This window comes from Rattus norvegicus, chromosome 2 (assembly GCF_036323735.1).
Source record: "Rattus norvegicus strain BN/NHsdMcwi chromosome 2, GRCr8, whole genome shotgun sequence".
Classification (NCBI taxonomy): Eukaryota; Metazoa; Chordata; class Mammalia; order Rodentia; family Muridae; genus Rattus; species Rattus norvegicus.
The window spans coordinates 60,505,006-60,577,094 of record NC_086020.1 but is presented as its reverse complement, the minus strand read 5'-3'; the positions used below and the strand labels follow the sequence as shown (position 1 = coordinate 60,577,094).

The following is a 72,089-nucleotide window of genomic DNA, read 5'->3' as shown; positions in this document are numbered from 1 at the left end:
TTCACTTCTCACCTAAAAGATCATCATTCTATTTTTGCAAAATACTTCCTAAAACACTGAATCTCAGAGTTTGACTATACATCGTAAGTCGCAGGGCTCACAGGATGCAGTACGAAGGAAGAACAACTCCTAATGCCGTAGCCTTTATCATCTGAAGGCCTTTTGCTCCCAGTCATAAACCAGCACCTGACATGGCTCCAATACTGAGGAGTAAGCATTAATTAATTAACACAATGGCATAAAACCATGTCAGAGCTCCTGAAGTGAGCCTTCAGAATGAAAGTGCGGAAACTGGTGCTAGTATAAAAAGTTAGCACAGACTTCTCTAGAAGAAGGTCATAAATCACAGAAACCAAAAGCCATCTACAATTAAACCAACCATAACATTGATGGGCTGCTAGTACATAGCTCATGAACTTTATTCTCCTGTGATGTCTGTTTTGTCTTATTATAGATGAATATCATAGATTGGACAATTTATAAAGAATAAGGTTTCTGACCCAGGTAGAATCATGCGCCTGAAATCACTGTACTACAGAAGCCAAGGCATGAGAATCTCCAGTTTGAAAACAGCCCAGATTATATTTGGAGTTTGAGGCCAGCCTGGCCATATAGAGAAATGTTGAGGCAGGAATGTCCCAGAGCTTGACATCTGTGCTCTCTTTGTATCTCTTGAAAACACTTCCTACTATCACGACATGACAGAGAGCATCAGTGGAAAAAAGGCAAACTTGCGTGACGTTATTAGAGTCTTTTCTTCTGAGACAACCTGCTAATAATTCATGAGGACAGAACCCTGGGACGGAGTCATCCCATAAATGTCCCATCACCCAACCCTGCTGTATTGGGGATCAAGTTTCAAACATATGAATTAGATACATTCAGATTCCTGCATGAGGAGACAACCAATTAATTCTATGGGCATATATTTAATTGAGATGATTCAAGGATTTTTAAAAATATTAAATATTGGGAAGGATTTTTTTCTTGGAAAACTATAGAAGTTACAACTCTGCGAGGGTTGTAATTAGTATCACATCCTAGCCAAGCAGTAACTTAGGAAAATATTCCTATAAAACATATCTGAGATGGATAGAGGAGATTCTGGGGCCAGGCTCCTCACTGCTTGATTAGTGCTACTGATAGATATGGAAAAACAGAGAGTCATTATACTCCATTGCGAATCCCCTGATTATCTCGCCAGGCTAGAGTGCATAGTACCAATCCAATGCTCACACAGCTGTCCCTACAAAATGAGTCACAAAGCAAACCAGAAAGTAATGAATCCAGGAAATGGACTGGTGGGGAGGAGACAGGATTGATAAGGGGTGGGGGGAGAGAGGAGCTGGTAGAGGAGACTAGGAAAAGGGGGTATGAGAGTAATCATATGCATACATCCATGACAGCATAGACAAAACAAATTCAATAACAAGTCTGTGAGAAATGGGTACTGTTGGCAATGTCTAGACACTTCAGTGAACATTTTGAAATTATAATAGAAAATCATATTCTAAGTTAAGTTTCAATGATATCTTCAGTAAAATAATGTTGAAATTACGGGGATTTTTTTTTGTAAAATTAAAGCTATTTGGCTAGACTTTCAGAAGTTTATCTGTATTGTCTACACATTTGTGTATGTGCACATGTGTGTATACTTGTGTGCATGTGTGTTTGAAAGACAGAGGTCAACAATGAGGCTTTTCCTTTATCACGCTGCCTCTATTTGGAGAAGTTTATTGGATAGACTGGCTGGTCTGTGACCTTAGGGCATCCGGAGGCTTCACTGCCCTCCTCTCTCTCTAGCACCAGGGTTCATAGGTGCTTTACACAGTTGGCTTTTGTGGGGGGTTGAGAGATCTGAATCAGGTCCTCATGGTTATACTGAAGCAAGCATTTTATCAACTGATCCCTTTCCCCAGCTTGAGTTTCAGTTTAAAATAGAGAAGTAGGGAAATGATGTGTGCCCACAATTGAAGTCTTAGATAAATGCAGAACCATATTTCATAGTCTTGATAGTAAATAACTGAGGGAAATAAGGCGTGGCCTAAACGTGTTAGAATTTTCCAGGTTTTTGTTTGTGTGATTGGTTTTTTGGTTGCTGTTTCTGTTGTTGTTTGCTTGTTTGGATTTTTTTTTTTGCTATAAAATACATTCCCTTGAAGATTTAATCAATGGTATCTTAGACCAAACAATATGTGGCAAAACCCCACATATTGATAAAGGGAACATGGTGGTGGATGAGAAGATGCCTGCTTGATTATTGTTATTAAGATATATAGATTATAGATTTGATTTTAAGACATGGTATGTAGCAGGAAACAGTTGTTTAAGGCAGAAGGGATATGGTTTAGTAATGGCTTCAGTTCGTATTAAGTTGTGATGCTGGATGGATCTTTTTGGACTCAAGTTTTGTTTTGTAGCTACTATGAAAATAGTCCTTCCAACCCACTTCATGGGGTCCACAATATCAAATGAGACAATACATATGGAATTACTCTATAAACTCTTTTATTTTGAGAATCTGTGTTTCAATTTTTATATTTTTCCAGTTATATAAGATTTTCAACAGTTTTGGACATTTATATAAAGATTTTAGTCACTTTTATTCCTCTATTCCTGTCTAGCAGTCCCCTAACTGCCCCTCTAGCACCCATCTCAATGAGTTCTACACCACTCCTACTTCTGTGCCTATGTTTTGTATGTAAACTCATAAATGTTATAAATAACAATTATAATTGTATTTGATGAGCACATCATAGCAACCTAAGCTAATGAACTGTTGCCAAGTAACAAACCTCCAGGTATTTGTTTAATTAATACTTGACTTCCGAGATTTCCAGATGACAGCCTAGATGTTGTTTCTGCTTAATAGGGAGGAAAGCAACCAAAATAAGAAAAAGTGGACCCTACTCAAAAGAAAGAAAAACTTTAGACATTCAACCAGTGGGTGGTAGGACAACTGAAAAAGTAAAGAGAAACATAAGGGCGGAAAAAGAAACTGACCCAGCAAATTGTACTATAAGCCCAGCAACTCGGCTTGGCATGGGAAGGAAAAAGAAATCTTATTTAAAAGCTTACTCTCCTGAAAAGACATGGCCAGTTGTACCTACAGGACAGACCCATGGCTCTTGGAAGCCTCAAAGTACAGTTACGAGCCTTGTTGAGAAAGTGATTCCTTTAGAGATGAGGTTCAGAGATAGAGAAGAATTGAACCCTGTCATTTTCATAGACTCAGAAGGTTGGAGCTAAATGCTATCTTGAGAGTGTCCCTAGCATTAAGAATAGAGCTATTCTGGAGCCCAGGGATCAGGCAATAATTTTGTCAGAGGGCCCGGTTCATCAGGCTACAATCACTATACTATGAGAGCAATGGAAGATAAAAGTGGAGTACAGGAGGGGCAGACAATACATTGGAAAGGTGGCCCTCTGAGTCTGGGTGCAGATCCTGTCAACTGAGACTAGCTCTGGTAGAACAACTGATAACCCAGAGCTTGACAGCAGTGGATAAATTAAATCAACTTCTACTGTCATTGGTCTGTCATAGACACAGTTTCTTTCCACATTGAAGAGTTCCAAAAAACTAATGGATTAGATAGCTACAGAGACATCCCTCCAGCACAGTGCTGAATATTTAGTAGATCTTGAAAGTACAAAGACAGATCCACCTACACACATCTTAGCACTGTGGTTGTTTACTGCATTCTCTATACACTGCAGAGACACTTACTGGCTGGACCATTATCCTCCCAAGAGGAGTCTGGTGAAGGTGGGAGAATGTGCCAACAGATTGCAAGGCTAAGTGTACCTGTAGAGGCCTATGCTATGCAACCAAAGGAAGCAATGAGAGTGAAGACAACTCTGGTAGACATTGGCATTGGTCAAGTACAAGTTCTGCACCAATACAAATGATAGGGAAGCAAAGAGTCTATTAATGTGAGTTCAGCTGGCCCCCTGTCCCCACGCATCTACTGGTATTGCATCTATTGTTCAAGACCCAGAAAAACCTTAACCCAACACTTTTTGTTTTATCTTAGTTGCTTTATGGTTCTTTTCCACTCAACATCCTTTCTGCAGTAGTTTTGCTTTATTCTACTATTTTAAAAGTATTTTGTTTCTGATTTTGTCTTCATACATTTCTCTAATCTTATTTTTTAACATTTTATTATTGGGAAATTTTTATTCCCTTGTATTTCCATTATTTTCATTCTAGTACATTTTTAGTAATATTTAGGACTTAGTTTACTGTTTGCTTTTAAAAGTGTTTACATTTTTATTTCTCTTACTAAACTTTTATTTATGAATTCTTTTTCATGTCTAGGAAATCTTTTACCCAAAAATCCTACTCTATCCCTTCACAGAATCCTTCTCTATTCATCTTCCTTTTCCTTTCTTTCACATAAATATGTTTCTTTTCTAGTTTACTTCTTTTCCTCAGTGACTCTCTGACACCATGGAGGCAAGCCTTCACATACTCCATGAGCAGACATTGTTTATACCTACACAGTGAATACCATATGGAAGGTTTTATCATGTTCTTCTGCCAGCTCAGAATGAACCTGGATCCTTTGGATCAAGGATATAGTAACATCTCTGTGCCTTGTTGGCTGTCTATGAAAATACATTCTTAGGCAGGCAACCTCTTGTGCTATTTTTCCATTTCAGACTCTTTTCTCTCTCTCTCTCTCTCTCTCTCTCTCTCTCTCTCTCTCTCTCTCTCCTTTTTAGAAATATTATTGGTTTTTTAATTTATTTTTATTGGATAATTTTTTAATTACATTTCAAATGTTATTCCTTTTCCATGTTTCCTGGATATAAGCCCCCTATCCCATCCCCCTCCTCTTCTTCTATAAGGGTGTTCCCCTCCCCAACCACCTCCCCTTCCTGCCCTCCCCCAACATTCCCCTACACTGGGGGGTCCAGCCTTGGCAGGATTAAGGGCTTCTCCTTCCATTGGTACCCAAGAAGGCCATCCTCTGTTTCATATGTAGCTGAAACCATGGGTCTGTCTATGTGTACTGTATGGATGGTGGTTAACTCCCTGGAAGCTCTGGTTGGTTGGTATTGCTGTTCTTATGGGGTTGCAAGCCCCTTCAGCTCTTTCAATCCTTTCCCTAATTCCTCCAACTGGGACCCCATTCTCAGTTCGATGGTTTGCTGCTAGCATTCACATCTGTATTTGTTATGCTTTGACTGTGCCTCTCAGGAGACAGCTATATTAGGCTCCTGTCAGCATGCACTTCTTAGTTTCATCAATGTTATCTAGTTTCGGTGGCTCTCTCTATATATGGGCTATATACCCATGTGGGGCAGTCTCTGAATGGCCATTGAGTTTGAGTGTTGACATTGGGTAGAGACTTGCTGTCAGGCACCATTAATCCTGTCTCAACGTAGAGCAGGATCATTGCTGCCTCTTCTCATCTTATGCCTTGCCTGAGACTTTATTCTTTCCTGTGCTTCTTTTCTTGATAAGATGCATATTTGTGATAAACATCTGTCCCTTTCATCTTCTTTAATGTAGGCTTGGGTAAAAATTATAGGTAACCATATCACTCAGAATGTTTTCCTATCTTCAGACTTTCTCTGTCATATGTATTAGTCCCTTACTTAGAATTCGACCTCATTCAAGGCCTTGGGACACACATACAGCCAGATTTTTTGCCAAAATACAACTAGAATGATCTCTGGCTCAGTTCCCAATAGAGCCATTGTTCCTCTCTGTAGACATTTCACTCAGCATTTCTGCTTCATATGCTCCAACTAGAATGACCTGAATAGTTAGTTCTACTTATAGCATATGACATCCATTCTTGACCAAAGTTTCACACTTCCCCCCATTCTTCCTAAAAATCAGTTCCAAAGGCCTTAAAAAAATCACATGATCAAATTATCACAGCAGTAGCCCCCTTGCTAAAAGCAAAGTTTTGTGTCAGTTACTATCCTGTTGCTGTGACAACATAGCTGACAAAAGCAGGCAGAGGAAGAAAAGGTTTAGTTAGACTCACATTTTCCCTTATGGTGAAGAAGGCATAGCTGCAGGAACTTGAGGTAGCTGACTATACTTCATCCACGGTCTCAAAGCAGAGTCTGATGGATGCCTGTGCTCAATTCATTAACTTATTTTAATTTCTTTTGCAACCTTACCCCATGGAGCCGTACCACCCCATTTAGGTTTCTGATCTCAGTTAACCTGCTCTAGATAATCTTTCACTGGTATGCCAAAACATTTGTTTCCATGGCAATCCTAGATTCCATCAAGTTGACAATCAAAACTAACCACCATTAATTTCCAAAATATATACTGGAGAAAATACAGCTTCGTCAACCAAGGAATTTTGAAACTAGATGTCCACATATAAAATAATGAAACTAGACCCACGTTTTCTACTCTTTACAAGTTCAAAATAAAAATAATAGCTTAATGCAATACCCTAAACTCTAAAACTGTTAGGGGAAACCAGTAGGGAAACATCAAGATTTAGCAATTGACAGGTACTTTCCAAAAAAAGAAAAAATAAAACCAAAAAACAAAACAAAAAATAGTTCTAGTAACTAGGAATAATCCCAAGAGCTGACAAATTGAGTTGTGTTAAATTCAAGGTTTCTGTACAGCAAAGAAAAAATAATCAGATTGAATTTAGCCTACAGAATTTGAGTACATCTTTTCAACATCTATCACATATCTATCATCTATCTGTGTCTGTCTATATCTATCATCTATCTATCTGTGTCTGTCTATATCTATCATCTATCTATCCATCTATCTTCTTTATATTCATCTGCCATCCATATCTCCTATCTGTCATCTACCTACTTACCATTATTTATTTATCATCTCTCTAGTTATTCGTTGATGTAGTTATCTACTACCTATCTACATATTATCTATCTCTCTATCTATATATCTATCTATCATCTATCTACTTGTCTGTCTGTTTGTCTATCTGTCTGTCAGTCATTCAGACTGGCCTGATATTTGCTGTTTATTATAAGTTAGATTCAAACGTCTGATCATCCTCCCATCTCTGTCACCAAAATCCTGGGATTAGAGATCTGTGCCATTATGTTCTTCTAAGGGAGACATTGGTTTTAGAGATACATTTTGTAAAGGTTAATAGAAAATGGAGACTTCACCATTGTGAATTTTTGGGTAAATTGCATTTTCCAGGAAGCCATAAACTATGTAAGTTAAGAATGTAACAGATGCAGTTTGGTTGGAATATAAAATATATGGTAAAAGTTGAATAGAATAATGGTTAGATCAAGGGGAAAAATGAGACCAAAACTCAGGCCAAACAAAGGTTTATAAGAATAAATTGCAGATACCTCTTTTCTTCACAGATGTTTGTATTTTATGATTCTTTTCCTATAAGAAAAGCAATACATGTTTCATATGGAGTGGGACTCGAGACAAAACAAAAAAGCAAAAGAAAATAATTCCTTAAATTTTACAATGAGGTGGGCAGCACCCCGCGAGCAAACTTGAGCCTCGGGACCACAGGTAAGACCAACTTGTCTGCTGCAAGAGAGCTGCCTGGTGAGATCGGGACACACAGAGGCAGAGTTCATCTAGGACCGGGCACGTCCTGTGTTTGCCGGAGGTCCCATGCCCGCGGATCCCGGCCCGCAGCAGCTCTCTACTCCCAGACCCTGTGGGAAAGAGACCTCACCGCCTGATCAGGTGGGCACTCCTGAGGCTGCAGAGCAGAAGAGACCACCAACACTGCCCACCCCTGCCCACATCCCTGGCCCAAGAGGAAACTGTATAAGGCCTCTGGGCTCCCGTGGGGGAGGGCCCAGGAGCGGCAGGACCCCTGCCTGAGACACCACCAGAACCTGAAGGAAACAGACCAGATAAACAGTTCTCTGCACCCAAATCCCATGGGAGGGAGAGCTAAACCTTCAGAGAGGCAGACAAGCCTGGGGAACCAGAAGAGACTGCTCTCTGTGCACACATCTCGGACACCAGAGGAAAACACCAAAGGCCGTCTGGAACCCTGGTGCACTGAAGCTCCCGGAAGGGGCGGCACAGGTCTTCCTGGTTGCTGCTGCTGCAGAGAGCCCCTGGGCAGCACCCCACGAGCGAACTTGAGCCTCGGGACCACAGGTAAGACCAACTTTTCTGCTGCAAGAAAGCTGCCTGGTGAACTCAAGACACAGGCCCACAGGAACAGCTGAAGACCTGTAGAGAGGAAAAACTACACGCCCGAAAGCAGAACACTCTGTCCCCATAACTGACTGAAAGAGAGGAAAACAGGTCTACAGCACTCCTGACACACAGGCTTATAGGACAGTCTAGCCACTGTCAGAAATAGCAGAACAAAGTAACACTAGAGATAATCTGATGGCGAGAGGCAAGCGCAGGAACCCAAGCAACAGAAACCAAGACTACATGGCATAATCGGAACCCAATTCTCCCACCAAAACAAACATGGAATATCCAAACACACCAGAAAAGCAAGATCTAGTTTCAAAATCATATTTGATCATGATGCTGGAGGACTTCAAGAAAGACGTGAAGAACTCCCTTAGGGAAACACAGGAAAACATTAATAAACAAGTAGAAGCCTTCAGAGAGGAATCACAAAAATCCCTGAAAGAATCACAGAAATCCCTGAAAGAATTCCAGGAAAACACAATCAAACAGTTGAAAGAATTAAAAATGGAAATAGAGGCAATCAAGAAAGAACACATGGAAACAACCCTGGATATAGAAAACCAAAAGAAGAGACAAGGAGCTGTAGATACATGCCTCACCAACAGAATTCAAGAGATGGAAGAGAGAATCTCAGGAGCAGAAGATTCCATAGAAATCATTGACACAACTGTCAAAGATAATGTAAAGCGGAAAAAGCTACTGGTCCAAAACATACAGGAAATCCAGGACTCAATGAGAAGATCAAACCTAAGGATAATAGGTATAGAAGAGAGTGAAGACTCCCAGCTCAAAGGACCAGTAAATATCTTCAACAAATCATAGAAGAAAACTTCCCTAACCTAAAAAAAGAGATACCCATAGGCATACAAGATGCCTACAGAACTCCAAATAGATTGGACCAGAAAAGAAACACCTCCCATTACATAACAGTCAAAACACCAAATGCACAAAATAAAGAAAGAATATTAAAAGCAGTAAGGGAAAAAGGTCAAGTAACATATAAAGGCAGACCTATCAGAATCACACCAGACTTCTCGCCAGAAACTATGAAGGCCAGAAGATCCTGGACTGATGTCATACAGACCCTAAGAGAACACAAATGCCAGCCCAGGTTACTCTATCCTGCAAAACTCTCAATTAACATAGATGGAAAAACCAAGATATTCCATGACAAAACCAAATTTACACAATATCTTTCTAAAAATCCAGCACTACAAAGGATAATAAATGGTAAAGCCCAACATAAGGAGGCAAGCTATACCCTAGAAGAAGCAAGAAACTAATCGTCTTGGCAACAAAAGAAAGAGAAGAAAAGCACACAAACATAACCTCACATCCAAATATGAATATAACGGGAAGCAATAATCACTATTCCTTAATATCTCTCAACATCAATGGGCTCAACTCCCCAATAAAAAGAAATAGATTAACAAACTGTATACGCAACGAGGACCCTGCATTCTGCTGCCTACAGGAAACACACCTCAGAGACAAAGACAGACACTACCTCAGAGTGAAAGGCTGGAAAACTACTTTCCAAGCAAATGGTCAGAAGAAGCAAGCGGGAGTAGCCATTCTAATATCAAATAAAATCAATTTTCAACTAAAAGTCATCAAAAAAGATAAGGAAGGACACTTCATATTCATCAAAGGAAAAATCCACCAAGATGAACTCTCAATCCTAAATATCTATGCCCCAAATTCAAGGGCACCTACATATGTAAAAGAAACCTTACTAAAGCTCAAAACACACATTGGACCTCACACAATAATAGTGGGAGATTTCAACACCCCACTCTCTTCAATGGACAGATCATGGAAACAGAAATTAAACAGAGATGTAGACAGACTAAGAGAAGTCATGAGCCAAATGGACCTAACGGATATTTATAGAACATTCTATCCTAAAGCAAAAGGATATACCTTCTTCTCAGCTCCTCATGGTACTTTCTCCAAAATTGACCATATAACTGGTCAAAAAACGGGCCTCAACAGGTACAGAAAGATAGAAATAATCCCATGCGTGCTATCGGACCACCACGGCCTAAAACTGGTCTTCAATAACAATCAAGGAAGAATGTCCATATATACTTGGAAATGCTCTACTCAATGATAACCTGGTCAAGGAAGAAATAAAGAAAGAAATTAAAAACTTTTTAGAATTTAATGAAAATGAAGGTACAACATACCCAAACTTATGGGACACAATGAAAGCTGTGCTAAGAGGAAAACTCATAGCGCTGAGTGCCTGCAGAAAGAAACAGGAAAGAGCATATGTCAGCAGCTTGACAGCACACCTAAAAGCTCTAGAACAAAAAGAAGCAAATACACCCAGGAGGAGTAGAAGGCAGGAAATAATCAAACTCAGAGCTGAAATCAACCAAGTAGAAACAAAAAGGACCATAGAAAAAATCAACAGAACCAAAAGTTGGTTCTTTGAGAAAATCAACAAGATAGATAAACCCTTAGCCAGACTAACGAGAGGACACAGAGAGTGCGTCCAAATTAACAAAATCAGAAATGAAAAGGGAGACATAACAACAGATTCAGAGGAAATTCAAAAAATCATCAGATCTTACTATAAAAACCTATATTCAACAAAACTTGAAAATCTTCAGGAAATGGACAATTTCCTAGACAGATACCAGGTATCGAAGTTATATCAGGAACAGATAAACCAGTTAAACAACCCCATAACTCCTAAGGAAATAGAAGCAGTCATTAAAGGTCTCCCAACCAAAAAGAGCCCAGGTCCAGACGGGTTTAGTGCAGAATTCTATGAAACCTTCATAGAAGACCTCATACCAATATTATCCAAAATATTCCACAAAATTGAAACAGATGGAGCACTACCGAATTCCTTCTATGAAGCCACAATTACTCTTATACCTAAACCACACAAAGACCCAACAAAGAAAGAGAACTTCAGACCAATTTCTCTTATGAATATCGACGCAAAAATACTCAATAAAATTCTGGCAAACCGAATCCAAGAGCACGTCAAAACAATCATCCACCATGATCAAGTAGGCTTCATCCCAGGCATGCAGGGAGGGTTTAATATATGGAAAAACATCAACATGATCCATTATATAAACAAACTAAAAGATCAAAACCACATGATCATTTCATTAGATGCTGAGAAAGCATTTGACAAAATTCAACACCCCTTCATGATAAAAGTCCTGGAAAGAATAGGAATTCAAGGCCCATACCTAAACATAGTAAAAGCCATATACAGCAAACCAGTTGCTAACATTAAAACTAAATGGAGAGAAACTTGAAGCAATCCCACTAAAATCAGGGACTAGACAAGGCTGCCCACTCTCTCCCTACTTATTCAATGTAGTTCTTGAAGTTCTAGCCAGAGCAATCAGACAACAAAAGGAGGTCAAGGGGATACAGATCGGAAAAGAAGAAGTCAAAATATCACTATTTGCAGATGATATGATAGTATATTTAAGTGATCACAAAAGTTCCACCAAAGAACTACTAAAGCTGATAAACAACTTCAGCAAAGTGGCTGGGTATAAAATTAACTCAAATAAATCAGTTGCCTTCCTCTATACAAAAGAGAAACAAGCCGAGAAAGAAATTAGGGAAACGACACCCTTCATAATAGACCCAAATAATATAAAGTACCTCGGGGTGACTTTAACAAAGCAAGTAAAAGATCTGTACAATAAGAACTTCAAGACACCGAGGAAAGAAATTGAAGAAGACCTCAGAAGATGGAAAGATCTCCCATGCTCATGGATTGGCAGGATTAATATAGTAATAATGGCCGTTTTACCAAAAGCAATCTACAGATTCAATGCAATCCCCATCAAAATACCAATCCAATTCTTCAAAGAGTTAGACAGAACAATTTGCAAATTCATCTGGAATAACAAAAAACCCAGGATAGCTAAAGCTATCCTCAACAATAAAAGGACTTCAGGGGGAATCACTATCCCTGATCTCAAGCAGTATTACAGAGCAATAGTGATAAAAACTGCATGGTATTGGTACAGAGACAGACAGATAGACCAATGGAATAGAATTAAAGACCCAGAAATGAACCCACACACCTATGGTCACTTGATTTTTGACAAAGGAGCCAAAACCATCCAATGGAAAAAAGATAGCATTTTCAGCAAATGGTGCTGGTTCAACTGGAGGGCAACATGTAGAAGAATGCAGATCGATCCATGCTTATCACCCTGTACAAAGCTTAAGTCCAAGTGGATCAAGGACCTCCACATCAAACCAGACACACTCAAACCAATAGAAGAAAAACTAGGGAAGCATCTGGAACACATGGGCACTGGAAAAAATTTCCTGAACAAAACACCAATGGCTTACGCTCTAAGATCAAGAATCGACAAATGGGATCTCATAAAACTGCAAAGCTTCTGTAAGGCAAAGGACACTGTGGTTAGGACAAAACGGCAACCAACAGATTGGGAAAAGATCTTTACCAATCCTACAACAGATAGAGGCCTTATATCCAAAATATACAAAGAACTCAAGAAGTTAGACCGCAGGGAAACAAATAACCCTATTAAAAAATGGGGCTGAGAGCTAAACAAAGAATTCACAGCTGAGGAATGCCGAATTGCGGAGAAACACCTAAAGAAATGTTCAACATCTTTAGTCATAAGAGAAATGCAAATCAAAACAACCCTGAGATTTCACCTCACACCAGTGAGAATGGCTAAGATCAAAAACTCAGGGGACAACAGATGCTGGCGAGGATGTGGAGAAAGAGGAACACTCCTCCATTGTTGGTGGAATTGCAAACTGGTACAACCATTCTGGAAATCAGTCTGGAGGATCCTCAGAAAATTGGACATTGAACTGCCTGAGGATCCAGCTATACCTCTCTTGGGCATATACCCAAAAGATGCCCCAACATATAAAAAAGACACGTGCTCCACTATGTTCATTGCAGCTTTATATAATAGCCAGAAGCTGGAAAGAACCCAGATGCCCTTCAACAGAGGAATGGATACAGAAAATGTGGTACATCTACACAATGGAATATTACTCAGCTATCAAAAACAACGACTTTATGAAATTCGTAGGCAAATGGTTGGAACTGGAAAATATCATCCTGAGTGAGCTAACCCAAACACAGAAAGACATACATGGTATGCACTCACTGATAAGTGGCTATTAGCCCAAATGCTTGAATTACCCTAGATGCCTAGAACACATGAAACTCAAGACAGATGATCAAAATGTGAATGCTTCACTCCTTCTTTAAAAGGGGAACAAGAATACCCTTGGCAGGGAATAGAGAGGCAAAGATTAAAACAGACACAGAAGGAACACCATTCAGAGCCTGCCCCACATGTGGCCCATACATATACAGCCATCCAATTAGACAAGATGAATGCAGCAAAGAAGTGCAGGCCGACAGGAGCCGGATGTATATCGCTCCTGAGAGACACAGCCAGAATACAGCAAATACAGAGGCGAATGCCAGCAGTAAACCACTGAACTGAGAACAGGACCCCTGTTGAAGGAATCAGAGAAAGAACTCGAAGAGCTTGAAGGAGCTCGATACCCCTTATGAACAACAATGCCAATCAACCAGAGCTTCCAGGGACTAAGCCACTACCTAAAGACTATACATGGACTGACCCTGGGCTCTGACCTCATAGGTAGCAATGAATATCGTAGTAAGAGCACCAGTGGAAGGGGAAGCCCTGGGTCCTGCTAAGACTGAACCCCCAGTGAATGTGATTGTTGGGGGGAGGGCAGTAATGGGGGGAGGGTGGGGAGGGGAACACCCATAAAGAAGGGGAGGGGGAGTGATTAGGGGGATGTTTGCCTGGAAACCGGGAAAGGGAATAACACTCGAAATGTAAATAAGAAACACTCAAGTTAATAAAAAAAAATTTTACAATGACTCTCTTGTGCTCTGGTTGGCTTTGTAACAAACTGTACCAAAAAAGTTTAACATGCACTGGTACATGTCTCTAATTTCAGCAGTGAAGAAGGGCTAAGGCAGGAAGTTTTCTTGTTTTTAAAACCAGCCTGTCTTACATAGCATATCTGAGAGAAAGAGAGAGAGAGAGAGAGAGAGAGAGAGAGAGAGAGAGAGAGAGAGAGAGAGAGAGACAGAGACAGAGAGGCAGAGAGGCAGAGAGACAGAGACAGAGACAGAGACAGAGAAGTTAATTGATTAATTTATAATAGTTTACTTCATTTCTCAATTTCTCATTGCCATGGACATTATGCATCCACCTCCAGTTGCATGTGTTGAAATCTCCACTCCTAATGTGATAGTGTTTTTTGGTTGGAGATGATATTTGAGCAACCTAACTAAATTAAGATGTAGACATGAGAGTGGATCCATATGGCACGATTAATGCATGAAAATTAAATAATTAAATAAGTGATATTCTCTGTGTGTGTGTGTGTGTGTGCATGTGTGCATGTATTGCACGTGTATATATATGGTGTGTCTCTGTTTTACATAAAGGAGTTATGTGACAGCCTATATTGGTAAGGCAAAATATTTAAATAGAGATCAACGTGAAATAAGAAGATACATTCATGGGAAAAGACTGTATATTGCCTTCACTGTGGATACAGTCTAGTAGCCTTAACCCTTTAAATCAGTGGTTCTTAATCTTCTGAATCCTGTGATCCTTCAATACAGTTTCTCAAATTGTGGTGACCCCAACCATAAAATTACTGTCATGGCTGCTTTATAACTGTAATTTTGCTACTGTTATGTTTTATGATGATCTTAGAAAGGATTGCTTGACTATCTCTCTTCAGGGGCATGGGGTCTACCAGTTAACAATGGCTGCTCTAAAAACTGTTCAGTTTTGGTTTAGAATTTTGTTTCCTTACATAACATTTGGCTTGGGGTTGGCTTTTTGTTGTTGTTGTTTCTGGGTGTTGTTGTTGTTGTTGCTTTTCTATACATATTAAAACTTTGCAGTACTGTTTTTTTTCTTTTTTTCGGAGCTGGAGACCGAACCCAGGGCCTTGCACTCGCTAGGCAAGCGCTCTTCCACTGAGCTAAATCCCCAACCCCAGTACTGTCTTTTCTTAACTACTAAGCAATCCCTTCAAGCCTGAAATATTCTTTTAACATAATACATGGAGACTTACTAGACACAGCACTAAGTAAATTTTTGTTGTTCTTGTTTTGGTTTGTCTCTAATTAATTCCTAAACTGACAGTATCTTTAGAACAACATTGTACTCCAAAGTTAAAAAATTAAAAGTGCCTTGAGGTGGAGGGTGTACAGCATGACAGTCCTGTCCACATGGGAACATGCAGGCTGCCTCTAAGAAATGTTTGTTGGTTTGGAAACCTAAACTTGATATTTTGCAAGAAAACTCACAGTGGAATATGTGACCGTCTGGGTATTCAGAAACACATAGGACCATCGTACATCATTATTAATGTGTCTAGAGCATGAATTATGTTAGCTAAGTAAAGACCTTGTCATAGTTGGAAACTGCCAAGGGGAAAAGAAGTATTCTTATTCATCAACTTGAAAGTATCATAAAAGGGCCAGAGAAGCATGATTAAAGAAAATTGAAAAAGAAATGATATGACACAATGACTGAAATAAGTATTTTATAAAATTACAATAGCTTTAAATATGAAAATTATTAGGATGATTCAACCAAAGATTTACTTAATCAAGCCCAATTCTCCTTTGAACATTTCTTTAACTTTTGCACATATTTTGTACATTTTTGATCCTTACACATTTTTTATCTTGTTATCGTATACTCTCCCTTACCCTGTTTTCATTGAAGTTTCTAATTTTGTTTCAGTAAATTGCACACATGTGGTCACCTGACCTCCACTGCCTGACGTTGAGCTTGTCCTTCCATACCGAAGATACTTCTGGGACCCCAAGATTGTCCTGCTTCCCTGTGGAAGCCTGTGGGGCCTTCAAGAACATTCAGCTTGGAACACTGCCCTGCCCCGAGTCTCTCACCTGTAATGTCTGCCTGAGGTACAGATTTGTATACCTCGAGATTAGTTTTAGGCTTTACACAGTTCTATCATTTTTAGAAGGTCAGTGAAACTTGCTGATGAAGTGATGTCCAGGCACAGAAGACAGTGAAGCCAGAGGCAAAATCAAGTTATGTATCTAGAATGAGTGTGGAGGTTGTCAAAAATAATAGTAATAACACCAGGAAATATGAGCTACAGTAAAACAGAAATGCAGTTTTATATCTGCTAAGAATGATAAGAAGGGTGCCTTGGGCAGTAAAAAAGAAGATAAGTGTGTTTGAAAAAGCTTAAACATAGGTAGCTGCAAGCATCTGCCTCTGTATTTGTCATGCTCTGACAGAGCTTCTCAGGAGATGGCTATATCAGGCTCCTGTCAGCATGCACTTCTTGGCATCAGCAAAATTGTCTGTATATGGGTGGCTGTATATGGTCTGCATCCCCAAGTTGGACAGTCTCTGGATGGCCTTTTCTTCAGTCTCTGATCCAAACTTTGTTTCCATATTTCCTCCTGTGAATGTTTTTGTTCCCTCTTCTAAGAAGAACTGAAACATGCACACTTTCATTGTCCTTCTTCTTGAGCTTCATGTGGTCAACCATTAAACTAAGAAGAGGGTCCCCAATGGAGGAGTTAGAGAAAGGATTGAAGGAGCTGAAGGGGTTTGCAACCCCATAAGAACGACAATACCAACCAACTAGAGCTCCCAGGGACTAAACCACCATCCAAAGAGTACACATGGACAGACCCATGACTCCAGCTGTATATGTAGCAGAGGATGGCCTTGTTGGGCACAATGGGAGGAGAAGCCCTTGGTTCTGCCAAGGCTCAATGCCACAGTGTAGCGGAATGTCAGGGCATGGAGGCAGGAAGGGGTAGGTGGATGGGTGGGGGGAGACCTTCATAGAATCAGAGGGAAGAGGGATGGGATAGGGGGTGTATAGAAAGAAAACTGGGAAACAGGATAACATTTGAAATGTAAATAAAAATATCCAATAACATATCCAATAACAACAAAAAGAAATGAAGAAAGAAAAAGAAGTTCAAGACTGTTCTCAGCTACAAAGCCAGTTTGAGGCCAACATAGAATATACACGACTGTGTATAAATAAATAAGTGTCTGTTCTTCCAAAAAAATAGGTAGCTAATAGATTAGATTGAAAATTAAGACAGGAAAGGAATTGGCTCATATATAAAACTATGGTACCTATTTTCTCTCCTTTAGCTATCTCTGTCCTCTTAGATGCTTCTAAAGTGACAATGCTGAGTCTATAATAATGCATTTGTATTTTTCCCTCTGTGTATATGTTTATGTATCAGGTACACATGTGATCATGCATGTATATAGAGGACAGCACATCATCTTGCATATTGTTACTCACATTCAATCCATCGACTTGTTTACATGGACTCTGGGGACTGAACTCAGGTGCTCATTCCTTCATGGAAAACATTTTTATTGAGAGAGCCCTGACCTTCAACAGTAGCTTTTGCACATAACAACTATTATGTTATTGCAATATCTTCCCACAAATGTTTACATTTGTTTACCTCAGATAAGCTGATGACAGATTACATAAATTATTTCATCAGTGAGAGCTAATCTCAATTTTCAGCTTGGAGAGATCAAAAATCACTGGGGAGATAAGTCTTTGAGTATGTCTGTGGAAATTTACTTGATTGTATCAAATGAGACGAAAAGAAACAGCCACCCACTCTAGATGGCACCACTCTCTAGGCTAGGACTCTGGACTGTATGAATGTGAGCTGAGAACATTCATTGCCCTATTTCTTAACTGTAGACTCAATGTGATGACCTACTTCCAACTCTCACTGCTGTGACCCTCCATTATGGTTAACCATTAAATTCAAATTGTGAGCAAAAATAAATCTTTTCCCCTTAAGGTACTTTTGTTGGGATGTTTTATCATAGCACAGGGGAAAGTAAGCAAGACACACCCAATAGTGTTTGTTGATCCAATAGGTTTGTTATAGTTACAGGAGCACTGTGGTGAGCAATTACTTAGAGGGACATAAGTGATTCAAAGGCAGCACCATCACTGCCAAATCCCACCAAGTGACTCATCAAAGCTGTATTACTGAAGTTCCTGTACAACTTGAAATCAGTAGAATCATTAAAACCCTCTTCTCCCCAGCAGTTGTTTACAGCTTATGAAACCTGGGGAAGAGGCCTTGGTGAGTCATGTAAATTTGCTGAGCTTCCTGAGTCCTGTGAGTTTCTTGTGTTTCATGAGCCTCTTGGAAGGGAATTTTTTTAATCCATAAAAAAGTAAAACAAAACAAAAATCAATCAATCAGACAAACCAACCAAGAAAAAACAGCTACAACAATATTGACATTAAAGAATACAAAGTTTGATTTAAGAAAACATCTATAGAATAGCATCAGAGAAACACAAATATAAAACAATAATTAGTGTTTTCAGAGCTGTGATATTACTAGACATAACCAGTAAACCCCACACTTATCTAATGCAGCAGTGGTGCCAATCCACCTATGTACCATGCTGATGCTTTCTAGAGTGGATTCCAAAGCTGTGTTCCTTTTGATCTGTTTTATTCTTAAAGAACAACATAAGAAATTTAAGAATTAAAGCAATTCTTCACCAGAGGTCATGCAGATGGTACATGGTATGTGGAACATGGTACATGGTACATGGTACATGGTAGCTTTACCTCTTCACATCCTCAAAACACAGTATGTGTTTCTCGTTTTGGTTCAAATGTAGCTTACAAGTCTGTCCTTTGAAATTAATCTGTTATTTTATTACTTGAATGTCATAGAAAATTCTGAAATACTAAACATCCAGAGGTTTTTTATATCTTTAAAATATTTTATTAATTTTATACAGTAAATTTTATCACCTTCACTCCAACCTCTTCCCTTAACACTTTCTAAATCTTTATCAACATCCTTAGCCACTTCAGTGTTATATAATCTTTTCTTTTAATTTAATGATCAGCCTACTTCTATTTGTGCTGTCTATATACTTCTGGGTGTGAGAACACCTCTGAGCATGACTACCTATCAGAAATCACATGATTAAAAGGAAATGGCTATCTGTTCCCCACAAATTATCAGTTGTCTATATCTCCTTAATTATGAGTGAGGCTCACGAACCTCTTCTGTGTTAGTTACTTTTCTGTTACTGTGACCAAAAAATGACTCATAGAAGAAAATTAATTTTGACTAATGGTTCCCCAGGAGACAGTGTCTTGCACGGAGAGGCAGTGTGGCAGCAAGTAGCAGCTCACAGGCAGAAGAGAAATCTGAAAGCTTACATCCTCAACTTCAAGCATGAACAGAATGAACAAGAAGTAGGGAGCAGCTATAGATACCCAAAGTTTGGGCCCAGTAATATCTTTCCTCCAGCCAATTCTAGCTGCCAAAGTTTCTTCACATTCCTGAATAGTGTCATCAACCAATGTCAAACATCTCTGTCTATGGATGACTTCTTAGTCAAAACACTACATCTTCCCATACCATGCTCAAATGTTGAATGGCTTGGTGATGTGCAGATGTAGACATCCACAGTTGCTGTGAGTTAATGAGTGCAGGGTCCTGTCATGTCCAGGTTATACTGTTTTGCTCTTGTCCTTACCAAGCTCCTTACTATCTTTCTATCCTTTCTTGGTGATACCCAGGTTTTACAGAATGGGTATGCTGTAGACATTGTGTTTGATCTTCAGCACTCCAAAGACACATATTATCTAGGCTTTGACCACTCATCTATGGAACAAAGAAACATCTATGATAGTGTCTGAGAGAAGCACTGAAGTATCCATAGAGAGATAAGAATTTACAGGACATTTTGATACTATGCCTACTTAACAAAATAATAGTAGGTGCTTCATACCTGCGGCCCGTGAGCTCTCCAACCATGGGCTCTTGGCCAGTTTCAAATGCTGAGCATGTATGTTTCCCTCTATGTAGCAGGCCTTAAGTTCAACCTGAAGATAGTTGATTGCTCCCCTAACACCCATGCCACTGTTAACATATGTTGGTACATCTTGTCAAGGCAGTAATTATTAAAGTCCACAGAATTTATAACTGCATAAGACTGTTGATGATCTCCCACCATCTGAAGAGCACATTCCAGTAATATGAAAAATAGCCAGAAGGGAAGGAAATTCTTGGTTAGTATCAACTTGACTCTTTTCCAAGTATGATGCCTGATGTGTGTGATGTCTTCAACAACAGGATCTTGGAGAAATTTTTTAAAGGATGATGTATTTTGATATTAATTACAGAAGAGCTCTGAAGATCGACCACTAGGAGGAAGTTTATTTGAAGTATATTTTATAAAATAGAGTTTGGTGTTGAGAAAGTTTAATGCAAGTATTTCTAAATGACTAATCCTTTGGGTAGTCTAGAGAGACATGACCAAGGACACTGCAGACACAGCATGTGACAACACTTTGACAATAAAAATCACATATTGTATTATTGCGGTACAATGGAAAAATGTGACATTGGGAGTCGTTTTAGTGAAATGTTAAGGACATGTTGAGTAAGAGCTATGTATGTGCTTCTGTCTTCAATCTCAGGCCTTACTGCCGGGATTTCACTGTCATAGTGACTTCTTCTGACAAACTATTTCTTCTACCCGGTTCATTTCTACAAACAATAGCCAGATATGCACTGAATATTTGCTCATGTCTAGTTTTGTCTGCTATTAATATTTTTCTGTTTTTGCCTAGAATAGAATAAGTAATTTTTGTCTTTGAGAGATGTGCAACGTCAATGGGCAGTTAGAGTAAATAATTAAATATGATAGAGCTTTGAAATATCAAGTAAGATCACCAGAGTCATTTATTTTTCTCAAGATCCTTAAAAAAATTGAAGGTCATATATTTCAGTCTTCAGATTGTCCATCTCTAACCATCAACTTATTTCTAATAATTAACCCATACTCTATATTCTTCTTTAGTGTGATTTAATGCACCAATATCTTAGGGAGTGGGGCTTCTCCATCTTGAGATTATCTTAATTTCTAGCTCTTCAGTCCTTCTCAATGACATTCTTTAGTACATAGTCCTGGATCTGTGTTAAAGAAGCTTCCTCTAAAGACATTTCTGAGACTTTGCTGAGCCCTAAGGAGAAAGCTTCTTAGACACAAATCCAGGACACCCATTGTACAAACTACTCAGTTGATTTCTGCCCACTAAAGCATGTGAACAAGCTAATCAATCACCATTGGAAATAAGCTTGACAACTTGTATTATGTACCTTAGAATGTTATTCTAATCATGATCCTTGTTTGCCTTACCTGACATCCTTTCCGTACAAGAGTGTGATACTAAGATCCTTTTGGAAGAACCAAAGTCATGGATGATGTTCATGTTTTAATACAGGATTATTCTGTGAAAAGGAGAGTGGACAGACTTGTTTAGGAGGTCAGAATGAGTGCACTAACTATTTTATTTTGGCTTTTAAAAGAATCTTTTAAATTAAAGTAGAATTACATCCCTTTTCCATTTCCTTTGCTCTCTTTCAGCTGTCCCAGGTACCTTTCCTTGAGCTCCTCCCATGCAGCCCCTACTCTTAATTCTCTTAATTTGGTAGCCTTTTAAAAATTATTATTGTATTATTGTTATAGACGTGTATATATTCATACACACACACACACACACACACACACACACACATATATATATATGATGAGGCCATTGTTATTGACAATGGACATATGGTTTTAAGGTTGACCACTCTGGATTAGACTACCAATACACAGGCTTATCCCTGGAAAACATTAATTCTCCTTCTCCCAGCACTTACTAGCTACCTGTAGTTCTTTGTCTAGGGTGGAAGCTTGCAATTTTTCCCTTACATATTAACATGTCTCTTGCTATTACCATTGCTCAGGTCTTGTTTATGAATCCACTTCTAGGAAAGACAGTTTCACAGCAGACTTCCTGATACTCTGGTCCTTACACTATTTCTTCCCCCTCTTCTATGATGTTGCCTGAGCTACACATTCAGGAGCTGTGATATACATTTATTCTTTGTGACTGGGCTCCCCATAACCCATTAACATATGCATGTGTCTAGTTATTGTTATGTTGCTCTGGCCAAGTGGCTATAGTGGATTCTTCTCAAAGGAGCACTCACTAGACTGTAGAAGTTGACCACAGTATAAGAAATGGTTTTCCTTCTGTTATGTGGACTCTACATCCAATGAGACAGCTGCTGGTTGCCACTGACAGTGAATGCCATTTATTGTTCCTTTACATATATCCTGCCATGTTGGTAATTGTTATAGTTCATAGGTTTTCCTTCTGGGTATGGCTATTTAATTGTTTCCCTTCTTTGACAGCTTAGGTAGTATTTTCTAGAACCATGGGAGCTAGACTAAACGAAAGGGGACATTCAAGTCAGATACAGCTTGAACCATGTGAGTCCTATGTCCTAAGTATCTTCTGTCTTCAGCAATAGGGCCCATTTTCAACCTCTGAAAGACAACTCGGGCCACACTGATAGACAGTGGTGAGAAAAACATGATTTTAGCAGGAGTCTGCATCAGTTGGTCACATTGCATCCTCAATAAAAAAGATAGAGAGGGGAAAGAAAGTGTGGCTGCCTTCTAAAAAGTCATGTCACCAGTGAACCCCTTCCTTCATTGAGATTTGTTTTCCTGAAGGTCCCACAACCTTCAGAAATAATGTCAGCAGCTGGAAATCAAGTGTTGAAACATATAAGTCCGTTCAGACCACAAACATTTACATTTTATTTAAATATTTATTTATTTTTATCTTAACTTTCATTAATTAATGTACCTTATTTATATTACATTTAAATAGGCACTGCCAAAAGTTTGCAAGTTACAGAATATATTTGCCCTCCTATTAAGTGTTTTATAGATCTAAATTAATTTATTGCACACAAAGACCCTCTCATGTTGGTATAATTGTTATGGCCACTTTGCAGAGAGACAGAGATTAGCTATCTCACAGAAAGTTGCTTACTCAGCATTTGACATGAGGTTATCTGGACTTGGCATTGAGGGCCTGGATTTTAGTTACTGGATTCGTTCATTCGCCTCTTAAGTATTTATACAGACTCTTGGGTGAAGTACTCACCCATGTGGAGTTCTCATTTCCACAGTCTTTTGTTTTTTGTCCTTCCTTGGTGCTTACAATGTGCCTGCCTAGCTACTCAGGTTGTTCTATCCTTAGAAGTAAAAGGAAGATTTCTACAATAATATGGTACGGATACAGTTATTCTATCTTTTTAAAAATAAAGGCTTGTGAGGACAGGGATTTTTTTTTTGTTCTATGTCCCATGGTGTGACTTAGAATGCTTGGGATCACAGTGCCTTGTAGCAGTGGTTCTCAACCTGTGGGCTGCAACAACCCCTTTGGGAAGTCAAATGACCTTTTCACAGGGGTCATCTAAGGCCATCAGGAAACACAGATATTATGATTAACATTGACATTAAGAATCATAACAGGAGCAAAATTACAGTCATAAAGTAGCATCAAAATAATTTTATGGTTGGTGCTCATCACATTAGTAACTGTATCAAAGGGTGGCATCATTAAGAAGGTTGAGCACCACCGCCTTATCTGAAGAGGCTTAATTCCAAGGACAGATTTTTCTTTCATGGTTATCATGAAGGCTGCTGTTCTTAGAATTTTCAGTGATATCACTCTGGACTGTGGTATTCTCTGTCCAGTCAACAGTTAGATCTTCAGTTCTGTGCTATAAATATGTACCTCAGCTGACTGTTTTTCAGCTTTCCCATGCTTGTGGGTAGAGGTCAGAGGTTAATTTTGAATGTCTTTCTCTATTGCTCACCATCTGCTCTTTTGAGATGGGGGTCTCTCATTAAGCCTAAAACTCTCTGTTTCAGCTTGACTCCCTGGACAATGAACTCCGGCATCCTGCCTCTCCTCACTCACCCAGTACCGGGCTTCCAGGTCTGCATTACCTGGATTTTCTTTTATGTAGAAGCCTGGAACCTGAATGTAGATTCTAGTGATACTGCAGACAGCATCTCACCCCGAGCCATCTCCTCAGCCCGAGCCCGTGGACTCTAATGCACACATTAAAGGTGAGATGGTGTGGAATACATTTCATCTCCTCTATATGCTCCAACAGATAGATTTATAAGAACAAGCAGTTGTCCCTGACTACCTCTCCTGCCACAGCAGGAGCACTTATAGATCAGAGCTTCAAAAATCCTCACACATCCCCAACCTCTTTTCGCTTTACTGGGGGCTGTTCCGCCCTGTGGTGCTGTTTGTGTACTGGCAAAATCTAAGGATCATCACACATGCTGTAACCAGAGTGACGGATGTCTTATCATTATTCATAGTGCTTCCCCTTACTTTCTAACTTTGGTGCTTCTTACTGTGAAAGATAAAGCTTCCCCATAACTGTTGCATCAAGATTCATAGTCCCTACCACATTTATAACACTGGTTTTCTACCTTTAAAAATGCATCTATATCTTCTAGCAGATAAAAGGAGTTCGAAGGCAGAATTTTTTTTCAAGAGAATTAAATCGTTTATTGAGTGCACATGATAATGGATGATACACAAGCTTCATTCCCATCTGTTATTTTATCTGATACCATTATTCAATTTTGATATTGCATAGGGTGTGCCAACAACCATTTTATAACCAGATTGTGATCTTGCTTGGATGACCCTTTCAATGGTGAAACTCATTAAGTTACAACAGTAACTGGCAGTTTAGCAACACCAAGGTTTTTGAAGACAATGGTTTCTCCACCCAAGCAAACATAAATAAATTTAATCACAGTGTCTATTGTAAGTTAAGTCCAACGGATGCTCAACTACAATGTGTAGAATTAGCAAAATCTGATGCCTTGTCCAAAATTCATTGATTCATCCATGTATGCACACATGAACAGATGCCTTATCCATTTGAAACTCCATGTCTTGTAACTTTGCATTAAAAATTAGCAATTTTAAAGCTACGTATTAGGTTGTAAATTTTAATTAGTTTCTGTGTTTTTAGGTTGATTTATCTGCAAAGGAGAAAACAGAACTAAATGATCTATATTGATCAGGCCTCAAAGAAGGTAATAGTGTTCAAATTTAGTCCAGTAGTTAATAAGTACCACTGAGTTCTAGCTTCAGCTATTCATCCATTCAGTGGATAGCTTTTATATATGTATGTATTGTACGTATGATATATATATATATATATATATATATATATATATATATATGTGTGTGTGTGTGTGTGTGTGTGTGTGTGTGTGTGTGTGTGTGTGTGTATACATGCATGTATGCCTTTACTTATTTATTCATTCATATATTTAATTATTTCTGTGTAATACCCAAAGAAGCTACAGCCTACAAAGCATTCTGGTACTAGACTGCGTAACATGTTGATTCTATCTCAAATCATTGCCAAAGCAAACATGAGGTCTTTGTAAGACAAAATGGTTTTCTTATAGCTTCCCAGTTCTCCCTGATGTACTTTAGTCCTGAGTCAAGGAGGGGAGTTTGGATACAAAACAATGTGAATAGCAATCCCTAGAGTGTTCTCCTGTATAACCAGTAGCTTCTAATAAAGTCAGAAGATGGGGAAGAATGTGGGAGCTGAGGAAACTACCAGCTGTTTTCTTGCAGTGCACAAAGTTCCTCAGGGGAAGTAAGGTTAAACAGGCACTTGGGTGGGAATTGCATGAATTTTCTTATAATTCGTTTTAATTTTTAAACAGGACAACCTCAACATGCACACAAATACTTAATTGAGCCTGCTTCTGTGTTTTGGAAATCCACTAGCCCTGATGATTGCATCTGCTACCCACGGAGGGGAGGCCCTATGATGCGATGCCGTGGGTGGGAAGGAAGTGGGGGGCAGACTCCAAGTACCTCACTTTTTTACTCATCTTCTTGTCAGGTTATGGCAATTTCATGCTTCTGCAAATCCCCCTGCCAAACAATTCTAGGAACCAGAGATTTGTCAGCAAGACACAAACACAGAACTCTTACTTCTGGGCTCAAGAGGATGCCTCTTAGCACAGACGAGGTTTGCAGAGTGTGATGAGAGCCGCTGTGGGCTGGAGGAGCAGAATGTGATGATAAAGAGGAAATAAGCCTTAATAGTAGACCTCAGTGTCATCGTGAAGTCAATCACCACCTGCTGCACACAATTTACTCCCTTTTTGGTGGCCACAGGAAGTTCCTGGAATCGGTGTGCAGTAAGGACAGAACCCACCACTGAGTGAGTAAGACAGTCAGGCATTCAGCTATAGAGAACAGGCCAGGACTGAACAGAGGTTTCAGCCCGGTGCGTTTCTGTTCGTTTTTCTCTCCAAGAGCTACAGCAGGGGGAAGATTCATTTTCAGGTGCGAAAACATTTTCTCACCCTCTTACGTGGGGAAAAGCTGCTGTCTCTCCTTTCCTTTCATTTTCTGTCCCTCTGAACTGAACCTCAGATCAACCCAGAAAACACGTAGAAAATCCGTTGGTTAATTGTGTTGGTGATGACCTTATTTTCGGATATTATGGGCACATTTTGAGTTTTGTTGCAATTTTACTCCTGTAACAGAAATAATTTTCCATGGCAGATATTTGGTTTCTCCTTAGGCAGAAGGCTAGAAATTAAAAAGAAAGAGGGAGAATTGTATTTTTCTACTCTGCTTTGCCTTTGTTCTTGATATTAGTGTTCAAACATAACAACTATAGGACGAACACTGCAGAAGGAATGTCTGTGGGGCAGGTGCTGTTAGAAGAAGGATCTATGTATGTGAATACATACATACGAGAAATTCACATTACATGTTATAATTCTGAAAGATAAATATAGAGAGTATGTCAAATATATATGTTATAAAAATAATGATTCTAGAATATAGAAAACAATATCACATATACATTGAGAAGTATATTTTACTTAGTCCTCATTGCAAGTCGATAATATACACAGTTTTTATATATTTTTAAAGGTCCTAATTTTTTGATGCATGAACCTAGGTCATGCATCTTTCTTGCCCTTGTTAGTCTAAAAAAATGACCCAGAAAAGAAACATTCCTCCAAAGCCTGCTTTCTGACCCTATACTTTAGAAATCAGTATTTCATGCCACTGCCTTGACAGTTAATGGGAAAAGTAAACCTAAAACGATTTCAATAACAAAATCATTATCCAAAAAGTATCCAACATTTTCAGCAGATACTATTGAAATTATTGCATATGATTGTTTGCCTAGGAGGAATTGTCATCCTAAACACATACTCTTTTTCATATTTATAAGTCATAAACCTTATACGTTAATCTCTCCACTATTTACTTTAAAACGTATTCTTTCTGATGAAGTAGAAGTCTAGTACATAATGAAAGTAGCAGAGAAAAACACCTCTTACATTAGCTTCCTTACATTAGCTGAACTTGGGTTCATTGCTTCCATTTGTCTTGTAAGAATATTTGACGCACTATTAGAATGCACCCATGGAGACCTGGAAATCCATATGAAAGACTCTACATAGCTTGGATGCAAACTTTTGGAAGTAATTGATGCCTATGGGTCACCCCTGAAACCTTCTACCCACTCTTTAGCACATTGATCATGCTGCTGGAGTATGACTTTGTCTGGTTCCTGTTGGTATGGTTCAGGCTTTATTGAATACTTCTTGCTGTCTAGCAGGAAAGGATGATCCAGGTTCATTTATGTACTTTCTGTGTATGCTCCAGTTGTTGCCTGTGGGGTATTAGGTTTAATCTATCTTTCCAAGAATTAAAACTCCTGTGACCCACATGGTTTACTTTGGAGATTTTTTCCCCCAATTAAAAAATGGAACAATGCTTTGTGATTGGACCTCAGTTTCCTAGAGAATGCTGGTGGCCCTCATTTGGACCACAGAAATATGGCTATATTTACTTTTGGTTAGGATTTGCTGTTGAAATAAATGACCTGGATTAGGTCAAGATGTATTCATTTTTTAGCATTGGAAGATCATGGATAATTCAAGGTAAGCTGTTACTAAACTTAACGTTCTGTCTTTTTGCTGTTAACAATGTAGAAAGTTGCTATCTCACATTTAAGCCACATTGGATGTAAAAGAAGCTACCTTCTAAACGTGCTGTCCTCAGAATTTTAAGTCCTATTGTCTTGACCCTGGCAATTAATGTCATCGAAACTGTATAAGGCAAGTTCAGGCATATATTATAGTGACACATATGCAAAACATTTTGTTTGTCTGTGAGTTTGCAGTTTTTTGAAAAACACAAGTGTGAAGAAGGATGAGCTTCCTACATTGTAAAACCTCACAGTTGTTTATGTCAATCACTGCTTTGGAGAATTCTTAGCTTAAAAGAGTTCAGGAAATCACTTCAGACACATTGGTATACAACATGGGAGTACTCTTCCCAAAGTGGTTGCATTGTGTTTTGCATTAAACATATAAGCTATTTTGTAACCTGCTTTTCAGGTTTTTATTGTTGAGGTGTCCCTGGGTTCTTCATATATTTCCTGTACACAGCAGGTACCAATGTCATCTCAGAACCTTTCAAACGGGAACCTTGAAAGCAATTTAAATGGAATGAAGAGGGGGCTTATGGTCCAAATCTAAGCACCTGACTTGTAGAAGTCTAGTCACAGTTCTGACACATGACACTTAGTACCCAGAGAAAACTGGTGATTTCTGATGTAGTTCCTCATCTTCTCTAGCCCTGAAAACACTGGCCAACACAAACATAACAAACTTGAAATGAAATAGAATCAATGAATTTTTCATGAATCTAACATTTAAAGACAATTTTTGTGTGCGTTCAGCTCGCCTTAGATGTATGAACTTGACCTTTACTAGATGTAGAGAAGCTCTTTGATTACTTTTCCAAATGATGTCTCATACAGCATGCATGGGTGATTAAGGAGATAGATAGCTTTATTCAAATTGGTGTGTGTGTGTGTGTGTGTGTGTGTGTGTGTGTGTGTGTGTAAGACATCACCAGTTCTACAATGCAGTCAAAAACATACATGAGACCTTCCAGTTCAGGACTGAATAAATGGAACCCTCTGGGAACTCTCTGAGGTTTTAGAGTGCCAGGCACTAGGGTTCTAATTTAGTGGAAATATCAACTACTTCCAGATGATTTTAATGTGAATAGCTAATAAAAAAAAATAAAGACCTTTATTTGTTACATACTCCTGACTTTTTATTCCTATAGTTAAGGAACAGTTTCAAAAGTTTCAAGGAGAAAAGTTTCCTAGTTAGAGTTAATGTTACTATGATGTCAGATAATGACCAAAAGCAAGTTGGAGAGGAAAGAGTTTATTCAGCTTATACTTCCACATCATAGTTTATCATTGAAGGAAGTCAGACAGGAACTCAAACAGGGCAGGAACCTGGAGGCAGGAGCTAGTGCGGAAGGCATGGAGGACTGCTGCTTACTAGCTTGCTCTTTATGACTTACTCAGCCTGCTTTCTTTTAGGACATAGGTCCTCCAGCACAGGGAAGGAATGGGGGCTTAAGGACAGGAAACCGGGAAGGGGAATAACCTTTGAAATGTATATAATAAAAAAATTTTAAAAAGAAAGTTCCAGAGAGAAAAGTTAAAGTGTTGAGTGGATTTTACTGATTTCTCTCAAAGAAGGGTCTGACACACTCTACAATGTGTGCAGTGACTGAAGGTGATTAGCTCTATTGCATCTTTATAAGTTGAACACTGTTGAATTAAATTGAAACTTAACTCAGTTATGTATAATGCCAGCTAGAGCCCTGGGTTTTACCTTTTCTACACTCGACTCTAGCTCTGTATGGCTGCACCATAAACATAGGTACCATTTTTTGGGTCAACAAATTATTTACAGTGTTAGAATTTTATTTGTTTACATTTCTTGTTGTATCCCATAGTAGAATCTGAACATGGTGTTATATCCATCTTGCTTATCATTCTACCCATAGTGCTCAGCACAGTGATTATTCAGTCCATGATATATTTGTTGAAAGAAGTAAAGGTTAGAGAGATAGTTCAAGGGCTAAGAGTGCTTACTGCTTTTGTAGAAGACCAGGAGTCAGTTCCCATCATTGACTTCAGGTCGCCCAGTTTGAACCACTTGTGTCTACAGTTTTAGGAAATTGGAACCCTCTTCTGTCCTCTGTAATCCCCTTTCTATGTTGACTCTATTAGTTTACTGGGAATTATGACATGACTGTTTTTGTAGCCATTATTCTACATACCACTCTCATTTGTTTCCCTGTTCATTGTCTTTTCATATGTTAGATCAAATTTAGCTAGTTAACTTAAACTTTTCACTAGAAATCTTCCTAATTTTTCTGAAACCACTCCAGTGGTTTCTTTATTTTTTGAAAGATTTATTCATTTATTATATATAAGTACACTGTAGCTGTCTTCAGACACACCAGAAGAGGGCCTCGGATCTCTTTGCAGATGGTTGTGAGCCACCATGTGGTTGCTGGGAATTGAACTCAGGACCTCTGGAAGAGTAATCGGATGCTCTTAACCACTGAGCCATCTCTCCAGCCCATCCAGTGGTTTCTTTAATTGCATCATCTCTAAAGAACTTTCCAGAAAAATGAGGATAGTGATAAGTTTCCCTCTAGTGACTTCACTAAATTCATCTTTCGTCTGGTTTTAATGTCATGAGCATATATACAGTGAACCTGTGTGATCTTACTCTAATGTCCATTGTAATACTTCCTTTCCAAAGTGTGGTGCCAACCCTGATTTCTCGAAGTCTTACAGAGCCAAGATTCTTGAATCTCTCCCAAGGCTTGCAAGAGTTCTGGGAGTGAGCCTGGAACTGTCCAAGCAGCTCTAATGGTTTCATTTAAACTCTAATCCCAATCTCTCCTCTCTCTCTCTCTCTCTCTCTCTCTCTCTCTCTCTCTCTCTCTCTCTCTCCTCTCTCTCTCTCCCTCTCTCTCTCTCCCTCTCTCTCTCTTCCCCTCTCCCTCCCCTCCTGCTCCCCTCCCCTCCTGCTCCCCTCCCTTCCCCCTCCTTGTCCCCTCTCCCTCCCTTTCCTTCTCTCCCTCCCTTCCCCCTCTATTTCTGTGCTACCTCCAGCCTAGTAACTGTCAGGAACCCGGTAGCAGTCTCCGTTTTTGAAGATTCACATCATTCAAATGTTAAATGAAAGATTGTTTTCACTGTCTACTGGTTTTTATTGTTTTTCAATATTAATTAATTAAGCCCTATGGATAATTTTATACATCAACTAAACTAACTATGGGTGTCCAGATTCGATATCATTTTATGAATGTATCTTTTGGAAATGTTTCCTCATAAAATCAGTGTTTGAATTGTGGTCTCAGTGAAGTATAATTAACACCCCCAGTTTTATGGGAATATCATCTAACCTGTTGAACAAACATTGGAGGAGAGAGGGATTCACTCATTCCTCCACCATGTTCTTGTTTTATCTGCAACTGTCTTGAGTTGGAAACTGTATTTTATCATCCCCAAGCCTCAAATTGAGATTTATTTCAACATATTTCCAAATTCTTGGGCCCAAATTCTTGGAAAATTCTAATCTCATGAGATGTTCTGATTTTGGATCCTGCAAATAGCAGACAGTGGCGTTCCTCAGACTCTGTAGCTCCATAACCCAATGCCTCATGATCAGTCTATGATCAATCTCTGCTTCATTTGCTGGATATTATGTACTATATTTCTGTGTATAATGCAAATATAGATCGATATCCACATACATTACACACAGACCTACTTACATATATAGATTTGTAGATATGCCTTCTACTGGTTCTGCTTTTCTAAAGAACCCTAACTTATACAAATCCTCGAGTATGTTCCACAAGGGAAGATTACACAGGCGAAGACAGATTTGCATTGCATGGTATATTGCCCAAATCTGAACAGGGTGAAATGCTCAGAACAATGAAGTAAAACTTAAGAACCTTGAGCATTTTAGACAGTAAACTGTAAGGCTTAGTGATGTGCAAGGGGTGGCAACAACAATGGGATGGTATGAGCTTGGGTGGGGTGGATCAGCACCCAGAAAAACTGTTGTTACAACACATCAAACCAGATGAGAGCTAACTGAAGGAAATCTCTAGGAATTGCATAACTATCTGCAAAGCCATGTTAAAGATTAATTGAACCACTAAAACCAGTAAAACACCAAAAATACACAGCTAGAAATACATAGTTAAAATACAGGCCAACTACAGGATAAAAACAAGGTTGAGTAGGGGGAACAACCTTATAAAATAAGGAAAGGGGGATGGGATAGGGGGCTTATGGACAGAAAACCAGGAAAGGAAATAACATTTGAAATGTAAATAAAAATATCCAATAAGAAAATAAAAGACAAATACAGTCTTAACAAATAAAATAAAATAGCCTGATTATTATGGATTTTATGTTTTTAAAATAATTTCGATTACTATGAAGATGTGTTTTAAATCATGTAAATGTGTTCTGTGGTCTAGGGTTAAAAATAAATACAACCTGCAGTCCATTTTTCATGAAGCACATGCATGTTAAACAGAAAAATAGAATTGTGGAAAAGATGAAGCCTAATTATGGAAATTGATCAGTGATGGTTCTGGAGGCCTGAGAGTCACATTCTTTGTGGGCCAACCTCACGCTAGTGGATGGTCCCGCAGTCAGGAGCATAGAGAAAGCACACATTGCAGTCAAGGGGTGAATAAAAAGTGAAACAAAGTAAAAATAATGAACAAATATGGAGAGATGGAAGTGTGCCTGGAAACTATTGGGAAAAGTGGTAAATATGACCAAAGTCTATTGAATGAAATTCTGTGAATTACATACTTGATAAAGGTCAGATATATATATATACATATATATATATATATGTATATATATATATATATATATGCATAGCTGAGCTTGAACCCAGGGAGACATGAATGCTAGGCAAGTACTTCTTCACTAGGCTGTGACTAAAGAGTCTTGAAATGTGTTTCTACTGGACCTTTGAATGGTGGGTTAGACAACCTTTAAATTTTTTATTTTATTTTTTAAAGAACATGAATGTAGGCAAACTGGATATAAGTCACCTGGGAGAAAAGTGCCAGTTGATTAAATGCTCGCTCCCTGGGAGTCTCACCAAACTGCTAGATTCATAAGTACAAGTAAGTAAACAAAGAAAATAAAATTCACGTGCAAATTTCATAGAGGACGGGAAATTGTCTGAACGCTGAATGGCTCTGAATATTCTCAACTCTAAGGGTTGTTCACTGTTCAGAGAGCCTCAGCTGAGTATAACTATTAAAACAAACAACAATTCCTAATGGAGGTACCATGAACAATTGCTAGATGTAGATTATGAATTATTAATAAAACCAAATACCTTTCAAAAGGCAGAAAGACCAACTGATGGGGACTGGGTTGCTACATGGATAGATATTATTGTTTTGAAATTTAAGTTAGTCGCTAGTTCAGAGTCAGCTTTGAAAAGCCTACCCTATGAATATGATAATGCCAAACCAGAACGAAAAGAAAGCAAGTTCAGATGATAAATTTACAAATAGAGAATGCATAATAAAACTGAAAATTAATCTACTTTGCAGATGGATTTAAGGTCTACAACATGGGCCGAGGAGATAGCTTAGTAGGTAAGCATGTAGTTAGCATGAAGACCTGAGTTGCATCCCTCAATAAAAAGAAGGGGGGAGGAAGAGGAGTTGCAGGAGGAGGAGGAGGAGGAGGAGGAGGAGGAGGAGGAGGAGGAGGAGGAGGAGGCAGAAAAGCCAAGTGCAGCAGTGCACAATTTTAATCCCAGAACTCAGGAGGCAGAGGCAGGTGGATATCTATGAATTTGAGGTCAACATGCAATACATAGTGACTTCCAGGACAGTCAGAGATACATGGTGAGACCTTGCCCGGGAAGGAAAAAGAAAAAGAAAAGAGAAAGAGAAAGAGAATGAAAGAGAAAAGGAAGAAGCCAAGGGTGGTAGATAAAGCCTATAATTCAATGCCAGAGGTTGGTGGTCAGAGACAGAGGATCCCCTAGGTTTGCTACTCAGCCAGTGTAGCCAACTTGTAGGTTCCTGATTTAGTTAGGAGAGATCCTCTCTCACAAAGTCAGAGAGAGAGATAGAGGGGAAGAGAGATCAGTCAAGGAAGATACCCAGCATCAATCTCTCACCTACATATATACACACATAGAACCATACACCTGCATGTATACAAAAACACAGGTGCTTTTGTGCACAGGACACACACAAAAAATACTCTCTATAAGTTTTCATGTAAGTTAGTTCCAGCCTATTCTCATACATATTTAAATACACTGGAGGTATTCAGAATCATCAAGAACTGCAAAACTCAGAGAACACTTGCCCATCATGGATGAAACCCTTGCTTCAAACCATCAACACTGAAGAAACAAATAAATAAAGCCAAAACTTCACCTGAAAAACATACAACAAAGTAACATCAGAGATCTCCTGAGGGAGAGAAATTCCATACCTGAGCATGTTTTAAGTATATCTCCATTGGCAATCTTTCTCTCTGCTTCCCTTGCTCTTTGAGGTGGCACTTTCCTTCTGCTTCCTCGTGTGATGGAAATATTAGTGTGAGGGGAAATGGATTCATTACCTATTCACATATAACATGTTGCTACCAAACTCCGAGCTCCAAACAAAACACTTTTATTACCAGACCTTTTGACAGCCTCATGTTCTAAGTTAGAGAATAATAAGGCATGGCCGTCTAAAGACTGGCTTGAAATGAAGGAGGGCCTTTGAAGATTTAACTGGTCTGCGGGGTGGTTTGTCTTAAGGTCTTTTGTGGAGCTAAGTTTTCTATTCCTTATTGGGTGTTGGCCAGCCACTGTTCCTCTGAGCATGTTGCTAGAGTGCCTTCCAAGTAGAGCGCTTGCCTAGAGAGCAGAAGGCCCTGGGTTCGGTCCTCAGCTCTGAAAATAAAAAAAAAAAGAAAGAAAAGCGAGCACCAAGAAGGAAAAGGGTGTGTGTGTGTGTGTGTGTGTGTGTGTGTGTGTGTGTGTGTGTTACAGTCAGTGAAGTCACAGAGCACTTGCTTCATTGTAGTCTAATCTCATAGCTGATGCACCATTACTGCTATTTTGGTCTCACAAACCAACGTTGATACAGTACAGAGAGGGTAACCCTATGGTGTGAATGAGGAGTGAGACTTTTGGAGGGTGATTTACACAGACATCGATTGAAAATTAGGATGTATATCACATCCTCGTAGTCTACAGTCTTCCTTGAAAACGGGAGTTGTCACATGGTCTTTTGATTTTCATGACCCCAACTGACACAGAATTTATGAGAATTTTTACTTTCTTTTTATTTTCTTCCACAATTATAGAACCTCGGTTTAGAATGTATACCAAAGTGAACTCAGAAACTGTGAAGGTTGAAAGAATATTGTTAGCATTGTGTCTAGGCTCCGCCCCACAGTTACCTGGCAACAGCCAGGAATGCCTGACTCACAATAAAAGGGACTTCTTTTCCCTTCCTGCCTCTCTTGCTCTCTTGCTCTTGTCTTCCTGCTCCTGCATCTCTAAATTTCTTCTCTCTCTCTCTCTCTCTCTCTCTCTCTCTCTCTCTCTCTCTCTCTCTCTCTCTCTCTCTCTCTCTCCTTACCCTTACAACTCCTCTCCCCATACCCTAAATAAACTCTATACTATCCTGTGGTGTGGCTGGCCCCACAGGGGTAAGGCATGCCTCAGCATGCGCCAAGGCACTCCCTTCACCCTTCCCCCATACCTGACTACACTTCCATAGAACATATTCCCCTTCTCTTTATCTTTTCATAAACACATCAAATATTATTTCAGAGAATATTTAGGAATTGCAATTTCGATGTGTGTTCAGAGAACTGAATCCCTTTCTGATAAAGGCTGATGTGGGAACTTACATGTTAATGAAGGAACGTGGACTACGTGACTAGAAGTTAATTAATTAAAAAGAAAGAAGGCATAAGCAGACCAAGAGTCTCCATAAAACAGGATCCTGATAACCTCTTGATTTGCATCATGAGTCTTAGACATGAGGGAACGGTCACGCTTAGGTCAGTCAGGTCCAGATGTGCATTGTCAAGGGTGGAAGTGACTGGAGATGTTTACATTTCAGACAGCAGATGGACCATTGCTTGATCCCTGTTTCCTAATCTCCTCCCAACTCCAAAGGCTCTTTTACTCTTACAGTCATAATTTTTCATTTATTTCCACAAAAGCAAAAAAAGCCCTCTGTGATCCCATGGGTATTAAACCAAGATAGGACACCATACAACACGAACGGACAACTGAAGGAGCAAATCAGATTTTCGCCTTTTGTCAAAGAATCCAAAGTTGTATGAAATAAGATTTGTTTTTCAGATGGCCTTCTTTATTTAAAAAGACCATCTATCTTGACAGTATTTGGAAGGTTTTCAACAGTTAAGTTTCAACAAATTTCTATTGATGTTAAAGTTCTATGCATGGGGCTTTTGAGGAGGGTGCTGTCCTGCAAACTGCAAACTCTGGAGAGCCAGAGTTACTGCTAAGCTCTCACTGAATAATGTTTGAAGCTCTCACTTGTAATGTTTGAAACTATATTAAATGACATAAGAGTGAGACTGATGTAGAGTGACACAAAGATTCTCAACTATTCAAGTAATGGTAATGTTCTAATTAACTATGGTAGTGTCCTCTGACATAAGGTACATCATAGTCCAGCTCCTACCTTTCTACCACTGTGAAGTCCTATTACAGGTATATGTCCATTTATTTTATAAACACACTGAAGGAAATCACAGTAAAGAGTAGACACAAAATACCTTACAATAAAAATTATCCTGTAGCAATTATAAAGGTCAACACTTCTACCTAACGGTAGTGTGAAAGTTGGGTGGATCATGGACACTCACTTCTCTTCCAGAGAAAGCAAGTTTGGATCCTAGAATATACATGTCAGTATGCAGCCATTCATTACTCTGGTTCTAGGGTATCTACATTCATCTTATGATCTCTGTGGGCAATAGACACACACAGACACACAGACACATAGACACACACACATACACACACACATACACACACACGCACACACACACACTATATATACATATATATATATATATATATATACATACATACACAGGTAAAACACTCATAATCAAAAAATAAAAAAATAAAAATGAGAGGAATATTTTTTATTTTTGAAGTAGAATTGCATGAAGTTTGTTAAACATAGAAGGTCACTATGGAAAGATACAAGACATATTAAAGACCATGGGTATGCCTTCTCAAGTAAGAGTCTGAAATGATTTATCAGGAGCTATAGGAAGGAGAAATAGAATAGTCAGGTAGTTATGGATGAACAAGAGTCGGAATGTGAGGCCCAAATGGGAAGGGGGAAGGGATAGGAAATGTGGGAGGGATTAGAGGGAGGGACAGCTAAAACTAAGGGACTTTTACAGGATAATATGGAAACCTAGTAGAGTAGAAGCTTCATGTGTATGTATAGGTGTGTGTGTGTGTGTGTGTGTGTGTGTGTGTGTGTGTGTGTGTGTAATGTCTATGTCTAATCTATGTCTTTGTCTATGTAGGAAATCTAAATGAAATAAAATGAGGGGGAGACAGAGCCCCAAAAGGAAATCTTCCATCTTAAAAAGAAACCTTCCACTACTGACAGCGGGTTATGTCTAATCAAGTTTTTGACGAAAGGGGTTCCATGGGACTCCCTACCCAATCCAGACCATTGCCAAGGATGTTGGTTGCCCTCCACACACCAATGGTAAGGCCCCGATGCTGAAGAAACACCTACACAACTCACTGTGGTGGAGTTGGTGCCACTTAGAGCCCTCCCACTGACGAGCATGTATGGTACTGGAAGGTATGTTGCACATTATCAACGGAGGAAGGTAAACACCAAACCAGCTACAAACTCTTCCCATCTGCATTGGGAAACTGCCTACACGATGTGCTATTGCAATAGCATCACAACTTTTGTGAGAATAGCCAGCCAATGTCTGATTGGATTCAAATCCTACTCCATGAGACTAAACCCCATCCATACAAGGCACTGCCTGGGTGGTCAAGAAACCGAGATGAGACAGCCCAGGGTTCCAGGGGAAAACCCAATACTACTTATCTGCTAAGGGAATGTCCACTTAGAGTGACTTATGACATTCTGCTATACTTGTAAATCAGTGCTTTGCTCATCCATCATCAGAGAACTTTCCTCCTGCAGCAGATGAGAACAAAGACAGAGACCAACACCCAGACAATGTGCAGAGTGAGAGCCTTGGAACCATCAGTCCTAAAGGTGATGCTCATCAAATCCCTTCCCCCCAGGGTTCAGGGAATTCTGCAGAAGACGTGGCAGAAAGGGCATAAGAGCCAGAGGCAACGGAAGGCACCAAGGAAACAAGGCTTTCTAAAAACATCAGGATTGGTGGGTGAATGGACTCACAGAAACTAGCGCAGCATGCGAAGATCCTTCACACGTCTGCACTACATGGGGTCTCAATGCCGGGCAGACAAGTGGACACAAGCCCCTTTCCTACCCAGAACTTATCTCTAATTGATAATCACTTGCAAATGGAAAATTAGTTTTTTTCTAATGGAATGTCATAGGGACGAGAACTACTTTTAAGGTCAGTATCTATGTAGAGGAGTAGATGGTCAACACAAAGTGTCTTTATTTGTCTCATGAGATCTCTCTCTCTCTCTCTCTCTCTCTCTAACTTACAGGTTATTTTCAGTTATATTATGGTTTTGGTTTCAGGATTTTTATGGAATTCCCTTGTGTACAGATTTATGTGTCTCTGCATCTATATGTGTTTCTTGTGCCTTTTTTGGCTCTTTTCCTTATGTTTGCTTCTTTCATATTCTGCCTTGTTTGTTTTATCTTATATTATTATATTATTGTTATTTAGATGCCTGTTGGTTTCCTAAGGAGATACAGAAAAGTGTGGATCTGAAGAGGAGAAGAAGAGTTGAAGTTATGGGAGGGGAAACCATATCAGAATATATTGTATAAAATATATTTCAATAAAAGAAAAATAGGAAAAGAAAAGAAATGTAGACAAACCCCCTACACTTAATAGCAATCTTTCAGATGCAATTTCAGAGCCAGCATGATTTACATGATTACTGTTCAGTGGTTAACTAACACTCTTCTCTGAGAATTCTATTTTCAACAACAAAGAAGTTACTTTACATACCAAACTTATACTAAACAGGGGATGACACATCTCCAATATCTGAAATTAGCCATAGCCAATAAGACACCGGTGGAACTAATGTAAAAGAATGAGTGTGTCAGTGGTTAAGTTTCTGTCACTGAAGGAGCCTATTCAGTTATCAGTAAAATGACTTCAGATCATAAAAACACTCTTACTCAACAATCCAGGAAGCACTTGCTTGGAGCCCAGTTTTTCTACTCTTCTTCGTCCCCATGACCCTGAAGCCATTCCAAATCCCCCCCCCCATTTTTTATTAATAGCAGGTCATTGGCATCCTCACTTTATATGACTCAATAACGACTCTCTTCTGCTCTTCCACTCCACATGAACTCTAAAACCCCTTTCCATTTAATCCTTAGCCTCTGTTTTCCCTTGACACATTTACAACCTCATGATAGTATTTTATTCTTTCCTTCTCAGTGTCTTGATTTTAAAATAAGCTGAGCTTAATCCTTCATGTTATTGATCAGCAAAGAAAACATCCTCCAAGGAAGTTAAATAGATTTTCCAGGGACCAAAATATTACCTGTTTTATGTGTCTTCCAATTTTAAAATGATGCAATACTCCAATCTCATTTCATGTTACCCCAAACCTTCACTCGATGTGTTTGTCTGCTTTCTAAAGCTGTGTCAAATATCTGGAAAATAAAGTTTGCTTTGACTCTCATCTTCAGAAGTTTCTTTCCATGCATTCAGTCCTATTAGAAGGCAGTATATCATGGCAAGAGTCCATCAAGGGACTACTCCTCACCTGACCTTACAGTAAGATAGAGAGAAGGGATGGTGGTGGTGTGTGTTTGGGAGATGGGGCAATGCAATGACCTACTTCTTTCAACTATGCCCCAACTTTTAAAGTATCACTCCCTTCCAGTATGCAGCTGGTGAGCACTAGGCTTTCAGAACATGAGCCTTTGAAGGACGTTTAAGATCCAAATGGTGACATTCATTCTTTCAGAGATACGAAACTATGTATTAGGTGATTATGACAAAATTAGGATAGGTTATTATATCAAAACAAACATATAACAATGATTATGTTGTATCTGTACTGGGGTACACACTGCATGCCTTGTTTAACTTCCCACCATATTGTGAGACAACAATGTTGTTGCATCTTGTTTCAGATGGATACAGAGAGGTAGAGGAGGATGGTGGGCACATGCCCCAGATTTTGCAGGTAAGAGACACATCTGGGATGTAACTTTGCCATCTATCTTCCACCAGTGTATCACTGGTAGAAAGCAGGGTCCAGATTTATATTTCTCTGAAAGGGATCAAATAGGCCTGAGTTAGGCGTGTACTATCCCTGTCACGGGCTGCTGCTGTAGGAGTGCAGCGTGAGCTTAGTTTTAACCTTGGCAGAGTGATAGAGATGACAGAGAAAAGTAAGTGCTTTGGGGGGCTATGTGATTTTTAGTAAGGAAGGCATTTACTATACTCGGCTTCCTACCTCCACTCTAAAATACCATTTCGTTATCTTCTTCATGCCCATGAGTTCTACCGATCATCCATACAAACCTGAAGAATGGGAGAGAGATTTTCAGAGCTCCCATATGTATAATTTTGAGAATTAATAATATTCTTTCATTTTCTTGTATAAAACATAACTATACTTTTACCTGTAAAGTTGCTGTATCTCTTTCCTATAATTATTTTCTGAGAAAAGGTCTTTCTATGCTTTTCAGACTGATGTGGAACATCTGAGCTCAAATCATTCTTCTGTTTTAGCCTCCCACATAACAGCTGGGACTCTGTGCATATGCCACAGTACCTGTGTTCCACAATCTTACGCTAAACAATGACAACAATAAGACACAATTATATGGAAAACTGGCCGCTGCATTCACAATTCCTTTAAGAACAGTCAGACACTTAATAGATTTTCAGTATTCTTTTTTAAAAGATTGGTGTAGAGCTGCAATCTATCAAAAATTTTGTTTTTGCTTGTCTTTGATATCATACTCTTCGGGACTTAAAAAAGCTCAGCCAGTGGTCATAGCAACCTCTACGGGAAGATGTGCTTGGCAGTAGTAACCTTGAAAAAGAAAGAGGGTATGCTTTCCAGAAGACATTGCCAGCCATTGGTTTCAGCTTCTTTGGCAAACAACAGTGTTGGAGGCATGAAGAAACCAAGGAACGCTTCGTTTAAACAATCCCTTCTAAATCATAGAACTGGTAAACTATATAGTCTGCAAGAAAATAAGACTTCAAAATCCAAGTCTTTTCATAACATAATATTGCCAAGGGAAGGATAAACAAATAATTGTGAATATTTATAATCGTATTGTCAAAGGATTAGAACCAAGGAAAAAATACATTTGTTCTTCAGAATTATGCACAGGGAAAAAAAAAGACACACACACACACACACACACACACACACACACACACACACACGCACACATATTCACTCATATGTTTATATAAAGATTCTCAAAAAACATGTTCCAGCTAAATCAAACCAAAATTAAATCAAATCAAAATAATAATGAATATCTAATGATAAATAATTAAACAAAATGTGGTTTGACACTCAATAAACACATAAAACTGACATGCGAAATCAGAACCTCAAATTAGATCCCTCTGTAAATAATTAAAATGTCTGAAGTGTCACAATATCAGCCAACACATGTGAGGAGTTAGGGAAAAGAATGATAATGAACAAGGGGACTCTTCCGAGATAAAGATCTAAAATTTGTGTTTTTTAAAATATATTTTTATAGAATTCTTTTCTCTTCCCATAAGAGGGCCTATGTTAATTTATTTTTCTGATTTCACTGAATATTTCAGAGTGGGCAGTTTATAAGGAATACAGGCAAAGACTGGAATAATTTAATTCTAAAAGTCTAAGAAAACTTCACTCTCATCTGTTTGGCACTTGCCTTTGAGGGCTTTCATGCTGGGCCACTACATGGTGGAATAGAACCAGAAGATACACACTAGAGACAGCTCACTTTCAAAACAAAGTCATTCCTAAAAAAAGATAACCCATTAGCCTGTTGATTTATCAAGTTATCAATGAAGTGGTTTATTCATGAGGATTTTGTCCTCGTGATCCAACTACTTCCTATCAATTTTACTTGCTCCTACTTTGTAATACCTCACAATAAAATTGAATTTTATTTTACATTTTTAGGGGGAAACATTTAAACCAAAGAAAAGCCAACAGATTCTTCTCAGTGGCTTTACCAACCAAAGAAGGTCACAGTATAGACAGCTCAGTCCCCATGTCTCCTTTAATATAATGCATTTTTATAAATAGGTACTTGGGGTTTGAACTCTCTCTGCTGTAGCCTTCTTTGATTGGTAAAGCCACTTAGAGGAAGCACCTGACATTCACAGAGAGAGAAGTGGCTCCAAGGCACTGGAAGCACATGTTCTCTCCTTTGATCTTCAACCAAGAAAGGATACAAATGTTTCCAATTTACATCCATGAATAAACATTTCAGAAGAAATAACCTCATTGTTAACACATCATCTTTGCTACATGCCATCTATTCTTGCATTCATTCATCAAAATTCAACTGAAATTTATTCAGTTTCTATCTTATAACAGGAATTGACAATACCATGGACATATTCACTTTATCCTTGACTGAGTGAGACAGATATAGAGATGTACAGTATATGTTTGATAGTAATGTAATTATCTTCCCATAAGATTTTCATCTTCTTTATGACTTTCATTCCTGTCATACTCACCTTGTTATCTCTCCAACTATTAAAGTTATCATTCACTATTAAATCAGTAGGTTGTCCATGGCACTGGAAGAAGAAAGTTGTAATTATTAATCTAACCCAAATGTGGGTCGTGAAAGTTGCAATGGTGATTGGCTTGGCTAGCTATGCATCCTGCTGCAAAGTGGCATGAATGTCATGGGAGTAACCAACCATTTTCTGATTGCATCTAAGCCCTGCTCCATCAGATGGAGCTCTTTTTTGATGCTGTTATTGGAACCAAGAACATGTGGCAAGAAAGGTCATTGACTGTAGGCCATATCTTCTTTTATTACATTCCTAAATGGACAAGGTATTAAAATTGCCCCTGATGACTTAGTGCTATTCCCATAGAACACTACATCACCCCACCCTTATCAGAGAAGCTTCATTATGTAGTAAATGACAACACATAGGCTCTCAACTGATAAATGAGCAGAGAACAAGAAACTGGAGTGCTCAAACCTAAATGGAATATATACAGCCTAGTGTACCCCAAAAGGCTCGGGAAACTTCACAGAACAGGGAGAAGAGAGATTGTAAGAGTCAGAGGTAGAGTCTGACTTTAATAGAAAAAGTTGGTTTTTTTTCCCAGAAAAACAGGTATTTGTACATATAAACTCTTAGCAAATTGTGATAGCATACCTGAGACTTGTATAAGCTTGAATCAGACAAAGTTTTAGCATTGGGGTTTGGGGCATAAAAATCTTACTACTAGCTGAGGAGATACTGACTTTGATACTCCTGAGAGAGGGAGACTCAGTTTCTCTAAATGAAATAATTTACAGTAGGTTGAGCACACACCAGATCAGGGCCAACTTCTAAGAGCATTTGGACAACGCAAATTGGAAAAAAATAGGTGGTATGGGGAAGCAAGTTTGGGAGAACTGAGAGCTGAGGGAAAAGCAGGTCATTACAGGAGGAATTGGAGGGGAAGTGAATGTGATCAAGATATATGGTATGAATTTTTCAAATAATTATTAACAATTATCAAGTCTCCATGTTCTATCTTCATTCCTATCTATGAACCTATAAATGAGATAAACTAGAAATTTGCTCTATGTGCCATGAACCACAGCCACAACTTACTACAATGACCTCCATTTTCTTAAAGAGTTTTCAAACACTTGACATTTTGACTCATTCACCATGTGCAACTGGTCAGGTCCATCTAGATCCACATACTTGCTTTTGAACAGGGTAAAAGGTTATCAGAACCCGTCAGTTAGACCTTTTTGAATCTTGTAAATTTGTTCCAGGGGGAGATAGAAGATGCTCACTGCTTTTCTTGTTTCTAGAATTAAAATAAACGACTGATTTTCTCTAATTAAGAAAACATTTTTGATTTGTAATAAATATTTCAAACAAAATTGATTCTGGTGAAATGATGAATAATTACAAATCTCCAATTAAAAACCTTCCCTTTTTCCTTTTAAAATGAAACAAAATGTAGTGATTTAAGAAATCAGATAAGATACAGACCAGATATAGATAAGTATTGTATCATTTCTAGTTCTTCTACAATGCTGTAATGAAAAGTCTAGTTCATTTCCTTTTTACCAGATGCAAAAATGCCATCTGAGATGTGTTCCTAAGAAGGGGAATCCTGACACCTCGTCTCCAGCTTTACCACATGTGGCCAGTTGTTCTCCAAAGAGATAGGGCTGCTTGTATTCCTCTTCCCAAGAGCACACATAGTTTCAGTTCTTAACCCTGACCTCTATTGCTTAAAAACCTTTTTTCCCAATCTGTTGGGTGTGAAATACTAGTTTATGAGAATATAAAACATTGTTTTAATCTTGATTAATGAGTTTGAAAGCTTTACATATTTTATTGGATTAACATTTAGAGTATGTTGGCACTAAATAATATGAATGTGGCTTCATGAAATGTGAAATTATTAACCTTTTCAATGTGCATGATTGTATTATGTTGATATAGAAGCTTTCCTGCTAAAGTTGCAGAAGCATGTTCACAAACTACTCTGCCACTCTGAGCCTCAGGCTATTCATGGACAAATTGAAACTACTATATTAACTTTTGTAAGTGTAGAGAAATATAGTGACTGTCAAGTACTTAGTACAGCATCTGACGAGACCGTAGTGTTGTATAACCTGCTCCTCAGTTTGCTGCTCTTGCTCCTAGAGTGTAACTGCTACAGAGCAGACTGGAAACATAACTAACTTTATTCACCACTGACTTCTCACTGTGTGCTCAGGCATGGTGCTGGTAATTCGCTATTACACTGACTAATTAAATCTAAAGTAATGTTAGTTAGAGAATTTATCTATGTATATGCAAATAAGTATGGATGCTCTGTTTATGTGATTGAGTATAAGGGTTTACCATACTTACATGTTCTGCAATTTGCTTTTGGAATTTCATGAATTATGAACAATTTACTAAGTTGAGAGCGACTTTAATCCTCTGTATGCCTCGCTAAACCAAGATTTAATGGATGGATAGTTTTGTCATTTTGTTTTATGTAGGTAGTGTGTTAGAGTCAACCTCTCAACATCTCACTCATTTACCTCAGCTTGCTTGCTTTCTTCCTTCCTTTCTTCCTTCCTTCTTCTCTCTCTCTCTCTCTCTCTCTCTCTCTCTCTCTCTCTGTCTCTCTTTCTTTCTTTCTTAACATTTTAATTGGACTTTTTACTTTTTAAATTTACATTTCAAATGTTAGCCATCCATAAAACCCCTAGCCTATCCCTCCTCCCCCTTCTTCTATGAGGGTGTTTCCTCACCCATCCACCCACCCCTTCCTGCCTCCGTGTCCTGACATTCCTCTGCACTTGGTGGAGGGGATCCCAGCCTTGGCAGATCTAAGGGTTTCTCTTCCCATTGGTGCCCAGCATGGCCATCTTCAGCTAAATATGCAGCTGGAGCTGTGGGTCTGTCCATGTGTATTCTTTGAATGGTGGTTTAGTCCCTGAGAGTTCTGGTTGGTTGGTATTGTTGTTCTTATGGTGTTGCAAACCCCTTAAGCCCCTTCACTCCTTTCTCTAACTCCTCCAAAGGGGACTCTGTTCTCAGTTCACTGGTTGGCTGCTAGCATTAGTTTCTGTATTTGTCATGCTCAGCTTGCACTTCTTGGCATCAGCAACATTGTCTGGGCTGTATGTATATGGGCTGGACCCCCAGATGGGACAGGCTCTGAATGGCTATTCCTTCAGTCTCTGCTTCAAACTTTGTCTCCATATCTCCTCCTATGAATATTTTTGTTCCCCTTTCTAAGAAGGAATGAAGCATCCACACTTTGGTTGTCCTTCTTCTTGAGATTCATGTGGTCTGTGGATTGTATCTTGGGTAATCTGAGCATTGGGGCTAATATCCACTTATCAGTGAGTACATACCATGTATATTTTTTGTGATTGGGTTGCCTTACTCAGGATGATATTTTCTAGTTCCATCCATCTGCCTATGAATTTCATGAAGTCATTGTTTTTGATAGCTGAGTAGTACTCCATTGTGTAGATGTACCACATTTTCTTTATCCATTCCTCTGTTGAAGGGCATCTGGGTTCTTTTTAGCTTCTGGTTATTATAAATAAGGCTGCTATGAACATAGTGGAGCATGTATCTTTGTTGTATGTTGGGGCATCTTTTGGGTATATGCCCAAGAGAGGTATAGCTGGATCCTCAGGCAGTTCAATGTCCAATATTCTGAGGAACCTCCAGACTGATTTTCAGAGTGGTTGTACCAGTTTGCAATCCCATCAACAATGAAGGAGTGCTCCTCTTTCTCCACATCCTTGGCTTTCTTTGTTGTCTCTGCATACATTACCATCACTAGTACTCAGACTCACTCTGTCTTTTGACCCTACTGTATTCATTCCAAATTTCCATCATGAATTCTTTAATATATGTCTTGTTGTTTTCTCAAATGTAATATATCTGAATTGGAAATCAACTTATCTCCATGAAGCATTTGTCTCACAAATTCCCACTCTTTATTATTTGTTTTGGCACAAAACCTTCTGAAGCCACTGATGCTGAGCATGTTGGTTTAGGAGAACTGCAGCATGGCGTAAATGAATCCCCTGGAGCCTATAGCACACATTCACTGAACTCATCTAAGTATTCCAGGCTTATTACTGATACATCCTGCCAACTCATCTTCTACTCATAAAGAAACATAATGTGAATTCATTTTATGCGTTTTTGCTTCCAAGGATTTTTGTGTGCTCATGCTAAGACATCAGCAAACTATTTACCAGTAAAAACTATTTACTTTTTATGTATCTTCCCACCCCCCAAAAGATTTGACTTCCTTAGAGATGTAGCCACGAACATACAAATTTTATTTCCTAAAATGTATGGTCAACTTTTAGCAGTGTTTTTCTTAAACCCATTTTAGCCTTTTCAGGTAATGAGGCTTTCCTGGTTTTCAAAGGAAGGAATGTATGTGGGAAGGCATTAGTTTCTCTCTTCTAATTTAAAGACAGATGCTAATCTGCCAATAAATAAATTGAAGTCTCTTTTCAGATGATAAATGGAAATAGGTCAATAAGTATATAAAAACATTTAAAATCTTTAGCCATAAAAGATTACAAATTAAATTTACAGTGGATCTTTATATGAATGTTGTCAAGAAAACAAAAAACAGCCTACTGTTGGTAGCTAGGGAAGAGATCTTTATATATATTAGAGGAAGTACAAATTAGTATAGCCATGATGGAAATCATAATAGAAGTTTTATAAATACGAAAAATAGAACACCATCATTCTTCTCTTTTTTCTCTTAATATGTTTATCCATATACATATATATGAATATCATAGAACATAAATCCCACTGTATCCAGGTTTGCTGCATTATTATTCATTATCAGATCATGGTAACAATGATACCTTGGTAACCATGGTATGCATGATATCCATCAATAGATAAATAAAGAACATATGGTACATATACAAAGGGAGAATTATTCAGTTATCAAGAGAATAAAATAATTCCTCTTTCAGGAAAATAGATGGAAGTGGGCATCACTATCTTAAGTGAGAATAGCAAGAACCCAAAGGGTAAAGGTGTGTTTTTCTTTCATATGTGGGATGAAAATAACTACAAAAGTTATAAAGCAAAAGGGGACTAATAGAGAACACAAAAGGAAGCAGCAGGTAGGGAAGTGAGAATAAGTATGGGTAATGTGCCAATATTTTATAAAGCCTAGCATCCAGTTCAACATAAATTAAAATAGATGCTAAGCTATGTATCAATTTTTCATTTAAATTCTTAATCCGATACAGGCTTCAAACATTCACTCATAAGTCTTATTTAGAAAGTGTCAGTTTCTACTCTTAGTAGGCAAATGTGCTGTCCACCAAGCTTGATGACTGATGGGAGCCATGTAGTAGGAGGATAGACTGCTCCTAAACTCCACTCCATTCACATACTGATAGACATGCATGCTTACACACACACACACACACACACACACACACACACACACACACACCCCAATAGATTAATAATACATTAATAAATATATTAACAAATATATTTATTTAACATTATATTATATATTAATTTAGTAAATTAATAAATATATTTCCATATCACTTTTTGTCATCTTGTAGCTCAACCTAACTACCACTTTCTCTTTTCACTTATATACAATTCCTTGGAAGGTGACAAATGTTACGTACATTTTAATTTATCTTCAAATTTTGATTCAGTTATTAAATTATACAACCTACCCCCAACTGAAATCTACTATTATTGGCTTATGCACCATCATGAATGCTTCTTTGATCTTAAAATTCCTGATCATATTATTACCCTCCCTTCTTTCTACCTGTGTTTTTCCTTAACTTGACTTTAAATCTCTTCCTACCTCAATATCCTATTACTTCCTTCTCAGTCTTCTTTGACAGTGTGTAGCATTTTGTATAGTTTTCTCACTTCTGATCACAATTTTTTGGTCTAAGTGATTTACAACCAATCTCAATCTCTCTTCCTTACTCTTAGAACAACAGGTCCAGAGCCTGTATGCAGCAACAGATTTATCACTGTACAGGGATTTTGTATCTATACCCAGTGATGCTACAAGATATACCAAATAGTGTTCTTCTTCACATCTATATCTTCCCATCCTTGTTTCTCACATCCTTATTCAGATATTCGCATCCTTTTTACCTTAAGAGATCATTTCTTTTTTTTTTTTTTCCCGGAGCTGGGGACCGAACCCAGGGCCTTGCTAGGGCTTGCTCTTGCTAGGCAAGTGCTCTACCACTGAGCTAAATCCCCAACCCCAAGAGAGAGAGAGAGAGATCATTTCTAAGACATACGTACACCACAAATTCACGCACACGCCTTTATGGAAGTGAAGGAAATCACTGAAGAAAAGGAAGAATAAAAGGAAGGCCAAATGTTATGGTATGGATAATCCATTGTAAATAAAGACCAGCTAAGGGGATGCATAGTATCTTTGAAGCCAAAGTGAACAAGCGCAAAAAAATTTGAAGAATTCTGTTGTGGTTTGCCCTGAAGTTAACTGTATTTTGATGCTAATTCCACTGCCCCAAAGACAGCTGCCTAGTCACATACTCAGGAATCAGGTGACTTGATCAGAACCTTTTCTCCATTGAATTTGTAAAGTACAGGTGAGGGGCAGGTACAGGATAGAAGGAGGCCTGTCATTGGAGGAGAAGGAAGGATGGACGGGAGAGAAGTTTGAAGGAAGAGGAAGAGACTAGAGGAGAAAGGAGGAGACCGGGCGGAGGAGAGGGAGAGAAGCCATGGTAGGCGATGTTAAGATTCTGCTCTGTGTATTTATAGGTTGTTACCAATGTTCCCAAGGGATGGATGGTGCCAGGCTTTGTATGTTTAAGTGGGTAATTATATCTTATCAATTGGATCTAAGATTACTGTGTTGTGTGTTCTTTTATGTGGGGGTTTGAGTGTAGGAGAGTGCGGCTGGGATGTGTTTCCGCCAAGATATCTAGCAGATATCTTGGGGCACCGTGGTGCAGTCCCAGCGGGGTCAAAGACAACCAATACTTTTTATTTTTATATTTTTACAACAACAGAATTCCCTAATTGCTTCATTTAAGCAATGCTTCTTCCTCAGTATTTGATGGGTAACTTGTATGGTCTTAGGAGGTTAGGTTAACAAAAAAATGGGAGCTACATGATAAAAGTTCAATTCTCTGGCTATCAGGAAAAGTTCATCATATGTGTTCTGGTAGACACCTATGGAAATTTCTTCATATATCATATAGGAGTCAATTCCTCCTGTTAATTTATTTTCATTTGTCTGAAAAAAGCATAAGCATATACATTTTGGCCCTCATATTCTTCATCATTACTGACAACTTTATAAATGGACAGATGCCTCAAGAGAAATTAAATAAATAACCAGTAATTTTCATTGCTCACTATTTACAAAATGAATACTTTCTTTTATTGAGTATTTTTAATCTACATTTCAAATGCTATTCTCTTCCCAGGTTTCCCAAACATAAGCCCTCTATCTCATCCCCCTATCCTTCTTCTTTAAGGATATATAATCTCCTTCTTTAAGCCTTTATATATAAGCTATATACCCATGTGGGGCAGGCTCTGAATGTCTGTTCCTTGAGTCTCTGCTACAAACTTTGACTCTATATCTCTTCTATGAATATTTTTTGTTCCCCATTTTAAGAAAGAGTGAAGCATCTGCACTTTGGTCATCCTTCTTCTTAACCTTCATATGATCTATGGATTGTCTCTTGGTAATTCAAAATTTTTGGGATAATATCCATATATCGGTGAGTGCGTACAATGTGTGTTTTTCTGTGCTTAGGTTACCTCACTCAGGATGATATTTTCTAGTTCCATCCATTTGCCTATGAATTTCATGAAGTCATTGTTTTTGATAGCTAAGGAGTACTCCATTGTGTAGATGTACCACATTTTTTTAATCCATTCCTCTCTTGAAGGGCATCTGGGTTCTTTCCAGCTTCTGGCTATTATAAATAAGGCTTCTGTGAACATGGGTCTTTGTTGTATGTTGAAGCATCTTTTGGGTATATGCCCAGGAGACGTACAGCTGAGTCCTCAGGGAGTTCAATGTCCTATTTTCTGAGGAATCTCCAGACTGATCTTCAGGGTGGTTGTAGGAGTTTGCAATCCCATGAACAATGGAGGAGTGTTTCCCTTTCTCCACTTTCTTGCCAGCATCTGATGTCCCCTGAGGTTTTGATTTTAGCTATTCTGACTGGTGTGAGGTGGAGTCTCAGGGTTCTTTTGATTTGCATTTCCCTGATCACTAAGGATGTTGAATGTTTCTTTAGGTACTTCTCAGTCATTCAATATTCCTCGGCTGAGAATTCTTTGTGTACCTCTGTACCACATTTAATAGGGTTATTTGGCTCTGTGGACTCTAACTTCTTGTGTTCTTTTTATGTTTTGAATATCAGCCCTCTATTGAATGTAGGACTGGGAAAGATCTTTTCCCAATCTGTTGGTTGCCATTTTGTTCTAATGACAGTGTCTTTTGCAATACAGAAGCTTTGCAGTTTTATGAGGTCCCATTTGTTGATTCTTGATCTTAATGCATAAGCCACTGGTGTTTTGTTCAGGAAATTTTTTCCAGTACCCATGTGATCGAGGCTATTCCCCACATTTTCTTCTATTAACTTGAGTGTATCTGGTTATATGTGGAGGTCATTGATCCACTTGGACTTAAGCTATGTACAGGGTGATAAGAATGGACCAGTTTGCATTCTTCTACATGCTCACTTCCAGTTGAACCAGTACCATTTGTTGAAAATGCTATTTTTTTCCAGTGGATAGTTTTAGCTCCTTTGTTAAAGATCAAGTAACCATAGGTGTGTGGGTTCATTTCCGGGTTTTCAATTCGATTGATTAAACTGTTCTACCTGCCTGTTTCTGTACTAATACCATACAGGGTTTTTGTTTGTTTGTTTGTTGGTTTTTGTTTTTGTTTTTTATCACTATCACTCTGTAACGCTGCTTGAGATCAGGGATGATGATTCCCGCAGAAATTCTTTTATCATTGAGGATAGTTTCTCTATCCTTTTTTTTTTTGTTATTCCAAATGAATTTGTAAATTGTTCTTTCTAATTCTATGAAGAATTGAGTTTGAATTTTGATGGTGATTGCAATGAATCTGTAGATTGCTTTTGGCAGAAGGACATTTTTACTATATTAATCCTGCCAATCCATGAGCATGGAAGGTCTTTCTATCTTGTGAGATCTTCTTCAATTTCTTTCTTCAGAGACTTGAAGTTCTTGTTAAACAGATAATTCACTTGCTTGATTAGAGTCATACCAAGATATTTTATGTTATTTGTGACTATTGTGAAGGGTGTCATTTCCCTAATTTCTTTCTCAGTCTGTTTATCCTTCGAGTAGAGGAAGGCTACTGATTTGTTTGATTTAATTTGATACCCAGCCACATTGCTGAAGTTGTTTATCAGGTTTAGTAGTTCTCTTGTGGAACTTTTGGGGTCACTTAAGTAGACTATCATATCATCTGCAAATACTGATAATTTGAGTTCTTTCTTTCTAATTTGAATCCGTTTCACCTTTTTGTTGTCTGATTGCTCTGACTAGGAGTTAAAATACTATGTTGAATAAGTAGGGAGAGAATGTGCAGCCTTGTCTAGTTCCTGATTCTAGTGGGATTGTTTCAAGTTTCTCTCCATTTAGTTTGATATTGGCTACTGGTTTGTTGTATATTGCTTTTACTATGTCTAGGTAAGGGCCTTAAAGTCTTGATCTTTTCAAGACTTTTAACATGATGGGGTGTTGAAATTTTGTCAAATGCTTTCTCAGCATTTAATATGATGATCATGTGGTTTTCTTCTTTGACTTTGTTTACATAGTCGATTTCATTGATGGATTTCCATATATTGAACATCCCTGCATCCCTGGGATGAAGCCTACTTGATCATGATGAATGACCATTTTGATGTGTTCTTGGATTCCGTTTGCAAGAATTTTATTGAGTATTTTTGTGTCTATATTCATAAGGGATATTGGTCTAAAGTTCTCTTTCTTTGTTGGATCTTTGTGTGGTTTAGGTATAAGCATAATTGTGACTTCATAAAAGGAATTGGGTAGTGCTCTGTCTGTTTGTATTTTGTGGAATAGTTTGGACAATATTGATATGAGGCCTCCTATGAAGGTCTGATAGAATTCTACACTAAACCTATCTGGTCCTAGGTGAGACTTTTATTTTTATTTTTTTTTATTAACTTGAGTATTTCTTATATACATTTCAAGTGTTATTCCCTTTCTCGGTTTCCGGGCAAACATCCCCGTCCCCCCTCCCCTTCCTTATGGGTGTTCCCCTCCGAACCCTCCCCCCATTGCCGCCCTCCCCCCATAGACTAGTTCACTGGGGGTTCAGACTTAGCAGGACCCAGGGCTTCCCCTTCCACTGGTGCTCTTACTAGGATATTTATTGCTACCTATGGGGTCAGAGTCCAGGGTCAGTCCATGTATAGTATTTAGGTAGTAGCTTAGTCCCTGGAAGCTCTGGTTGCTTGACATTGTTGTACTTTTGGGGTCTCGAGCCCCTTCAAGCTCTTCCAGTTCTTTCTCTGATTCCTTCAACGGGGGACTTATTCTCAGTTCAGTGGTTTGCTGCTGGCATTCGCCTCTGTATTTGCTGTATTCTGGCTGTGTCTCTCAGGAGCGATCTACATCCGGCTCCTGTCGGTCTGCACTTCTTTGCTTCATCCATCTTGTCTAATTGGGTGGCTGTATATGTATGGGCCACATGTGGGGCAGGCTCTGAATGGGTGTTCCTTCAGTCTCTGTTTTAATCTTTGCCTCTCCCTTCCCTGCCAAGGGTATTCTTTTTCCTCATTTAAAGAAGGAGTGAAGCATTCACATTTTGATCATCTGTCTTGAGTTTCGTTTGTTCTAGGGATCTAGGGTAATTCAAGCATTTGGGCTAATAGCCACTTATCAATGAGTGCATACCATGTATGTCTTTCTGTGATTGGGTTAGCTCACTCAGGATGATATTTTCCAGTTCCAACCATTTGCCTACGAATTTCATAAACTCGTTGTTTTTGATAGCTGAGTAATATTCCATTGTGTAGATGTACCACATTTTCTGTATCCATTCCTCTGTTGAAGGGCATCTGGGTTCTTTCCATTTTCTGGCTATTATAAATAAGGCTGCGATGAACATAGTGGAGCACATGTCTCTTTTATATGTTGAGGCATCTTTTGGGTATATGCCCAAGAGAGGTATAGCTGGATCCTCAGGCAGTTCAATGTCCAATTTTCTGAGGAACCTCCAGACTGATTTCCAGAATGGTTTTACCAGTCTGCAATCCCACCAACAATGGAGGAGTGTTCCTCTTTCTCCACATCCTCGCCAGCATCTGCTGTCACCTGAGTCTTTGAACTTAGCCATTCTCACTGGTGTGAGGTGAAATCTCAGGGTTGTTTTGATTTGCATTTCCCTTATGACTAAAGATGTTGAACATTTCTTTAGGTGTTTCTCAGCCATTCGGCATTCCTCAGCTGTGAATTCTTTGTTTAGCTCTGAACCCCATTTTTAATAGGGTTATTTGTTTCCCTGCGGTCTAACTTCTTGAGTTCTTTGTATATTTTGGATATAAGGCCTCTATCTGTTGTAGGATTGCTAAAGATCTTTTCCCAATCTGTTGGTTGCCGTTTTGTCCTAACCACAGTGTCCTTTGCCTTACAGAAGCTTTGCAGTTTTATGAGATCCCATTTGTTGATTCTTGATCTTAGAGCATAAGCCATTGGTGTTTTGTTCAGGAAAATTTTTCCAGTGCCCATGTGTTCCAGATGCTTCCCTGGTTTTTCTTCTATTAGTTTGAGTATGTCTGGTTTGATGTGGAGGTCCTTGATCCACTTGGACTTAAGCTTTGTACCGGGTGATAAGCATGGATCAATCTGCATTCTTCTACATGTTGCCCTCCAGTTGAACCAGCACCATTTGCTGAAAATGCTATCTTTTTTCCATTGGATGGTTTTGGCTCCTTTGTCAAAAATCAAGTGACCATACGTGTGTGGGTTCATTTCTGGGTCTTCAATTCTATTCCATTGGTCTATCTGTCTGTCTCTGTACCAATACCATGCAGTTTTTATCACTATTGCTCTGTAATACTGCGTGAGTTCAGGGATAGTGATTCCCCCTGAAGTCCTTTTATTGTTGAGGATAGCTTTAGCTATCCTGGGTTTTTTGTTATTCCAGATGAATTTGCAAATTGTTCTGTCTAACACTTTGAAGAATTGGATTGGTATTTTGATGGGGATTGCATTGAATCTGTAGATTGCTTTTGGTAAAATGGCCATTTTTACTATATTAATCCTGCCAATCCATGAGCATGGGAGATCTTTCCATCTTCTGAGGTCTTCTTCAATTTCTTTCCTCAGTGTCTTGAAGTTCTTATTGTACAGATCTTTTACTTGCTTGGTTAAAGTCACACCGAGGTACTTTATATTATTTGGGTCTATTATGAAGGGTGTCGTTTCCCTAATTTCTTTCTCGGCTTGTTTCTCTTTTGTATAGAGGAAGGCAACTGATTTATTTGAGTTAATTTTATACCCAGCCACTTTGCTGAAGTTGTTTATCAGCTTTAGTAGTTCTCTGGTGGAACTTTTGGGATCACTTAAATATACTATCATGTCATCTGCAAATAGTGATATTTTGACTTCTTCTTTTCCGATCTGTATCCCCTTGATCTCCTTTTGTTGTCTGATTGCTCTGGCTAGAACTTCAAGAACTATATTGAATAAGTAGGGAGAGAGTGGGCAGCCTTGTCTAGTCCCTGATTTTAGTGGGATTGCTTCAAGTTTCTCTCCATTTAGTTTAATGTTACCAACTGGTTTGCTGTATATGGCTTTTACTATGTTTAGGTATGGGCCTTGAATTCCTATTCTTTCCAGGACTTTTATCATGAAGGGGTGTTGAATTTTGTCAAATGCTTTCTCAGCGTCTAATGAAATGATCATGTGGTTCTGTTCTTTCAGTTTGTTTATATGATGGATCACGTTGATGGTTTTCCGTATATTAAACCATCCCTGCATGCCTGGGATGAAGCCTACTTGATCATGGTGGATGATTGTTTTGATGTGCTCTTGAATTCGGTTTGCCAGAATTTTATTGAGTATTTTTGCGTCGATATTCATAAGGGAAATTGGTCTGAAGTTCTCTTTCTTTGTTGTGTCTTTGTGTGGTTTAGGTATAAGAGTAATTGTGGCTTCCTAGAAGGAATTCGGTAGTGCTCCATCTGTTTCAATTTTGTGGAATAGTTTGGATAATATTGGTATGAGGTCTTCTATGAAGGTTTGATAGAATTCTGCACTAAACCCGTCTGGACCTGGGCTCTTTTTGGTTGGGAGACCTTTAATGACTGCTTCTATTTCCTTAGGAGTTATGGGGTTGTTTAACTGGTTTATCTGTTCCTGATTTAACTTCGATACCTGGTATCTGTCTAGGAAATTGTCCATTTCCTGAAGATTTTCAAGTTTTGTTGAATATAGGTTTTTATAGTAAGATCTGATGATTTTTTGAATTTCCTCTGAATCTGTAGTTATGTCTCCCTTTTCATTTCTGATTTTGTTAATTTGGACGCACTCTCTGTGTCCTCTCGTTAGTCTGGCTAAGGGTTTATCTATCTTGTTGATTTTCTCAAAGAACCAACTTTTGGTTCTGTTGATTCTTTCTATGGTCCTTTTTGTTTCTACTTGGTTGATTTCAGCTCTGAGTTTGATTATTTCCTGCCTTCTACTCCTCCTGGGTGTATTTGCTTCTTTTTGTTCTGGAGCTTTTAGGTGTGCTGTCAAGCTGCTGACATATGCTCTTTTCTGTTTCTTTCTGCAGGCACTCAGCGCTATGAGTTTTCCTCTTAGCACAGCTTTCATTGTGTCCCATAAGTTTGGGTATGTTGTATCTTCATTTTCATTAAATTCTAAAAAGTTTTTAATTTCTTTCTTTATTTCTTCCTTGACCAGGTTGTCATTGAGTAGAGCATTGTTCAATTTCCACGTATATGTGGGCATTCTTCCCTTATTGTTATTGAAGACCAGTTTTAGGCCGTGGTGGTCCGATAGCACTGTTGATAGTACCTGTTGAGGCCCGTTTTTTGACCAATTATATGGTCAATTTTGGAGAAAGTACCATGAGGAGCTGAGAAGAAGGTATATCCTTTTGCTTTAGGATAGAATGTTCTATAAATATCCGTTAAGTCCATTTGGCTCATGACTTCTCTTAGTCTGTCGACATCACTGTTTAATTTCTGTTTCCATGATCTGTCCATTGATGACAGTGGGGTGTTGAAATCTCCCACTATTATTGTGTGAGGTGCAATGTGTGTTTTGAGCTTTAGTAAGGTTTCTTTTACGTATGTAGGTGCCCTTGTATTTGGGGCATAGATATTTAGGATTGAGAGTTCATCTTGGTGGATTTTTCCTTTGATGAATATGAAGTGTCCTTCCTTATCTTTTTTGATGACTTTTAGTTGGAAATTGATTTTATTTGATATTAGAATGGCTACTCCAGCTTGCTTCTTCTGACCATTTGCTTGGAAAGTTGTTTTCCAGCCTTTCACTCTGAGGTAGTGTCTGTCTTTATCTCTGAGGTGTGTTTCCTGTAGGCAGCAGAATGCAGGGTCCTCGTTGCGTATCCAGTTTGTTAATCTATGTCTTTTTATTGGGGACTTGAGGCCATTGATATTCAGATATATTAAGGAATAGTGATTATTGCTTCCCGTTATATTCATATTTGGATGTGAGGTTATGTTTGTGTGCTTTCATTCTCTTTGTTTTGTTGCCAAGACGATTAGTTTCTTGCTTCTTCTAGGGTATAGCTTGCCTCCTTATGTTGGGCTTTACCATTTATTATCCTTTGTAGTGCTGGATTTGTAGAAAGATATTGTGTAAATTTGGTTTTGTCATGGAATATCTTGGTTTCTCCATCAATGTTAATTGAGAGTTTTGCAGGATACAGTAACCTGGGCTGGCATTTGTGTTCTCTTAGTGTCTGTATGACATCAGTCCAGGATCTTCTGGCCTTCATAGTTTCTGGTGAGAAGTCTGGTGTGATTCTGATAGGTCTGCCTTTATATGTTACTTGACCTTTTTCCCTTACTGCTTTTAATATTCTTTCTTTATTTTGTGCGTTTGGTGTTTTGACAATTATGTGACGGGAGGTGTTTCTTTTCTGGCCCAATCTATTTGGAGTTCTGTAGGCTTCTTGTATGTTTATGGGTATCTCTTTTTTTAGGTTAGGGAAGTTTTCTTCTATGATTTTGTTGAAGATATTTACTGGTCCTTTGAGCTGGGAGTCTTCACTCTCTTCTATACCTATTATCCTTAGGTTTGATCTTCTCATTGAGTCCTGGATTTCCTGTATGTTTTGGACCAGCAGCTTTTTCCGCTTTACATTATCTTTGACAGTTGAGTCAATGATTTCTATGGAATCTTCTGCTCCTGAGATTCTCTCTTCCATCTCTTGTATTCTGTTGGTGAAGCTTGTATCTACAGCTCCTTGTCTCTTCTTTTGGTTTTCTATATCCAGGGTTGTTTCCATGTGTTCTTTCTTGATTGCTTCTATTTCCATTTTTAATTCCTTCAACTGTTTGATTGTGTTTTCCTGGAATTCTTTCAGGGATTTTTGTGTCTCCTCTCTATGGGCTTCTACTTGTTTATTTATGTTTTCCTGTAATTCTTTCAGGGATTTTTGTGTCTCCTCTCTATGGGCTTCTACTTGTTTATTTATGTTTTCCTGGAATTCTTTCATGGATTTTTGAGATTTTTCAGGCATTTTTGCGATTCCTCTCTGTAGGCTTCTACTTGTTCTCTAAGGGAGTTCTTCACGTCTTTCTTGAAGTCCTCCAGCATCATGATCAAATATGATTTTGAAACTAGATCTTGCTTTTCTGGTGTGTTTGGATATTCCATGTTTGTTTTGATGGGAGAATTGGGCTCCGATGGTGCCATGTAGTCTTGGTTTCTGTTGCTTGGGTTCCTGCGCTTGCCTCTCGCCATCAGATTATCTCTAGTGTTACTTTGTTCTGCTATTTCTGACAGTGGCTAGACTGACCTATAAGCCTGTGTGTCAGGAGTGCTGTAGACCTGTTTTCCTCTCTTTCAGTCAGTTATGGGGACAGAGTGTTCTGCTTTCCGGCGTGTAGTTTTTCCTCTCTACAGGTCTTCAGCTGTTCCTGTGGTCCTGTGTCTTGAGTTCACCAGGCAGCTTTCTTGCAGTAGAAAAGTTGGTCTTACCTGTGGTCCTGGGGCTCAAGTTCGCTCATGGGGTGCTGCCCACGGGCTCTCTGCAGCGGCAGCAACCAGGAAGACCTGTGCCGCCCCTTCCGGGAGCTTCAGTGCACCAGGGTTCCAGATGGTCTTTGGCTTTTTCCTCTGGCGTCCGAGATGTGTGTGCAGAGAGCAGTCTCTTCTGGTTTCCCAGGCTTGTCTGCCTCTCTGATGGTTCAGCTCTCCCTCCCACGGGATTTGGGTGCAGAGAACTGTTTATCCGGTCTGTTTCCTTCAGATTCTGCTGGTGTCTCAGGCAGGGGTCCTGCCGCTCCTGGGCCCTCCCCCACGGGAGCCCAGAGGCCTTATACAGTTTCCTCTTGGGCCAGGGATGTGGGCAGGGGTGAGCAGTGTTGGTGGTCTCTTCCGCTCTGCAGCCTCAGGAGTGCCCACCTGACCAGGTGGTTGGGACTCTCTCTCACAGGGTCTGGGGGCAGAGAGCTGCTGCGGGCCGGGATCCGCGGGTGTGGGACTTCCGGTCAACACAGAACGTGCCCGGTCCTAGAGGAATTCTGCTTCCCTGTGTCCCAAGCTCACCAGGCAGCTTTCTTGCAGCAGAAAAGTTGGTCTTACCTGTGGTCCCGGGGCTCAAGTTCGCTCGTGGGGTGCTGCCCACGGGCTCTCTGCAGCGGCAGCAACCAGGAAGCGAGACTTTTATTTTTTTATTGCATATATTGCTTTACTTACATTTCAAATGTTATTCTCTTTTCCCGGTTTCCTGTCCATAAACTCCCATTCCTTCCCCCTCCCCCAAACAGGTATTTACCCCCATCCATCCTCCTTACTGCCCCCACCATATTTCCCTGCACTGGGGGTACAACCTTGTCAGGACCAAGGGCTTCCCCTTCCACTGGTGCCCTAACAAGGCTATTCTATGCTACATATGCAATTGGAACCCTGGGCCAGTCCATGTATAGTCTTTCGGGAGTCGTTTAGTTCCTGGAAGCTCTGGTTGATTGGCATTGTTGTTCTTATGGGGTTGCAAGCTCCTTAAACTCTTTCAATCCTTCCTGTAATTCCCCCCAAGGGGGTTCGGTTCTCAGTTCAGTGGTTTGCTGCTAGCATTGGCCTCTGTATTGGACATGCTCTGGATGTGTCTCTCAGGAGAGATCTATATCTGGTCCCTTTCAGCATGCATTTTTTAGCTTCATCAATCTTATCTAGTCTTGGTGGATATAATATATATATATATATATATATATTATATATATAATATATATATATGGGTCACATGTGGGTCAGGCTCTGAATGATCATTTTTTTCAGTCTCTGCCTGAAGCTTTGCTTCCTTATCCCCTCCTATGGATATTTTTCCCCTTTTGAGAAGGAGTGGGAGCATCCACATGTTGCTCATCCTTCTTGAACTTCCTGTGGTCTGTGGATTGCATATTGGGTAGTTCCAGCTTTTGGGCTAATATCCACTTATCAATGAGTACATATGAAGTGTGTTTTTCTGTGATTGGGTTACTTCACTCAGGATGATATTTTCTAGTTCCATCCATTTGCTTATGAATTTCAAGAAGTCATTGTTTTTGATAGCTAAATAGTACTCCATTGTGTAGATGTACCACATTTTTGAATCCATTACTCTGTTGAAGGGCATCTGGGTTCTTTCCAGTTTCTAGCTATTATAAATAAGACTGCTATGAACATAGTGGAGCATGTGTGTTTGTTGTTGTTGGAGCATCTTTTGGGTATATGCCCAGGACAGGTATAGCTGAGACCTCAGGTAGTGGAATGTCCAATTTTTTGAGGAACCTCCAGACTGATTTCCAGAGTGGTTGTACCAGTCTGCAATCCCACCAACAATGGAGGAGTGTTCCTCTTTCTCCACATCCTTGCCAGCATCTGCTGTCACCTGAGTTTTTTATCTGAGCAATTCTGAGTGGTGGAGGTGCAATCTCAGGGCTGTTTTGATTTGAATTTCCCTGATGACTAAGGATGTTGAACATTTTTTAGTGCTTTTTGGCCATTCAATATTCCTCAGCTAAGAATGTTTTGTTTAGTTCTGTACCCCAATTTTAATAGGGTTATTTGTCTCTCTGGAGTCTAACTTCTTGAATTCTTTGTATATTTTGAATATTAGCGTGGGTAGGATTGGTAAAGATCTTTTCCCAATCTGTTGATTACCATTTTGTTCTAATGACAGTGTCTTTTGCCTTACAGAAGCTTTGCAGTTTTATGAGGTCCCATTTGTCGATTGTTGATCTTAGAGCATAAGCAATTGGCCTTTTGTTCAGGAAATTTTCCCCAGTGCCCATGTGTTCAAGAGTCTTCCCCACCTTTTGTCCTATTAGTCTGAGTGTATCTGGTTATTGATGTGGAGGTCCTGGATTCACTTAGACTTAAGCTTTGCACATGGTGATAAGAATGGATCGATTTGCATTCTTCTACATGTTGACCTCCAGTTGAAACAGCACCATTTGTTAAAATTGCTATCTTTCTTCCACTGGATGATTTTAGCTCCTTTGTCAAAGATCAAATAACCATAGGTATGTGAGTTCATTTCTGGGTCTTCAATTCTGTTCCATTGATCTATCTGCCTGTCTATGTACCAATACCATACAGATTTTATGACTATTCCTCTGTAATACTGCTTGAAGTCAGGGATAGTGATTCTCCCAGAAGTTCTTTTATTGTTGAGTATAGTTTTAGCTACCCTGGGTTTTTTGTTAGTCCAAATGAATTTGCAAGTTGCTCTTTCTATCTCTATAAAGAATTGAGTAGGAATTTTGATGGGAATTGCATTGAATCTGTAGATTGCTTTGGCAAAATGGCCGTCTTTACTGTACCAATCCTGTCAATCCAAGAGCATGGAAGATCTTTCCATCTTCTGAGATCTTCCTCAATTTCTTTCTCCAGAGACTTGAGGTTCTTGTCATACAGATCTTTCACTTGCTTGGTTAAAGTCACACCAAGATATTTTATATTATTTGGGACTATTATGAAGGGTGTCATTTCCCTAATTTCAGTCTCAGCCTGTTTATCCTTTGAGTAGAGGAGGGCTACAGATTTGTTTGAGTTAATTTTATACCCCGACACTTTGCTGAAGTTGTTTATCAGGTTAAGTAGCTGTCTGGTGGAACTTTTGGGATCACTTAAGTACACTATCATATCATCTGCAAATAGTGATATTTTGATTTCTTCCCTTCCAATTTGTATCCCTTTGACCTCCTTTCATTGTCTGATTGCTCTAGCTAGGACTTTGAATATTGTATTGAATAAGTAGGGAGAGAGTGGACAGCCTTGTCTAGTCCCTGATTTTAGTTTGATTGCTTCAATTGTCTCTCCATTTAGTTCCATGTTAGCTAATAACTTCTATTTCTTTAGAAGATGTGGGACTGTTAGCTGGTATATCTTATCCTGATTTAACTTTGGTACCTGGTATTTGTCTAGAAAATTGTCCATTTTATCCAGATTTTCTAGTTTTGTTTAATATAGGCTTTTGCAGTAGGAGCTGATGATTTATTTTGAATTTCCTCAGATTCTGGTTTTTTTGTCTCCCTTTTCATTTCTGATTTTGTTAATTTGGATACACTCTCTGTGACCTCTGGTTAGTTCGGCTAAGGGTTATCTATCTTATTGATTTTCTCAAAGAACGAGCTCCTGGTTTTGTTGATTTCTTTTTGTCCTTTTTGTTTCTACTTGGTTGATTTCAGTCCTGAGTTTGATTATTTCCTGCCTTCTACTCCTCTTGGGTATATTTGCTTCTTTTTGTTCTAGAGATTTTAACTGATGAATTGAGTATTTTATTTTCTGCTGATTCAGAGGCTTTTTAAAAATGTCTTTTAAAACATTAACAATTTGTGAAAATGTCATCCTGTTAATGTATGCAGCTCTCTTCCTGGTCATATTTTGTAAAATAGGACTCATGATTATACTTTTGTAGATAGCCAAAAAAAAAAAATAGACCAGCATTTCCTGAGTAAAAAAAAAAGTCTTTTAAAATAATGATCCATGGCATTCTATCTGTTCACCACATTAGAACATCTCCACTCATCTTTCTATGATAATGGGTACAAGCATATTTAAAATGGCTCATCCATTTTTTTCTTCTATTTCTATGGTAAACAACTTAACAAGGCGGAAATAAACTCAATAAAGTAACATGGATAACTACTTATCAGCTTTTATTCTTGAAAGTAGCATTATGAATAGGTCAAACAAGCCTCCTTCCATGATCTGGTAGTCATTATTTATGTCTGTGGGGATTCCAAACACAGCACAGGTACCTGAAGATTCAAAGCTACCATCTGCAAATGACAGAAAACAGGATATTTGTCTTTCTGGCTCTGGGATAGTTGATATGTGTCTGGAAATTTCATCCCCAAGGATAGATTTCATGATGTTGAAAGGTATCATGCATGCGAAGAGAGGAGAAAATTTATCAGCTGTAAACTGCCACCTGGCCTGGTGAGACAAGCCTACGAGTGAAACAGTGGCATGAGCATTATAGAACAAATCAACCACTTTCTCATCGTGTTTAACTTTGACTCTACAGGATGAAATCTATACTTGGCACCAATATGGAACTATGAATCTCTGACTAGAATGGTTATAGTGTAGATGGAGGCTTCTCTTGTTATTCTAAATTATTACACTGGTGAAAAGACTCTTAATCACTTAGCAGTATATCCAGAGATGAACTTATTTCTAAGGATCATGGAAGCTTCTATTTGTCATAGATGCTGACCAACACAGAGTGCCACGACTCATTAAGGTGCAGAGACTAAATAACATTGGAATGGTTATCCCTAAATTTGGCATCAATATCATATCCCATCTCCTCAAAGCTGTGAGATCATTTCAGAAAGAGGATGGAAAGAGTGTAAGAACCAGAGGTGGTATAAAAAGAAACTGTCCTGTTTAAACTAAAATGCACTGACTGAAAGGAAACTGACCTCTGGACACAGTAGGGAAGCTGTACATATGAACTCACAGTGGTTCTGACAGGATGCACAAGATCTGTGCAAGTTCAAATCAAAACAAAATCCAAGCATGAACTGAAGACATGAACTTGAGGGTTTTGGTAGCTAACAGCTGCTAGGAGACAGGAAGTCAATTTACTTTAAGAGAGAATTCTCTATAGGTCAACCAAACTCCAGTGCAAAGGCACAGCTCCGGCAGTGATTGGGGAGCACAATTTGGTGTTGATAGTATTTAAAAATCCTAAAACTGAAAAAAAAAACAAAGAAAGTTAGAGGGTAAGGAAAGGGGTAGATCTTGGAGCAGTTGGGGGAGCAGGAGAATATGATCAGAATGTTATGTATGAAATTCAGAAAAGCCTAACAAAAAAATGAGAAAAAATTATGCGAACTAACCTATGGTATTTCTTGGACAGATTATCTAGCTCAAAAGCAGTGGAAGATAACAAAAGTAAGTATTTTCTATCTTCTATTTTCTTTGTGACTAACTTACATGTAGCAATGGAGTAAGCAGAGATATGGTAAAGCTTTGGTCATCTGCTATTTTCCATTTTCATTTCAAATAAGAAATTGATACAAACGAGACCAGTTATCTCAGAAAAACAAAAGCAGTAAAGAAACAAACAGAAGAATATTTAGTTATTAACAAAATGATATGAATTTTCTGACTTATTTTTCTAATGCTTTATTGATTTTTAAAAATTGTGTAGCATTCTGATCTCTTCCAACACTGTGTTGCTCCCTACTTGAGGTCTTGGAATAATTAATAAGTAAAAAATGTTTCAAGGCTTTCTTATGTACTTCTTAAGCATATGTACTCTAGCTACCATACAGTAGAGTTGTAAAAAAAATCATATAGCTGTTTCCCCACATGATGCCTTTGAGCAGAACCTGAAACTGCTCTGTATGATGAGTCAGTTGCTGAAGCAGAAGTTCACGGTTACAATGGTTGGAACTCATTTGTACGATGACAGCTCAGACTTCTCAGGCATACTCTTATTTTTGGAAACGTTTGTTACTAAATGTTGTGGGGAATTTGCTAAAGAATTTAAGTCTCAATGATTAAGACGTCACAGAACTTCATCCCCTTCATCAAATATTCACGCTGTGATTTATTTATCATATGTAGTTAAGCTGCTCTTAACTTTATTCCGAGAAACAAATTTCACCTCATGCCAACTCCTCTCGAATCTCCTCTGATTCCACTAATTCCTTTCGAATCCAGGAAATTACATAAACCAGTTCACCCACAGTTGTTCCAATGATTAATCCACATTTCACCGTTCTTCGGGGGGAGCTAAAGCTATGTTAGTGGTTTCCTCTGAGCTCCTGCTACACTTGCCTAAGGTGTCAGCATTTTATTAGACTACCTTGGAAACAACTAGCTTAGTATAGTCTTTCTCACAGGCTTTTATATAATACTTCCAAAGTCAGAAATGAATTAATTAATCATTGGTAAGAATGTAAAACGATACCCCTGAATCCCCCACTGCATTATTTACAAATATGGGCAATGTATCCATTCTCCAATAAGATTTCTTTTGGCACAAAGTGTTTGTGGGATTAATTTTCTCAGTAGATATCCTTTAAGCTAGTTGGGTTGTTTACTACACAGTTTTGTATGGCAATTATACAAAGCAGTCCATTAAAATGAACAATGCAGTGTACCCCATGAGTGATGACTTCCTTCAGTGTCATGGTCCTGTATTCAATCTTAACTCGGTCACTTTCTACAGCTACAGTAAACATATTGGCATGAAACTTCAACTATTGCTTTCCTCATAAGAATGATGTCTTGGGTTTTTATGAGGATTAAGTAACCAAGACTATATAGAATCATGCCTAATACAATGTCTGGAATCTTTTAGGAACTAATATTAGGTTTGTTTCCCTTTGTTTTTCTGTTTCTTATTGTTGCATGACTCTGACTTGCAATAGATACAGGAATGACTCTTAGCAGGAAAGAGGCTAAGAGTAGAGAGTGATAACACTCTCTACTTTAAAGTTATAGAGTAGAGAGTGATAACACCCAAGTCATTCTCTTTTGTTCACTGCCAAGTGAGGATGATGCCACCACTCACTCTCAGAAACGTAGAGAGGGGAGAGGGGCATTTAGGTCAGAGACTTTAGGTAAGATATGGTGTTTTTCTATCAGGCTATTTTAAGAGAGTTCCAAAAGTAGTTTTAAAACCAAATTGAAAGACTATAAAATGATATATATTTAATACATGTATATCCATATATACTCACATACATAGCTTTTGAATGTATATAATGTGTAACATAAATTATATTCTTAAATTAATTTTGAATTTTTTAAAAAAATACATTTCTCTTTCTATCTCTGTCTCTGTTCTTGTCTGTCTCTTTGTCTCTGTCTGTTTGTCTGTCTGTATGTATGTATGTATGTACATTTTTTTGCATTTTGACTTACCATATACCATATGGTATTTCTTTTTGCACAAAGGGAACAGTTTGCTATTCTTATACTCCATTAAGAACAAAGTTAACCCTATAAATTTCCTGCCTTTATGTTCTTGCTGAGGACTATTATGTATGGCATTAGATTATACAATTCAACTAACTAACACATAGTCAGATATTTTAGGAAGAAATTGAGGAAACAAGGTACACAGACTATCCATTAGCACTTGGGGAAAGGAAGGAACTCATCAAGAAAGGAGACAAAATAAACTGTCCTCAATTTGTGGAGCTTCTTATCTTTAAAGACAAATATTTTAATCTGAGAGCAAAGGCTTATGGGACAGTATAGCTTGCCCTAAACCTTCCTAGTTGCTACTCAGAATGCTGCAAGTACAGAAATTTCATGCCATGAGCAGTGGTAAAATGGGGAAAGTTATGACTATATAAAACCTGCTCAAAGGAATCAAATTTCTGCCATGCTTTTAAAGGATGTTTTGAAACCTGAATGCATTGAGACATTGAATTATTTTATTATCATTCTGTCAGTTTTTTTATGACTTTGCTTACTTTTTGAGATTAAATTTATTATTACATAATCCTTTCCTGTCTACAAACCAACTCTTTTCTTTCTCCCAAATTCATAGCCTTCTTTTTCACTAATCGTTGATACATGCACACATGCGTGCACACACACACACACACACACACACACACACACACACACACACACACACACACGTTCCCAAGTACAACCTAACAGACAAAAGTCTGTTTAACTTTTCTTGTATATATGTTTTCAGGGATTTTTTTCTTTAACTTTCTATTGATTCTTTATGAATTTCACATCGTGTACTCCAATTCCACTCATCTCCCTGTCCCTTTATATATGCTCCTCATTCTTGCAACCTCCTCCCCAAATACACACATACATACACACATGCACCCATGCACACACACATGCATTCATGGATCCATGCACGCAGGCATACATACCATACTCATGTATGTAATGCAAGGCAATGATAATGATGTGTAGGCTGTAAGCTGAGAGAGTGAACTTGAGCAGATGTCATCACTCAGTATTCTGCTTCAAATGAAAAGTGTGATGTTGCTTGAAGAAGAGACCAATGAATAAAATGACTGGAATTAATGGTCCTGAAAATGCTAGTGCATTTATGGGAACTTATAAAAACTCCATTGAAAATCAGCAGGAGAGGATAAAAAATAGATCATAAATGTATGCATTGAAAATTGCTTTTTTATGAGGAAAAAAGTAAAATCGAACATAAATGACAGCACAGGGGAGAGATTCCCAGGGCTCATTTCTCCACAGAAATACAAATCTGCCAACACATAGTCACACTGTCATGAGAGCTGGATGCTAGCTGGAGCATGCAGTAGCCCAGTAAGCTGTGAGCAGGAAAGAACTCCAATGCTAAAAGGAAAGGAAGGTGGACATAAAAGGATGCTGTTCCACTTGTACCTCACCATTTCTTCCTCCAGGTCAGACTCAGTGAAATGAGTGTACTTAGTACATTCTTCCCCAGGAGGGCAGAAACTGAAACTTATATTGAATGTTGTGGCTTTTCAGAATGCAGCCTGAAGGACTGGTTTCTGTCTCACCTGACTCGGAATACCAATGGGAAGTGGCATATTTTAGATGCCCGCAGGTCCCAGAACAACCAGCCTCAGAGAAGTTGTAGGACCCTAAGGAGATACCAAATAGAGCAAGATGTCTCGAGTTCCTACAAAGAAATTGAGAAACCACAAAATAGAAAACTGTATGCACAAAAACATCCACACAAATGGTTTGTGATGTTTCCAGACTTCAAATGAGGTTAGCTGGAGGAAGTTACTGGAAGAAATAGATGCCTTATTTTTCAAATTCAAACTTTATACCAAAACTTGTAAGACATGCATACATGCAACGAAGAAAAATGGCCCACTATAAAAAACAAATGAACCCAGGTAAGCCATTGATAAATGAAAATTTGTTAATTGTTGACCAAACATTTAACTCGTCATTTCAATAAGGATATGAAGCAGTTTAATCTTAAGCTAAATGTGAATAGTCATGGTCGTGTAACAGGCATTCAGCCTGCTCCCAATGGCATATTCTAATGTGGAGTGGTTACAGGAGATTTTTTTGGTTATAAGACAAAGGAAGTCATAAATCAAGGCAGGTAGCAGGTTGCAGTGAAGCCAGAAAACTGCTGTAGATTTTTCAGATTCCATTCCTAGCTCTCAGGTGTGAGTAAAATAGTGATCCAATAAGAGTACAATAGGAAGATTAGGTCAGAGGAGGAGTGAGCAAAGGATAGCATTTGAAGCAGCTAAAACTAGCCCAAGGTAGTTGGTCTCAGTTCTGTAAAACTATGGTTCTCCATAATCATCAAATTCAGTCATTTGGCCTTGGAACTTAAAGCTCAGGTGCGGCCTTTTTGTTTCTTTATGAGGCCACTTTGGTTCACCAGATTAATTACATTGCAAATCATTCAGAATAAATACTCTAAAGAGGCTTAACACACCATGAGAAAACAAAGATACAACCAAATGGGTTAAAAAAATCTATACATAACCAAATACAGCATTAACAAAGAGAAATTATAACAAAAAAAGAGGTGAGCAGAAATTGTACAGCTGAAAGTATAATACAAGGGCTCAACAAATGTCCTCAGGCAGAAGAAGGGTTAAAATCCTGGGGCATGGAAGGTATTTATCAACAGAAGACATACAAAAGCACCAGGTATGTGTAACAATGCTCAATATCACTAGTTGTCAGTAAAAGCCAGAAAGTTACAATTTACAGCTTTGAGTTGATTGTTACCAAATGCAGAGTTCAGTGTGACAAGTTCTGAACAAATAAAAGATAAATCTCCAATATGCCCAGCCTTTAGGAGAGTACATAGCTGAAGAAAATGAGATTAGTACCTCCCAGAGACAAGTAAGCTCACTGTTCATGGAACCGTTATTCATAACCAAGTCATGGGGAAAACGAGTGGTTAAAGAAGCTACAGCTATATGCACAAATACAAATCATGTATGCATTTATAAGTACAATGTATCAAGACATTATGTTTTATGACTTTAAAAGAAAACAGGAAATGTAACTACATAACACTAAAAATGTGAAGAACCAATAACACATGAATAATAAAGGAATTATACATGTTTGCATATATATGTACATACATATATATGTATATATAAATACATCTATGTATATATACATGCATACATATATGAATAATTTGGCCCAAAATTATCATATCATATATGACAAGATACATGAATCTTAAGAATAATGTAACTTCATTTTAAATTCACATATAATAGATATATATATATGAAGCTTCTACAGTAGTAGGTTTCCATATGCTTTTTCAAAAGCCCTTTAGTGTTAGCTGTCTCACCTCATACTCCCTCTTTTACCATCCTTCTTTTTCTCATCCTTCATCCTCTTTAATACTCCTATTCCAGTTTCTCTTTTATCTTTTCACAATATAATGATACATTTCTTCTTGCTTGAGAAATCCCATTCTTCATCACAGTACCTTACCAGGTCCATATCCTCCCCTTTTTACACTATTATAGCCACAGATCAGAGCATTGTCCAGCCCTCAGCAGAGAAGCTTCTTCTTGTAGTAGATGAGAATTAACACAGAGGTCCACGACTGGACAGTGTGGAGAGAGTGAAGACTTTGGAGCACCCAGTTCTAGATGGGATGTCTTCATCAACGCCCTCCCTACAAGGCTCAGGGATGTGTGGGAAAGAGAGCAGAAAGATTTGAAGAGCTAGAAGAGATGGATGAGTCCAAGAAAATAGTGCCTTTCCAACACAACAGGATCGATATCTATGTGAATTCACAGAGGTTGTGGTAGCATGCATAAGGCAAACTCAAATACAAGGCAGACAGCATCCCAGCAATAAAAAGGAAAGAGAGTGTGGTGGTTTGAATATGTTTGGCCCACAAGAACTGGCACAATTAGGAGGTGTGTACTTGTTGGAGTAGGTATGGCATTGTTAAAGGAAGTACGTCACTGTAGAGATGGGCTTTGAGGTCCTATGATGAAGTTCTACCCAGGGTGGAAGAGGTCCTCCTCCCACACTTAGATCAAGATATAGGACTCTTGGGTCTTTCAATACCGTGTCTGCTAGCATGATGCCATGCTTCCCACCATGATAATAACAGACTAAACCTCCAAAACTATGTCAGCCCCAATTAACTCTTGTCTTTTATAAGGTTGCCTTTATCATGGTGTCTTTTCACAGCAATAAAACCCTAAGACAGAGGGCACAAACTCCCACTATTAGCCAATAAGCTATTTGCAAGTGATACCTGCTGGGAAAGGGAAAATCATTTTTCAGCAAAGAGAGGATCACAGGTATATCAACCACATTCCAGGACAGGCTCCATCCACAGCAGCGGTTGCCAACACAAAATAAACTCCCTATTGCTTTGTCTTCCTTTGTTTTGTTTTGGTGTGTGTGTTATTTTTGTTTTGTTTAGGAGGGGTTTTTTTGTCTTATGAAACCTTGTTTTAATTTTAATATTTTGTTCTTCGTTTTTGTTTTTCTTGACAGTAAGAACATAAATTGTATGGGTATCAACTTGGAAACAGTCTGAGAAGAGTTGGGGAAGGGAAAACAACACATCATTCAATATATCATATGAAAAACATTTTTAAATAAAAAATCATGTATTTCTACATAATGTGGAAGTAATAAAAAGATGGATTTGAATTTTTGTTACTTTAATTGTTCATTAATGATTTTAAAGAAGAACATTACAAGTGAGTAAGCCAGTTCCAAATCCCAAATATCACTGCAATCATGGACCCTCAAGAACCATTCCTGTATTGGGCCCACGCAAAACTGGACCTGTCCAGTAATAAGCCATAGAAGGGACAGAAGCTTGTGCCCCTCCCTCTCCCTGTACAATTATTGGTTTAAAGAATTCTTGAAGTGGGTATCTGATTGTCGTTGATTGCGTCACTTCTGCTGAGATATCCAACTCCAATGGCTGTGGTTAAACTCAGTGTGGTCATGGGTGAGAAGAGAATGAACAGGCTTAGCAGGGAGGTTAAAGACGGTGGGACAAGAATGGGTATTACGCATAGGTACATGTCTACAATTTTGGAAGGGAGCATTGTAATAATAAAAAGCCATGCTGTTCATCAAACCGCACAATTACATTTACATGAGATATTTGAGAATTAAAAATATTACAAAGTGGAATGTTGTTGCCTGATATGTTATAAGAAGACGGGGCAGGGAAAACTTTATGAGACATATAGAATTTCTGTTTTGTAAGATAGAAAGTTTCCAGAGACCATCAAAAGGTATTTAGTTGGCCCTACTATATAATATGTTTCAATCACTATGGTAATATTTTTCTATTGTTTGAATTTCTTGTATGCATATAATGTTTCCATATTCTTATCTGCATATAATTGATTCTATTCAATCACTCCCATACTCCCTCTCCTC

The 72,089-nt window shown here is 38.6% G+C and overlaps 2 long non-coding RNA genes across 2 annotated transcripts; both read left to right on the top strand.

Annotated features, from left to right (window-relative positions):
• The first annotated feature begins 35,519 nt into the window (after nucleotides 1-35,519).
• On the top strand, nucleotides 35,520-39,942 carry LOC134485719 (uncharacterized). The gene is made up of 3 exons (XR_010063982.1): nucleotides 35,520-35,759; nucleotides 37,635-38,684; nucleotides 38,967-39,942. It is a non-coding gene; the product is annotated as an uncharacterized LOC134485719 (long non-coding RNA).
• Nucleotides 39,943-53,102: 13,160 nt separating this feature from the next.
• On the top strand, nucleotides 53,103-71,342 carry LOC120100559 (uncharacterized). The gene is made up of 3 exons (XR_005500391.2): nucleotides 53,103-53,165; nucleotides 64,591-64,625; nucleotides 71,184-71,342. It is a non-coding gene; the product is annotated as an uncharacterized LOC120100559 (long non-coding RNA).
• Nucleotides 71,343-72,089: the final 747 nt, after the last annotated feature.